We start from the raw sequence: 72,089 nt of genomic DNA, 5'->3' as shown, positions 1-72,089 counted from the left end.
TGTCTCGTCTAAGGGTCCTACACCAAACAACCATTAACAGAAAACGTAACGATTAGACCAAGTTCACATAACCGACCAACAGAGATAAGGTTCAAGTGAAGAGCAAGAATGTGATAAGCATTAGAAAGAGACACAGTAGAAGTAGAAATATGGTCAGTATGATGGGCAGTCATATGAGAACCATCAGCAGTGTGTATGATGGGGACAGAAGACGATGATGATATAGAAGAAAACATAGTAGAGTAAGAAGTCAGATGATTACAACATGCAGAAAAAAAATACTAGGGAGAATTACTTGAAGTCACGGAAAGAGCAGTAGAGGGAGGAGTACTGGATTTGGAAAGCACCTGTTGGATGAGGGACTCAACATCATCCATAGAGAATGAAGGAGTAGCGGAATCAGTGGAGTGGTAAGTAGAAGAACCCTCAGAGGCAACAACAGCAGAACGAGAACCTTAGCCAGATTTAGACTAATATCCAGAATGGGAAGACCCTTTCTTAGAGGGGGCTCGAGGACAATAGCGTTGAAGATGACCGGGAGCAGTCTTATGGAAAGTAAAGCTTTCACGAACTTGGCACTGAACAAAAGAATGAGTGGCTGGCAAGCCACGGTTGAGGCAATACTGGCATGAACTAGCGGGCTATGAAGATGAGGAACTCTGTGATGATGGCGTAGCAAGAACAGAATCCAAATTCTGAGTTTTGAGAGTCCCAAAACGAGTCTCCTCTAATAATAGTTTAGTAATGGCTTGCTCTAAATTGGGTAAGGGCAAACAATGGAGTAATAAAGCATGTACGGGCTCAAAAGTGCTATGAAGAGCCAGAAGGAACTGTAACAGTCGCTAATAATTCTGATAAGTAATAAACAGTTGTGCATCCTCAGAATATGCCCCTAGAGGCTCAGAAAGAGCTAGTTGGTCCCAAACAGACGACATCTGGGATAAGAAGTCATTCATAGACTGACCGGGTGCCTGGCGCATGTGATGAAGAGTCTGTAACAGTTGATATTGATGAGCATGGCCAGTGGTCTGATAACGGTCTTTCAAGAAATCCCAAATTGCTTTGGCAGGGAAAGTAATTTGAGCATCATCTTGGAACTGGCCAAACTGGAGATGAATGAAGGGAACCGAGGTAGCGCGGAACCAGGTGATTATTTGATAATTCTTACTTTCCCATTCGTCAAGACGGTCATCAAAGGCAGAGTTAGTCTCATCATTTTTCTGTGTGGGTTTGAGAAGAGCACCAGTAATGATCTGCCAAAGACGTTTCCCTTTGATGGAGCTGGAGAGAGCTTAGGCCCAACTAACATAATTAGACTCATCAAAGATGACAGAAACAGAGATAGGGGATGTACTCCACACATACTTATGTGTTCATATACTTTACACATTGCTTATGTGTCTTCATAGTTTATATGTATGTATTACACTTGTTGGCTATACTCCGTTGTATTATGATTATTGGTGTTATACCCTGTGCTTATAATTAGAGGTACCGTTACCTTCCAGCTAGTGCCTGGAGAACTGACTGCACTGAGAATCTAAGGTACTACACCCTTCCAGCTAGCGCCTGATAAAATGGCATACCATTGTGAGAGTTGTATCTTTGGCTTACTGTGCATATAGCCGGTAGAGTAGAGTTTTATTGTTTTGTTTCAGTGTATCTGAATATATCATGGATTGTGATGGTTATAGTTTTGGAGGGCCGAGTTGCCTCATTTGTTGATTTTATACATGTTGATGATTTGTTATCTCCCTTATATTGAAGGCATGCATATATAGTTATGAATATTGAAAACAAACCAAAATGCCATTGTGAGATTTTGGGAAAGTGTGAAGGAAAATTGGGTATTTGAAAGTATGTTTTGAAAAAGGGAACATTCGTTGTAAGTATGGAAAATGGGAGAAAGATAATGGGCTTAGAGAAATTGATTTCCTAAGAAGTTGTTATTGTTGTGAAAGTTTGGGAACAAGGGTTAATGAAATAAAATGAAAGGCAAATCGCTTATAGCGTTGTATGGATTGGCTGTTTTGAGAAAAGCTTATACTTATGTATACTTTTGTATAAACTGCCACATTATTATTCTAGTACGAGATTGAGCATTCATGATCATAACTATCTGTAAGCTGTTATTGTTGAGGATCATGTAGAGATTCCTACTGGACTATATGTTCATCCCACGTTGTTGAATCTTTTTCAGGTGTTAAGCAGGATGTGTTACAAGATGTGGATCTTCTTACTTGTTGGCCACGGGGCCTCTTTTGTGTTGGCGGAATGCTATATGTGTAAAAGGGTTACACCATTCTTTGGATTCTTTAAAGATGTAAGCCTTCGGGTACTTTATTCAGTATGCTCATGTTGTATTTAATTTGCATTCAGATGAGGGAATTGTTATTTATTTCTACTCATGGGACTAAAGAGTTTATTTTCGCATGTTTTCTCTGAACTTGAATTAAGCTAATGAAATTGATAATGACTTCGAGTAATAAAAAGTGGGGCGTTACAACTTGGTATCAAAGCGAGCCGGGTTTGAATACTTTGGGCTCATAGGAAGTGGTTTTTACTACAGTGGGTGTACTACGTATGGTGAGGACGTTGCATATAGTTAACATGAATGTTAGGACTTATGTGTTGCATTTATGTGAGCATGGGATCGAGTTTCCTGGATAGTATTCATAGCCGGTGAAGTTGCTTTGAGGTCCTTTGGAAACACGCCTGATCAACGTGGTTTCTGGTAGGAGTTCCTTGAGAGTTCCGGGATGAGTGGCTATCTTTGTGGACTTGATTCGGTTATGTGTTTAAATGTTTAGATGTTTATATGTAATCGTAATTTATGTCTTGAGGCTAAGTATGTCTTGTGACTTGAGAGTAGTAAGTGTGTGCCTCAGGAAGGCTATTGTGTTGAGCACTAAGTGTGGTTTTGTTTTGGGTTTTATAGGATGTCTACACGAGGGAGTAGAGGACGGTGGAGTAGTAGGAGTGTCGGTAGAGGCACAGCAGTTCCTTTAGCACCCGCCGTTGCAACATCAGTTGTCGGCGAGGACGTTGCACGCGAGATTACGAGAGCAGTGCAAGACGCTCTAGCTCACACTGAGGGTGACAACGGGCGTACCCTCAAGCTTACTAAAGAGTTTTTTCGCTCCAGTCCACCAGAGTTTGTGGGGGAGGCTAAACCGTTGGAGGTGGAGAGTTGGTTAGAGCAGATTACCAAGACTCTTGATATGCTCAGAGTCGAAGATGAGGAGTTGAGAGTTTCTTTGGAAACTTTTCAATTGAAAGGAGATGCGAGTTATTGGTGGAAGTATGCTAAGAATACTGTAGGTAGCACATGGGTTGCTTTTACCGAGGCCTTTTGGGCCAAGTATTTCCCTTCTTCTACTCGAGAAAGGTTGAGGGAACAGTTTATTGAGTTGCCTTAGGATGTTACTCCTGTGGCACAGTTTGAGATGCGATTTACCAGTTTGTCGAGGTTTGCTCCAGAGTTGGTGGCAACAGAGGAGCGTTGTTGTTATGAGTTTGAAAGTCGGTTGTATTTCGATGTTCGGGAGAGGATAGCTGGATCCTTTGGGAAGGATTATTATAGTCTAGTCAAGGCAGCGACCCATGTGGAGGCCATGGTTGTGAGTGCTGGTCAGGTTAGGGAGGAGGCCATCTCGGTAACTCCTACGGTTCATAAGCACTCTAGGCTCAGTAAGGGATAGAGGTGAAAACATGCTCAATCCCAGGCTGACTCATTTTCTTCGCCAGGGGTTTCAGACTCTTCTGTTGGGAGGTCCAGGGAGGTTCAAATTTCAGACCAGTCCCAGAGTAGGGGGTCTGTTGGTTGTTTTGTTTGTGGGCTGCCGGGCCATGGTAGACGTTTTTGCCCTTTGCATGTGAATTCTACTAGTGTTTCAAAGCCTAGTCAGACTCAGTCGTACCCGTCCAGTCGGGGACGTTATCAGTACCAGAAACGGGCAGGCCAGGCTTCGAGGGCCTCGCGAGAGGCAACTTATTAGATAGCCCTATAGTGTTACCCTGAAGAGGGACTTTTGTATTGTTGGCCGGTGATGTAATACGTAAATCATTTTGTTGTGGACCGGTGTATTGTTGGATGCTGAGGCACCATGTTTATGTATCGCATATGTACGCATATTGTGTTTCCTTAATCCTCATGTATTGGGGGCATGCATAGAATTTCGAACCCTCTTTTAAATATTGAGAAGTTGTTAATGGGATCGATGATCCTAGTGTTGCTATATTTTTGGTAGTGAATCATGAGGTGGTTTTGTGGTGGCCTGTGAGCCTTGCTCACTTTGTAAGTTGTTTGTTGAGAACGGGGAATCCATAGGTGAATGTATTTGGCTTGGGGGTTTCGAGAGTTGTGTAGTCTTGGCACGGTTATGTGAGTTTTGTATCTCGGGTTAGCAGGAAATGGTACCGGGGTGTTGTTTGGTGTTTCGGGTTGTTGTTTGTTTTTGAACCCGTTGTGATTCCATCAGTTTTGTATATGGGTAGTGTCCATATTGTGACTTGCTATCGGTTGGAGAACATGTGGGTAAGACGAGTTCGTGGTGTTATTGGTTATTGGGTGTGGTTTGTGACAGGAAAGAGGATTTCTTGAGTGGATGCTAGCGGCATTCTGTGAAAGGAAGAACAGTTTATGTTCTCGGGTAACGAGAGTAGCGTTGGTAAAAAAATAAAAAAAATAAAAAAATAAAAAATAAAAATTGTCCTTTGTGTTAAGGACTGCGTGATTGAGGTCGACCATGTCGATCTTGAGTTAAGGAGATGGGCAGGCTCGCCATGTAGGCGTGGGGGTGATGACTCCCTCAGAAGCACATCAGTGTGTGGTTTACTGAGTGTGGAGGTTTGTTGAGTTAATTAGTCAGCTTGTTGACGTCGGGTTTTGGGTTGGCATTGGCCACCTTGAGGATAGTCTTGATTGTTGTAGACACTGCATGACGATTAGGTAAATTGAAACTAATCAAGTTGTGTATTTGAATACATGGGTGCCGAATCCCACGGATGAAATTTCCATAAAATGGCCATAAGAAAATAATTACACATGGGTGCCGAATCCCGCGGACGCAATTTTCGTAAAATGGCAGTTTGGAGTGTTATTCGGCCAGGTTCTGAGCCATGTCTATGATTTTAATTTGGTTAAGTAAAGGAAGGTGGAATGAAATTGCAAAATCATGAATTTCTTATGCCTTATGTATTGAGAGCAAAGTGTTTATTTCTATTAACTATCATTATAGAAATGTTATGTTATGTGTTGGTAGTGGCATCACCGTGTGAGTGATGGATGTTGCTAGTGTTATCTTAAAAAGGAATGGACAATAAATTCGTCCTGGATGTTTTGGCCTTTTAAGGGCATTGTCAAAAGGAAATGTTGAGGATTTGATTTAATTTGAATGTCATGAGAATTTCCAAACGAGTAGTTTTTGGCAAATAAACAGGAGATGTTTTTGGGTAACACTGTGTTTATGAAAAATGTTTATAGAACTTTTGAGTTTCATTTGGAAAATGCAAAATTTGATTCGGAATGTTAACGTTAAAAATTTGACTATTTTTGAGAAATATTTCATGAACAAGAAAGTGATTTTTCTTATATTTATACAAAAGGTTTGGCTTTGTTGAAGCTTTTTATGCCTTAGTGTTGACTTTTAGAACGTGTTTCCTTGGAAAGTCTTGCTTTGGTGGGAGCTAACCGAAGGTTTGTTGCGAGAGTAGTTTCTTTCCTAGTACTCGGGTGTTGGGTGCTGTGTGACCAGTTGGCCTTGTTTTTTGGCGTTTCCTTAATTTCGGGGACAAAATTCTTTAAGGGGGGAAGTTATAGCGATCCCGGTTTTTCCCTTTCTTTTTTTTTATTATTCCGGACTCGGTTCCGTGGTTGATGGTTCTTGTCTGTGTTGCATTTCCATTCTTTACTCTATGTATTTTGAGTCTTGAGTTGTGTTGGGTAGGTTTGAAACCGGTTGGTTGTGTTTAGAAACCAAAGGTTGTTGCCCAGATTTTGGCCTTTACGCTCGAGCGGGGCTTTTGATGCTCGAGCGAGCCCTTTGTTGTTGCTTATCCGCTCGAGCGTGAGTTTTGACGCCCGAGCGTAAATTTCCATCTCCCAGTATTTTCTCCGCATGTCTTAGTACGCTCGAGCGAGAGTTTTGATGCTCGAGCATGACCCTTTGATTTTGTTCCTTCGCTCGAGTGGGGAGTTTGACGCTCGAGCGGGGACCATCGCTTGCAAAACTTTTGTGAGTGTGCATCCAACGCTTGAGCGGGGCGACTTTTATATCAATCTGAGTTTCACCTTTTTGGATCACTTTTTGAGTTCCTTTCTCTCTCTTGCTTTCGAAAACCACCATTGGAGTGACCTTCTACCCCTTGGCCTTTGTAAAAAGTGTGGAGTTTGTTAAGGGCTACATTTTGATCCGAAAATCTTGGGATTTGGAGCACTTTGAGTTTTCATCATCTCCTCCATTTGAGCTCCGAATTTGAGGTAGGGATTTCCTTGTTCTTTTTCAATGCTTCGTCTATAAATAGACGTGTGGTAGTTTTGTATTGCATAAAAATTATATCCATGTTGTTGGGTTTGTTTGAAAACCATGGGGGTGAACCTAGGGTTGGTTGTTTGAAAATGGGTTTGTTATCATTGATGGTGATTTGGACAAATTGGGGTGTAAATTAGTATATTATTGTTGATAGAAGAAAAAACCGTAATTAATATTTGATTTGATAAATTAAAAGAGGGATTTTGTTCTTTGGGCCAATACATTTGTATTTTGGGTCTCAAATGTGGTTATTGTTGTTTGTTGTTGGTATTTGAGCCTTTTTGGTCAATATTGAGAAAGAATGAGAGAAACCCTAATTTACTGTTATGAATTAATTTGCATAATTGATTTGGAAAGTTATGAAAGAATGAAATTGGTTTTGTGAAATGAGAGGAATGATATTGGTTTTGTAAAATGGGAAAAGTGTTCTTGGAATAAGTGGCGGAACAAGTCGATTTTGAAAATGGAACATGAATTTGGGAATTAAAATATTGTATCTCGAGTATTGAATACACACGTTTGGGGTTTGACCTTTACTTAGCATCCTAGCATTGTTGTTGGGTTAAGATCTCATGAGAGTTGGGTCTTTATAATAGATGTACTAAAATCATGCATCTAGAGGTTTTGTCCTTGGTCATCGGTGAAGAATGACATGGTTGTGTTGAATTATCGTGTATGCATTACACCTGTATTGATTGAACATTGTATGTAATGAAGTGCTATGATACATTATATATGTATAATTGTTAGGGAGGAGAAAGGGGGTGTACTCAAGTATGTGGGAGGAGATAGAGGATGTACTCCACATATACTTATGTGTTCATATACTTTAACACATTGCTTATGTATCTTGATAGTTTATGTGTATATATTATACTTGTTGGCTATAGTTTAGTAATGGTTTGCTCTAAAGTGGGCAAGGGCAAACAATGGAGTAATGAAGCATGTACGGGCTCAAAAGTGCTATGAAGAGCCAGAAGGAACTGTAACAGTCGCTGATGATTCTGATAAGTAATAAACAGTTGTGCATCCTCAGAATATGCCCCTGGAGGCTCAGAAATAGCTAGTTGGTCCCAAACAGACGACATCTGGGATAAGAAGTCATTGATAGACTGATCGGGTGCCTGGCGCATATGATGAAGAGTCTGTAGCAGTTGATATTGATGAGCATGGCCAGTGGTCTGATAACGGTCTTTCAAGAAATCCCAAATTGCTTTGGCAGGGGAAGTAATTTGAGCATTATCTTGGAACCGGCCAAACTGGAGATGAATGGAGGGAACTGAGGTAGCGCGGAACCAAGTGATTATTTGATAATTCTTACTTTCCCATTCGTCAAGACGGTCATCGAAGGCAAGTTAGTCTCATCCTTTTTCTGTGTGGGTTTAAGAAGAGCACCAGTAATGATCTGCCAAAGACGTTTCCCTTTGATGGAGCTGGAGAGAGCTTGGGCCCAACTAACATAATTAGACTCGTCAAAGATGATAGAAACAGAGATAGGAGATGTACTCCACACATACTTATGTGTTCATATACTTTAACACATACTTATGTGATTGCTTATGTATCTTGATAGTTTATATGTATGTATTACACTTGTTGGCTATACTCCGTTGTATTGTGATTCTTGGTGTTATACCCTGCGCTTATAATTAGAGGTACCGTTACCTTCCAGCTAGCGGCTGGAGAACTGACTGCGCTGAGAATCTAAGGTACCACACCCTTGCAGCTAGCGCCTGGTAAAATGGCATACCATTGTGAGAGTTGTATCTTTGGCTTACTGTGCATATAGCCGGTAGAGTAGAGTTTTATTGTTTTGTTTCAGTGTATCTGAATATATCATGAATTGTGATGGTTACAGTTTTGGAGGGCCGAGTTGCCTCATTTGTTGATTTTATACATGTTGATGATTTGTTATCTCCCTTATATTGAAGGCATGCATGTATAGTTATGAATATTGAAAACAAACCAAAATGCCATTGTGAGATTTTGGGAAAGTGTGAAGGAAAATTGGGTATTTGAAAGTATGTTTTGAAAAAGGGAACATTCGTTGTAAGTATGGAAAATGGGAGAAAGATAATGGGCTTAGAGAAATTGATTTCCTAAGAAGTTGTTATTGTTGTGAAAGTTTGGGAACAAGGGTTAATGAAATGAAATGAAAGGCAAATCGCTTATAGTGCTGTATGGATTGACTGTTTTGAGAAAAGCTTATACTTATGTATACTTTTGTATAAACTGCCACATTATTATTCTAGTACGAGATTGAGCATTCATGATCATAGCTATCTGTAAACTGTTATTGTTGAGGATAATGTAGAGATCCCTACTGGACTATATGTTCATCCCACGTTGTTGAATCTTTTTCAGGTGTTAAGCAGGATGTGTTACAAGATGTGAATCTTCTTACTTGTTGGCCACGGGGCCTCTTTTGTGTTGACGGAATGCCATATGTGTAAAAGGGTTACACCCTTCTTTTGATTCTTTAAAGATGTAAGCCTTCGGGCACTTTATTCAGTATGCCCATGTTGTATTTAATTTGCATTCGGATGAGAGAATTGTTATTTATTTCTACTCATGGGACTAAAGAGTTTATTTTCGCATGTCATCTCTGAACTTGAATTAAGTTAATGAATTTGATAATGACTTCGAGTAATAAAAAGTGGGGCGTTACAAACAGAGTGGATGTGCTCGGTACGATCCATAATGCTGAAACAGGGCAAAAAAAAAAAGATGGGGCTGTGTAGAGGCTGATTTTGCCAAAACGAAACCCACCAGTAGATTCAGGAGGCCGAAAATAGGTGGGATAGGGTCTGAACCGGCCAAAAACACACCCAAAAAGACAAGGAAACGGTTGGTCAAAGTGGGTTGACCGTAGGGCTAATGTTACAGCAAGAGGCTAACGTCAGCGTGCGCGGCGCACGATAGCAGCAAGAGCAACCACGTGCAAAAAAAACTAGGGCTGGCGTCAGAAACATGCGACTCACATTCGCAAATGAGGCCACGGCGCACGATAGCGCAAGACAAGTGCAAGAGGCGCATGAGGCGCGTGGGAAACGGAACAGCACGTTGCCAAGCTTGGGAAGGCACGTGATGGCGCGTGGAGAGTCGGATAAAGATGAGGCTGGTGGCGTTGGCTTCGTCTTGAAGAGACGAAGAAGATGGTATAGAGTAATTGTTGAAACATAAAAGGAATTGATACGCAGAAACAGAATGAAACAATCTGTCAGGAAAAAATTTTTTTTTAAAAAAAAACGTGATAAAGAAGAAAATGAGGCTAAGAAAAAACCCTTGACTCTGATACCATGATATGAGAATAGTAGAGAGAGAGAAAATAATATGTATTGTATATATTCAATGTATCAATTACAATTAGGGGTGTGCGCGGTGCGGGTCGGTACGGTTTGAGAGAAAATAGAAACCGTATGGCGGGTGGCGGATTGATAAAAGTGTCACTAGAATTTGCCATTTTCCTTATCAAAAACCAGCGGTTCAGTTGGCAAATAATGGCGGATTTGCCTTGGCGGTTCGGGCGGATTGGCGGTTTATAAAAAATATAATTCAAATTACAAAACTTAAATCAAAGAGTAAAAAAAAGACGAGAGATATCGTGATGTTAAGCATCTTGCGAAACTTTCTTCTGATGCAGCAAGTGTAGCAATAACATGATAATATCAACGACTATGCCATCAGTTCATTACAAGAATCTGTGAAAGCTACAATGATCAAATACAATACATTAAATTATATCCTTCAGGGTTTACAATTTATTGAAAATGTTTACTGTTGAAAAGTATTTAGATTGAAAAGTGAGCTGATGCAAGTTTGCAACATGGCCAGAAAAAAAAAAAAAAAAAAAAAGATTGAAAAGTGAATTGGAATCCAACTTTATTTTGGATTACTGACATCTTGAATTTCCCTCGAGCAGTAATGTAATACTATATTCTAAGGTATAGAACAACAAGCAAACTTAAGTAAAAAAGAATTTTTAGAATCTTATAAAACATCATTTAATAGCGGTGCGGGTCGGTGCGGTTTGGAAGAAAAATAGAAACCGGCGGATTGATAAAAGTGTAACTAGAATTTGCCATTTTTCTTACCAAAAACCGGCGGTTCGATTGGCAAATAATAACGAATTTGCCTTGGCGGTGCGGTTCGGTGCGGTTTTGACGGTTTCGGCGGTTTCGGCGGTATTATGCACACCCCTAATTACAATAGGAGAAGCCTGTATATATAAGCCAACAAACCTAAGTATATAGGAAACCTAGGTGTACAAGAATACAAAAATTCTACGTATAATAGGAATAGAAAACAACTAACAAACATGAAAATGCAATTAAAAATTTATATTTTAGTTTTCAAAATATGTAAACCCTGCCATCTTTGCCTTTGTTGTTTAATTTGTATCAATTTTATTCTCAACATATGAAAAGTATTTTGATTTGATTTATCAACCTAACTCTCTCTCTCTCAGATAAAGCATAAAAATCAGAAATATACACCATAAAAAAAAAAAAAAAAAACCCAACATCTTTAGATAGAAATACTTTTGCCACTATACAAAAATGTAATTTTTATTGACATCAATATATATTACTCAAAACTTTTCCGCAATGAAATGAGCTCCTCATCATCAATTTTTTTGGTGATAATTTTTTCCTCGCTGAAAGATATTTTTTTTATAGTGCACAATTTAATATGTTTATATATATAAATTAAAATAATTTTAATGACCTTACCTAATACTATCATCTCATTGAGATGGATTAGGCATAGAACTTGTTCTTCATCTTACCCACTCTTCATGGCGTATGCTCCCCTTCACTTCAAACAACTAGGCCTGGTCCTGGCCCAAGAGGAGCCAGGCAATCGCCTTGTGTACTCAGATTTTATCAAATTTCGGATTCATTTGGGAAATAGGTTAATTTTTTGATTTTTTAATTTTATTTGTTATTTTTGTTTGGGGTTAAAAAGTTTGGTTTGGAAAGAACTTTAAGCTTTTTTGACTTTTTTTGTGAGAGAAAGAATGCAATGATTATAGGTTAGATGTGATGTTTTGTCTTATTAAGCTAAAAATCTTATTTTATTTTTTATGGCTAAAATAGTAAAAAAAACCCCAACTTTTGTTTCCCAAACGAAGCCAAGGTTTTAAATAATTTTAATTTTTATGGTGTTAATTGGTTTAAAAATAAATAATTAAAGTCAACCAATTTAATTTCACAATTCAAGTTAAAGGTCCTTAAAGCATCCCCAATTATTTATTATTTTTTGGGAAGAGGATTAAAAATTTACTTTTTAGTGTTTTTTGAAAAAATGTGTAAAAAATATGAGAAGTAATGTGACTCAAAATAGATAAAAAGTCAAAAAGTAGCTCATAACTGTGTTTCCAAAAGACACTATTAATTTGATTCCAAATTTGAGTAAAATACTTGATTTGATATGAATTACTCTAACCATTTCTTTAAGATTTTATCAAAATCTTTTTAAAAATTCTTCTCTTACTCTAAATTTTCATTTTAAATCAAATTTGATTGGAAAAAAAATATCTCCAATGCTTTATCTTTTTAGATTTTCATTAAATTCAAATATGATGAATTCTCAATTTCATAAAAAAAATATTTCTCTCTTGATTTAATAAACATTTGTTGAAAGGATGAGAGGCATTAATAATAAATATATATTACAAGTACTTACTTATGATTTTATTCACAAAATTTTATATTTTTTATTTTTTTTATGACCATGTATATGTTATATACTCTAAAAAATTAATTTCAAAAATATATATTTATAAATCGCATTCATTTTAAATATAACTCGCATTCTATTAATTTTGAATATGCATTATACTCTTTCAAGTAAAATTTTAAATAAATAATTTTTTTTTGTTTTGTTTTTAATACATGAAGTGCTTAATTTAACTTTAGACCTCAAAAATGTCAGGAATGACTCTGCTGACAACTTTAATCGATACTCTCTAAAGCTTACATCAAACATGAGAGAAAGGGAGAAATGCAATGTACCGATTATTCTTAAGAAGGGGCCCACGTTCAGGACCGGCTGTGAAATCTATCCAAAGCGAAATCTTAAAATTGTGGCCTTTTATATATAAAAAAATAAAATAAAAATAAAAATTATCTATCCAAAACTTTAGGTCTAGTTTGGGAAGACTAAATAAGTGCACTTTTTGACTTTTTATGAAATATGGGTTGGGTTTGAAAGTGATGTGTTAGAGAGGTGATGTGACTTAAATAAGATGATGTGACTTAAATAGGATAGTGACTTTTTGACTTTTTGTCTTTTTTCAATCATGCCAAACTTGGCCTTAGTGTGAAATGATGTATAACGTAAATTCAAAAGTAATGTAATACCAGTCGTCCTTCAAATAAATGTGATTTATAAATGTAATTTTTTGGATTAAATTTTAAGAGTATATTGTATTATCTTGGTTTGGCAAGTGAGTTTGGATAGGTTTGGAGTTATTTTAGTCATAAAAGGTAAAATAGGCTATTTTAGTCACAATAAACAAAATATCACATCAAACCCATAATCATTACACTCTTCTCTCACAAAAAAAGTCAAAAAAGTCAAAAAGTTCTTACCAAACCAAGCTTTTTAGCCCACGCTAAAATAGTCAAAAAAATCAAAAAGTCAACTCACTTTCCAAACGAAGCCACCAAAAAGATATTGTGGATAAAATGGTAAGTACAAATATTTTATTTTATTAGTACCCACACAAAATATGTTTGCATATATAATTACTAAGAGCATCTCCAACTCATACATCTCTATTTCTCTAATATAGAGGAACAAAATAATATTTTTTATTCAAAAAGTGAGTTTAAAGGATCTTATTATTTATGACAACTCTAATCATACATCTCTATTTCTTCAAAAATTTGAACATTTTCTCACTTTTCTTTCAAATTTTACCCAATTTTTTTTCCAAAATTTAAATTATTTATTTAATTTTTTGTTAAATATAATTAATATTGGTCTCATTTTAAAGGTATTGTTAATATCTTTTTACTGAAACTAATTTTATAAATATTGAATATACATATTAAGTTATAAAGACAAAATTAAAGATAAAAAAAGAGTAAATAGTGTTTTAGAGTGATCCTCCATTTTTTCATCCTCCCTCTATATTTGGAAGATCAATTCATCCTCCTCCCAAATGGAGGAGGATATAAAGGATGGGTTGGAGTTGTTTTGGGGAGAGGATCCTCCATATTTGAAGATATGGAGCATGCATCGGAGATGCTCTAAAATTATATATTCAAATTTACTTACACAAATCAAGGTACGAAGAAAATCACTGCAAACTCAAAAATATAAAAATTTGTTCTTAGCAAATTCAATTACCATACGCAAAAAATATTACCCAATCTATAAAAAAGATAAAAATAAGAAAAATAATATAAAATGAACAAAAATTTAAAATTATAATACCAAATAAAAATTAAACAATTACGGTATAATATTAAATTAAATATTATTTTTTTGACATTTTTAAGAATAAAATTACTAATTATTTTTACATATAATTTGTAAGAACCTTTAATTTAAATTAGTTGGTTTGAATCTTTATTTTTAGACTTTCTAACACCATAAAAGTTAAATATATTTGGGGCTCTTCAAATTTGACAAAATTTGGAGGTTCAAGACGATTGCCATGCTCGGTTTGGGTTAGAGTCAGTCCTTTCCAAGTTGTTGGTGTCACTAGGCGATTCATTAAACAAACAACAATGCTATAGAGCTCTAAAAGCAGAGCTCTAAAAAGAGCTCTACTGAGCTGGCAGTCCCCAAAAAAAAAAAAAAAAAAAAAATTCAAGCTAAAGCATCACATCAAACTGGACTCCACACACTTCCATGTCATTAGTGCATGGTTTAGAGCTCATTTCCTAGAGCTCTCAAGCATTTTTCTTAAACAAATTAGTTGATGACGTCACCAAGTAGTATTAGTTAATCTAACGGTTAGTTAACGGAGAAGGCAAACTGTAATGAGATTTTAAATTTTAGAAAGAAAAATACATTAAAATCAAACTTCAAGGTGCAGATGTAATTTACCGTAATTTTGTGGGTGTCTGGAAAATTATTATTTTAATAGAATATTTTAATTTTTGACTATTTTAAGAGTTAAAAAATCAACTTTTTACTAACTTCTCAAAACACTACATAGTAAGCTAAAATTTTTATACTTGAAAAAATGATTGAATTTTTTTATAATTAGATGTGATATTTGTAAAAGAAAAAATGAAATAATTGTAAATATAATATGATATTTTATCTTATTAATTATTTTAATTTTTTTTTTAGGTTTTAACCTAAAAAAGGGCTGAAATTTCACTTTCCAATCAGGGCATTAATATGTAGAGTTAGCAGTGAGGTTGGTTGGTGTCCTTGGTAACGTCATCACATGATGTTTTGCGATCCTATTGTGAAATTTAAATTTAGCCACGTGATTGATTACACTGCACTGCACCACCCAACTTGCCCACTTGCAAACCAAAGAAGTTTCAAAGAAACCCCAAAAAAGTTTAGAAAATAAAATAAGAAACAAAAAATGCCCTCACACTAGTGACCCACCACAGACACAGGTGCATGAATCTCTTTCTCTCTCCTCCACTATATAAATTCCTCTCCAAACCCTTCGTTCCAAATTCGACTCTCTCACCCAAAAAAAACTCAAAACCCATCTCAAAATCATCAAAACCCTATTCAAAACAAGCCAAAAATCACACAAAATACTCAAAAATACACTAATATGTATGCACAAGAGTCCACGGCGGTGAGTTTTCCGGCGATATTCGCCGGGGACTTTCCGGTGTATCGCCGCAGCTCAAGCTTCAGTAGTCTCATCCCATGCTTGACAGACACATGGGGTGACTTGCCGTTAAAAGTTGACGACTCTGAAGACATGGTCATATACGGGTTTTTGCGTGACGCCGTTAGTGTTGGCTGGACGCCGTCAAATCTAACGGTGACGGACGTTAAGCCCGAGCCTAGAGATGAAATTGAGCCGGCTACCACTACGTCGGCTCAATTGACGGAGCCACTGCCACCGGTGAAGGCTGAGCTAGTGGTGGCGCCGCCGAAGGGGAGGCATTATAGGGGAGTGAGGCAACGGCCGTGGGGAAAGTTCGCTGCGGAGATAAGAGATCCGGCTAAGAACGGCGCGAGGGTTTGGCTTGGAACATACGAGACAGCCGAGGAAGCCGCTCTGGCTTATGACAGAGCAGCTTATAGGATGCGTGGCTCAAGGGCTTTGTTGAATTTTCCTCACCGGATCGGCTCCAATGAGCCGGATCCGGTGAGGATAACGGCAAAGAAGAGGTCCCCCGAGCCATCGGTGTCGGCTTCTTCAGCTTCGGAGAGTGGCTCACCGAAGAGGAGGAAGAAAGGGTTAGCTGCTGAGCAAGCCGAGGTGGAAGTGGAGAGCCAATCAAATGTGTTTCAAGTTCCGTGTCAGATGGGACAAATGCCACTTGGCGAGCAACTGTTGGTTAGTTAATTTTTGGATGGTTGGTGAGGCGTGTGATAGGCTAGGACTTGGTTTTGTTTGGTTGTGTGTGCAATGTAAATGTAAAGGAAAATGTTATAAATTTTAAATTTTTTATTAAATAATTGATCAAATGTTTTATATGAATGTGTGATTCATAAATTACAGATTTCACATTTATATAAGATATTTGATAATTTATTTGGTAGAAAATTTGGTATTATTAACATTGCTAAGATGTAAATACAGAGATGAGTTCTGAAAAACAAAATTGTTAATGAAAAATACCATTTGGTTGATTTTTCAAATATGTTTTCTGTGTTTTCTTTTTAAATATAGAAATTAATGTAATGAAAATAAGCACTAAAAACTATTTTCAATTTTTAAAAATTATTTTGTCTTACAAAAGTGAAAATCATATGAAAATATTAATCTTTATATTTTCCATTTTTATCAAACTCATTTTTATGTTTTCTATTTTTTGGAAAAAAAAAAGATTTTTAGAATTCAATAAATAAGATACATAAATATATTTTTAAATCAGCTACAAGACTAAAATCAGCTATACATAAAATAGGCCTTAACTATTCCGTGATATTTTTGAACAATTGTGAGTTTGCACTTGATAAGAGTGTCTTTTCTTATTAAAACAATTATTTTCATACTCCAATATTATCTATATAGATGATTGTTATGAAAGAATGAGGCCACACTTCGAAATTCGCAGTGGCTTCTCTCTGGTGTAGAATCAGATTGGACGGTGTTATTGGATTTTTGTAGGCTCATATAGTGTTCATATTGATGATTCGAACGATTCAGTATGTAAAGTTCATCGAATATTTTATTTCTATAAAAAATTACGTTGATCGAATATTGAAAGTCACTTGATCAAATCAAATTTATGTTAATCGTAATTATAATTTTAAAAATAAATTGTTCACACAAATATGATCTGATTAAGTAGTTATTGATATCCGATTAACGTAAATTTTTTTACAGTGATGAAATATTTGACGAGCTTTACATATTAAACGGTTTAGATCGTTAAGACGCAGCCAAAATGAATTCGACTAGACCATTCAATTGACTTATCCAACTGAAGACGGTCCAAGTCGTTTGAAATTGTACTAATATTTTCATGGCTCCCAATAGGTAGATTTCAATTAGGTGGTTTGGATATACCTTAAGAACTACCAAGTATTTTAAGTCATAAATTTATGGAACTAGAGAATGAACAAAAATATTTGAATTTTTTAGAACTAAGATGAATACTTTATTTCAAATAAACGAAAATACTTTACTCTCGGCTTAAGAATTTTTATGCTAATTCTCATTTTGAAAACCTTGGATATTTTACATTTTTACGAAAATTTGTCGTTGAATTATATGCTCCTCTTGAAACCTTTTTGGTTGTGAAATTCTAGGTAGTTTGAAAATGAGAGCTAACTTTGCCTCTGTTTGGGAAGTAGATTGACTTTTTAATTTTTTAGTTTTTTTGGTTATTTGAGCTTGGGCTCAAAAGTTTGGTTTGTGAAGGGCTTTTTAATTTTTTGATTTTTTTGACTTTTTTTGTAAGAGAAGAGTGTAATGATTATGGATTGAATGTGATGTTTTGTTTATTGTGATTTAAATAGCCTATTCTGTCTTTTGTGGCTCAAAGAGGCAAAAGAGCCCAAATGAACTCTTCCCAAACGATACCTTGTCATCCAACTTAAATATCTATGCTTGGCATAATTTTAATTTTGAAAACTACATGGATGTGATGGCGCTTTGTAGCCAATAAATCTGAACTTTGACAAGTATAAAGAAGACTATGTGATGGCTCTTTGTAGCCAATAAATCTGAAATATGACAAGTATAAAGAAGATAATATGGACATGTTTGTTTGGCTTATTAGTGGAGGGGATTTGATTATTAATTTGTGAGGTTCATCAAAAGTATATATTGTTGAGCTAAATGTTATAGGATTATTAGTTTAATTAGACTATCAATCCCTCCAGAGAATGGGATTAGCATTCACATTGGAGAGTTCGGATTGATAATCCAATCCCTTGGATTAAAATATGTTTAATTTAATTTTTTTCAAATAATTAATTTGTGAAATAAATATTTTTAAAAAAAATTATTACAGAAGATTAAGTGTATGATTTTTTTAAATGTATTTAGTGAATTTTTAAATAATTTTTAACCAAAATTTATATTTTTTAAGTGTCTGTGGATTAAGTGCACCTAAAAAGTATTAAAAAATAATTATAATATTAAAAAAATATTAAAAAATAAAAAATATTAATTTTATATATTAATACTATTTATAATATTACTAATTCGGTTGAGTACAAACAAACATTCTTTATTATACATATCCAATTTAATATTAATACATTAATAATCTTCTTACTCAATCTCACTGTTTTTCTAATTCTCTCTATCCTATGAAGCCAAATAAACGTAACCTATAAGTGTAGCATGTAAATTCAACTTATGAAACTAACTTATTGGCCAAGAGTACTTTAGTACCTTATTTATTACAATATTGTTAAATCTCTCTATCACATATTTAGCCTGTGTTTGGCAAGAGCTTTTTCAGGCTTTTTTGGCTATTTTAGCCACAAAAAACAAAATAGGCTATTTTAGCCATAACAAACAAAACATCACATCCAACCTATAATCATTACATTCTTCTCTCACAAAAAAAGTCAAAAAAGCCAAAAAGCCAAAAAGCCCTTCCCAAACCAAGCTTTTTAGCCCAGGCTAAAATAGCCAAAAAAGCTAAAAAGCCAAAAAGCCAACCCACTTCCCAAACGGAGGCTTATGGGGAAATATCAAATCAGAAATAAATTTTATAAATATTAATAATTATAATTATAAATTTTCTCACAAATCTGTAATTATTTTTTAAAATGTAAATTGAACAGTAATTTCCTCTATATTTGTTTGGTTTACTATATGATTCTAATCAAATTATGGCCTAAAAGATCCTTATCCATTGATTTACTATCTAAAAAATGACCAACAACAAAGGTCACACAATTTTTTTTAATTTTTTTTTATTCGATTCATTTAGGATATTACAAACAATGAAATCCAATAAAATAATTATAATTATAGTGTCAAAGATCACATATAACATTAATTAATACAAAAAAAAAAAAAAAGCTCACAAAGTGAGAAAGAAAATCTAATAAATATATGAAGATTAAAACCTCTATGCAGGTGGAGAGATTCAAACCACTGATCTCATAGTGAAATTTAGGGATTTTGGACAATCGAGCTAGCCCATTGGTTACAGATATAATTTAGAAGATCACTTATTTTTTCCTACAAAATAAAAATAAAACGGACAAAGTTAACATTTATTTATTGGGCCAGGCTTGTCTCCAATTGGACGGTGCTGTTGAGCTCGTAGGTTGCACCACGGGTTTTATTTTGATAATTCGAACCGTTTAATGTGTAGAGATCGTCGAGCACTTTGTCCCTCTAAAAAATCACGTTGATCGGATATCGATAGTTACTTAATCAGATTAGATTTTTGTCAACAATTTATATTGAAAATTATATTTACCACTAATATAAATTTGATCCGATCAAATAGTTATCAATATCCAATCAACGTGATTTTTTATATAGATAAAGTACTCGACAAATTCTACACATTAAACAGTTTAGATTATCGAAATAAGACCCATGGTGGCCTCCATAGGCCTAACAACATGCTCTAGTCAAAACTTAGACCGAAGGGAAGCCTAACCCTTATTTAGTTGTTTGGTTGGTTAGGAAATTGAGAAACAAACATATTCGTGAATATTTTTTGTTTTGTAACTCATAGCAAAATAAATCTTTATAAGGAATTTCATCATTTTTTTTTTCTTGACAAATTCAAAATCTAAATATAACATTAAGGTGTAAAAGTTGTCCAAAGTGGTTGTTGTTACTAGTGGTGTGAAATGGTTTTAAAATCTTTCTTAAAAAATATATAATTAATGCCCATAAAATTTACAAATATATATATATATATATATATATAAGAAAGCAAATTGGGGTAATGAAATTAGAGCAAAATAAATAAAATAGAGTGTCATGTGTTATACGACTGTCCCTTGATTTTTATTAGACTTGGACAAAGGAATATCTTCCATTTTTTTCTATGGAAAATAATAAAGTGAAAAAAATTAAAATTTATTCATTTTCTTCGGTGGGTTATGAAAAGAAAAATGACTTACATCCCCACTGGGGGTCGACCCCCAGTGAGGTGGAGGGCCATGATTGGCGGAAAAAAACTGTTTTTTTTTTTTTTTTTTTTTTTTTTTTTTTTTTTTTTTTTTCAGTTGGCAGCCAGTGGGGACGCGCCACCTCACTGGGGTGCGACCCCCACTAGGGGTATAAGGCATCACTGGTTATGAAAATGACAAGCAAACATATACATACTTGTAAAAAATTATATATATTTTTTGTTTTGTTTCTCATAGAAAAATGGATATTTACAAGGAATTTCATTGCCTTTTTTTTCCCAGACAAATTCAAAGTTGGCAAAATGAGAATTAAACACACACACACATATATATATTTGTAGAACAATTATATTTTTCGTTTTGTTACTCATAACAAAATAAATATTTATAAGAAATTTCATTACTTTTTTTTTTTCCGACAAATTTAAAGTTGGGAAAATGAGAAGCAAACATATATTTGTAAAAAAATTATAGACTACATTTTTGCTTTGTAGCTCATAACAAAATGAATATTTATAAGAAATTTTTATTACCTTTTCATTTTTTTCTCCATACATTCAAAATCCAATCATGACATCCAATCATAACATTACGGTGTTAAAGTTTTCCAAAGTGGTGGGTGTTACGGATGGTGTAAAAATATTTTAAAATCTTCTAAAAAATATATAATGCCACTACAATTTTTTTATTATAAAAAATACAGTGCATCTTGAGTTATAAGATTAGAAAAAAAAAATAAATCAGGGTAATCAAATCAAAACAAAATAAATAAAATAGGGTATATCTTGGATTATACGCCACTATGTCTCAAATGTTTTGATTGAATTAGACAACATAATATAGACAATCATATCATATGATTAAATTTATAAAAAATTATTTCACGCCATATGTGACAATGCCACAAAATAATCAAGGGTCAAATTGTTTTGTGACATTGTCACGCTAATGCTACAATTGGCAATAAATATTTGCCCTTGAATTTACAATAGTAATTAATTACAACATGAACTATTTAAGTAAGGCAAGTATATCTTGTAATCATGTTTACTTGAGTAGTCTAAGATATTGATTGGTTTGCAACTTCAAAATATTTTAAACCTCTTCAAATGGGATACCACAAATTGTTACAAATTAAACGTTTGTTTTTTAGTCCAAATTACTACAATTTCATAGCGAATTTATTGGCATTTTATCAAAATTCTCTCAATGTAAGTATAGCCTTTTCTATTACAACTTGTACCTTACCACCAATTTATAGCGTTGAATTGCATTAACAAAATTCTAAAATAGATAGAATACAACAAGTAATATTCCCACACACACAAATGGTCGGAGAAAGTGAAAAGGTGATTAGAACAATCCATGCCAATTCTATAAAAAAATAAACTACCCATGATGACTAAAGCGTATGTGAAAACACACCCGAAACTACTCTACAACTTCCTTAGCTAAAGATCATCGGAATGCTTATCCGGCCAACTCGTTGGTTAGTTGATCCTTGTGTAGGAATTCTGCAAGACCTTAGTCCACCACTTTGGAAAGGAGATAGAAATCGTCCCACCACAAATTATTATTTAATTTGATTTCTTACGACCCATAACTAGGTCATATTAACCATGATCACTCATAATCAATTTTTAGCCATATTAATGGGTCCGTTTGGGAAGGATTAATTTGGCTATTTTAGTCACAAAAGACAAAATAGACTATTTTAGTCATAAAAAACAAAACATCACATCCAACCCATAATCATTACACTTTTCTCTCACAAAAAAAGTCAAAAAAGCCTTCTCAAACCAGACTTTTTAGCCTAGACTGAAATAGTCAAAAAAGTCAAAAAGTCAACCCACTTCCCAAACCAACCCTAAAAATACATGATAATTCTAAGCAAAGACTTTGCAAGAATTTTTATGTTTTTATGACTTTGTAATAACCGCACAAATTATTTCTTAGTCAAACTAGAGATATTTCCTCATTCACAAGATAATTTTAAGCTAAGACTTTTTTGTATGTTTTAAAAACATTGTAATATCCTGCACAAATTTTTTCTTAGTCAAACTCGAGACATTTCCTCATGTATCCATCAAGTTCTTCTTTAATGAAAGTTTTGGCCAAACTTTATTTTATCATGTTCTGATTTCATGATAAATTATTAACTACTGACTCATTAATTTTTTTTTTTTTAACAGAGATGAGTAATTGTATTATTTCAACCTTGACATACTTTTATCTAGATACAAAAATTTTAGATTGACAAAGACTATATTCTAATAGTATATGTAGTAGATATTATACTAAAAAAAAAAAACTCCAAAAAAATAAATATAAAAAATATATATTTACTGATGTTCTTATGATGATAGAAAAATGAAATTGATATGCAAGTATAAAAGCAATGAAAAATCCAAAAAAAAAAAAAGAATTAAGTGTGAACATGGATATGAAAGGAATATGGGTTTCAAATTCAAATGTTCACACTTGAACTGGAATGACTTTGACGTTTACTCCCTATGAAATGTCCATTTTTTTTTAATATTCTTTATAGTCAATCTTTGGAAAAATATCTTTCAAAGAAAATAAAAAATAAAAAAATCCAAACATACTATTCCATGGAGGAAAGTTGAAAGGTCAATAATGTTGGAAATGGAAGCAACAATTCCACACGACTGGTTTCAATGATTTTTCACAAGAAGTTATTCAGCTTGTTTGGTTTTGGTTTTCAAAAAATTATTTTCAAAAAATTTTATTAGTTTATTTTTTTTATTTTAATGTTTTCAATGATTTTTTTTTAAATAATTTAAACATTTTTTAAAAATTTTTAGACACACCTAACATAAATTCACTTAAAAAGTATAATATTTGTGAAAAAAATCTTTAAAAATACACTAAATACCAAAAAATATATATAAAAAAAATTCAATACATTTTGTTTGTATTTTTGTGTATTTATTAATTTTTTAAAATATTTTTTCACAAATGTTTTACTATTTAGATACATCTATATAATGTGCATCTAAAAAAGTAAAAAAATTGCTTAAAATTTAAAAATATTCATTAAAAATAAAAAAAATACGAAAAATAAAAAACTCAATTTTTAAAAAAATGAATTCAAAAAACTAAAACCAAACACACTTATTAGTATTATTTTTGTTTATTTGATACATGAGAAGTTATTTGATAGGTTTGTTTTATCACGTGGTTGTGTATTTATCTTATAGCGAGATGATACATAATTAGGAGTAGGCAACGGTTTATCCGAACCGCTTAAACCGCCCAATCCGTCCATTCCGCATATAAATGGGCGGTTTCGCAAACATAATGCAAGCGGATGTGGTTTGAAATATGACAAATTTACGGGTTGCGGGCGGGTCGCAGTTTAAACCTACAACCTACAAAAATCGCCCGCACTTTAATTATTATTATTATTATTTTTTTTATATACCAACTTTGTAACTTTTACAGGAACACTATTATATTTTCTATGGCACTAGGATCTTTATTTTTAAGTATTTCTCAACTTTCTTAATGCCGTAGAATTATCAAGCCTAAACTTAGTTTCTTATATGATTTTCATTGGTGATTCATCCACTTTTTTCTAATAAAATTTTCCTTCTAGTGGTCGATGAAACTTCTAGTTTGATTATTGATTACTGAACTGACAGTTTTAATTGAGTACAACCTTTAATGCATTGATATACATTTTTTTTATGGCAAAAATGCTAGTGTAGGGTTTCTTTGTTTTGGATACTTTCATTTAATGCATTGATATTCAATTTTTATTTGTAAACTCATCAGAAAATTGTTATCACAAATATATAAAATGAATCTGATCCCTAAATTCGATGAGAAAAAAAAACTCAAAAATTATTTTTTAAAGAAAAAAGTATAAACTGCAAACCGTCCGCACATTTGAAAATCCTATCCGCACAAATCGTAAACTGCACTGCGCGCAATTGCGGATTGACTTTTTCTCAAACCATATAAATACGGACGGGTCAAAACTAAACCATAAACTGCACAAAACCGATCCGCAAACACCCCTATACATAATTAAGAAAAAAACTACTTACATAATTCAATATAATTGTAAAGGCATACCACATTTTTAGAGTTGATCGGTTTCCAATCATTTCACCTAAAGTGAATCTTATCCTTTTGTGAGTTCCATATTTATGTGAGATGACTCTCTTTAGTTTTGTGATTGATTTTTGTGCAAATCGACAAGGGTTGAAACAAAAATTTTGTATAGGGATATATATTTTAAAAAAAGAGGTTAATTTTATTACATGACTAATTGAAAATAATTTCTTATATCGATGTTGTGAAAATAATATTTTATAAGTAGAGAATCAAATAAATCTAACAAGTAATATTTTGGATTAGACTGCCTTTTAGTTAACCTAATCTAATAAATAGAAAGTGTATATCTATCTATCTATACTATTATAAAGTGAACACTTCTTATGGTGTCTTAAAGCCTTTATTTCTTATGCTGTCACGTGTCTACTTTTTTATTTGAAATAAAAAAAAATTAGATAGATGAAAAGAGGAGATTTGAACCTCAGACTTATGTCAAATGAATAAGATTCTTACCACTTAATTAACACACAATATATGATAAATGTTTTATTTTATTTTTATTTATTTGAATTGCACACGCATCCCGTGTGGCAATTGCTAGAATATATATATATATATATATATATATATATATATATATATATATATATATATTAACATAAAAAAATGACATGTATCTCTTGCACAAATAAAATTAACTTGATAAAATTGACAATATTAACTAAATGTGAAATAGTTGGAGATCATTACATTATATATTGTGAAATATTAATGAAATAAAAAATTAATAAATAGATTTTCATAAAATTAGGAGGTCAGCCCATTAAACATATCATGAAATATAAGAGTAATAATTAAATTTCAAAAACATAGGGGTTGCAGCCCCTAATTCTGCCCATGCAAGTAGAATAACATATTGTTAATTCGTGTTTAAATTTTGAATTTATATAAAATTTTATGAAAGAAAATAAAGAGAGATAAAAAAAAAGTGACAAAAAAAATAGATTTTATTTTTGTCATTTTTTCTTCCCTCCACTTATGTGTCAAATTTTGGTATGTCAAATAAAATTGAAGGCTTTGGTGATAATTTTTTCGTTGCTGAACATTGCATATTAAAAAAAAAATTTGAAGACAAGATTATATGTATACAAATAATTTTTCTTTCGTATTCAAAAAATATTTTTAGGAAATTTGACATGTTTGATACAGTTTACCAAAAATTACTAATATCATTATCATGATGCTAAACTTGATCTTCAACCATAACAAATGAAATAATCAATGAAATGAAACATAAAAAAATAAAAAAATCATATAACATCAAACAAATATTTAATCAAGTAAAAATTAAGGTTGTAACTTGAAACCCTATGTTATATTACAAATATGATGAGACTTTCCATCATAGTTCAGTAAATAAAAAATAATAATAATAATATAAAACACTTTGGTCTCAAAAGTTTTTAAAATATAAATTAGAGTCCCAAATTTTTGGATCTTTCTAATTCAGATTGGGCCTTTTCTAAGAAACAACTTTGGACCTTAAAAATTCAAGTAGGCCTTTTTTTATGGATATCTAATTCAGATTGGGCCTTTTATAATTAAAAAAACAAAATTGGACCTTTAAAAAAAGTGGCCATTTTTTTAGTTTTTTTTAGGGGTCCAAAACGGCTGCTTTGTGGGCTTTCAGCCAAAACCATCTGAACCCACAATTTGCAATCAACTTTGTTTGATTTTTGCTTTATAAAGAATGGCAAACCCAAACATCAAGGTGCTTAGCGAGTGACCAAACACAGGTTTTTGTTTACTCTAATTTTTCTCAAAAAAGAATTATTGCTTAAAGAATGAATTTTAAAATTCAGAGATAATTTTGACCCACCTGGGTTGATATACAACAATAATGGGGTGTTTGGGAAGAAAAAAAATAGCCAAATTTAGGCTAAAAATCACAAAAAGACAAAATAAGCTAAAATAGCTAATAAGACAAAATATCACATCAAACCCATAATCATTTTACTTTTTCTCTCACAAACATCACATCCAACCACAAAAAAATCCAATCATCTTCCCAAACACAAAAAATTTAGCATACTTAAAATAGTCAAAAACTAAAATAGCCACTTCCCAAACGAGGCCAATATATATCATTATGTTATATAAATCAAAAGGAAGTGCAGATGAAAGTTTAAATTTAAAAAAAAAAAAAAAATTGCTTTTCCGTTGAATTTTTAATGAGAATGGGACCTGAAATGTATTTTTCTTCAAGACCACTGGAACTGATTTTTCTTCCTATCATGTTCTCTATTTTCCACTCTCTGTTTTGTATTACCCTGTTTTAAAACCTAAATTAACATCAACAGTATTAGCCTGATTTTTTTTTTTTTTTTTTTCTATACGGATATGGTTTATGCACTAATTATTATCCTTGTAAATTGCTCTGTTTTGGAACCTAAACAACCATGAACTATCATTTTATTTGCTGGTCCCAATTTTGGTGTATGCACCTATTATACCTGGCTTTTGTTAACGAAAAATATTAAAAATTTCAAAAGTTCTATTAAAATTTTTATCAAATATCTCACATATGTGTAAGACCCATACCATGTGGGTTTCATGTGTGTAATCCCAGGTAGGCAACTCAAGAGGGGTGAATTGGATTATTGAAAATAATTTTTGCAATATTAAAAAATAATAAACATGATATTCAAATTTTAACAAATAAAAAATAGAATAATAATTATTAATATAAAAGTAATAGAGATAAGGAGAGAAAATCAAACACTCAGATTTATAGTAGTTTGGCACGTTGGGCCTACGTCCACTCCCTAAGGAATCTCTTAGAGAATTTCTTCACTATCAAAACGAATTAATACACCACCAAAGTTTCACCAAGCTTGTGGATTTTACACAGATTGAGCCTTACTCAACAATAAATGCCTCATCCTTACAAAAGTTTCTCGCAAATTAATGAATAAAAATAAGAGGTACTTTAACCCTCTTTTATAATAATTTTCTCACAAATAATAGATATGAAAGTATAAGAATAAAGACAACACTTAGATCTGAAAGTAAAAAAACAGAGTACAAAATATACTCAGAATTTTGGAGCACGCTGATTTTCTCTTCAAGTTCTTAATTTTTCTTCACACAAAACACTTTTATTTATACCAAAAAATCTATTCGATGGAGAGGAGACACTCCTCTTGACAGAGCAGATGCTCATGATGCTCCTTGATTTCAAATAGACAACAAAAGATAATGATTGAAATGATGATAAAAGTACAACCATCTTTTTTCTTTTTTGAAACCTAGAGCCATCTTTTTCTCTTGTAGGCAAGTTGAACATTATAAATAATATATTAAAAACTTTGAATTCAAACAGACGAGATATGAAATGATTTGCTTCATCTTTTTCTTCTTTTTTATTGTAATATATATATATATATATATGTAAAGTAATATATTATATTATATTACATAAATATATTTAAAAGATATAAAATAGTTGCTTTTGATATGCAACACATGAGTGTGTCCTACATACAATAAGATGTAAAATTAATTTGAATTCGGTGCAGTATGTATCAAAAAGATATCATACAATTTTATTCAAAAGAGACAATCACATAAAATTTGTCAAAAGATAAATAGTGATAAACCGAATTATTCAAAACATGAATAGTAAAATTTTCAAAATATTTTTATTTAAATAATATTTATAACAAATATATCATACAATATATATTTTAAGCAGATAATATTTTGTGTCAAATAATATAAAATACGTATATTATTTATAATTTCTTAATTAATATTTTAGACATCATCAAAATTAAACATCATGATTAACAATGTGGGTCCCACACTCATGTGAGATATTTGATAAAAAAATTTATAGAACTTTTTAGATTTTTTTAGGGGTGAGCATGGTCCGGATTGGACCGGATTGGGATAAAATCAGGACCAATCCGTTATCTACGGTTCTTGAAAAATCGGAACCAATCCGATCCGTTTAAATCTTGGAACCAATCCGAACCAATCCATTTCAATACGGATTGGATCGGTTTAGGACCACGGATTCACATAATTAAATAACAAAAAAAAAAAAAATATATATATATAACAATTCAATTTTATAAAAATAAAAACATAACGCTATATTAGTTCTATAATAGCAGCATGTTTTTCTATAATAGCGATATAATGTTCTAGAATTTAACAATCATAAAAAAACTGGTTTCACCATAAGTATTTAGACCATTACAAATTAAAACTAAAAACTAAAAATCAAAAGTAATAAAAGAAGATATTATACGAGGTTTAGGTTTGAGTTTAGATTTTATATAGAATAAGAGAAGATGTTAAGGGGGAGGATATATAATAAAAATATAGACTATTTATATACGGTCCGAATCGGTTTCAATCTGGAACCGTGGAGTTCAATCCGGAACCGTGGAGTTCAATTCGGAACCAATCCGTGGACTACGAATTTTTAATTCTTCAATTCGGAACCGAAACCACGGATTCAAAAAACTAATCCAAACCGATCGGATTGAATTAGACTGGATCGAATTACGAATTTTACAATTTCTTACTCAGTCCTAAATTTTTTAGCATTACTCTGTGTTAATATGTGTCCTTAGGGCATATGTGGGGGAAGAATTAAATGAGAATAATTACACCACTTGTATAGCATAAAAGGGCTAAAAGTTGTCTCAGTTCAATAAATGCTTTTATGATGAGAACAAATGTCTTTTTTATTTTTCTTTCATTTTATCTCTTCACATCACATCTCTTATTATTTATTTATTTTTAAAATTTTTACAAAAATATAATAGAGAAAATATATATATATATATATATATATATATATTGTATATGTATAGAAATACTAATGGGCGGTTGAGAAACTCTAAACTAAAATCTTCAAACCCAAAGCTCATTAGATGAAAGCAGACAACTAACTTTTGTTCATGAATCATAATTGTGTTAGTAGTTACTTGCTTTGAGTTTTTGTAGGAATTTTGATTTAGATTTGTTAAAATACACTATTAATTTGATTCGATTTTAATTTTGTTTATAAAAATTTTAAAAATTAGTTTGATAAAAAAAATGAACAAACACTCAGTATTTTTGTATAAATTTTCTATTTTTTAGAAAAAAATAATTTTAAAATATGACTTTGTATTTATTTATTTTTATCAAACTAATTTTTAATTTTTAAAACTCAACCAAATACAAATATTGCAACCAGAAAGTTTTATTTTGCAATACAAACATTTTGGGAGGCTCTCACTGTGTTACTACCGTTTAAAAAAAAAAAAAAAAAACTACATTGTAGTTTTTGTGTTTTTGGTCTAACACAATTGAAATGGGGTTACTTTTGTCCACGTAAGGGAAAAAGAAAAGTAATTTTTCAATAATATCAAATTTAATTTTATTTTGTTTTACCTTCCCCATATAAGTGGAGAGTGTTGAAAGAGTAATGTTAAAGACTCCAAATAATTTACTAAATATTTTATTAAATCTCTCACACGACACACACATGTGGATTTGTGTGGGTCCCACACCCATGTGAGAGGTTTGGTAAAACATTTGATAGCTTATTTAGAATACCTAGGATATGTTTGGTAACCATTTTATTTTCAATTTACAGTTTATATTTACAAAAATTTTAAAAATTGTGGTAAAAACTCATTTGGTAAAAAAATTGATTTATAATTCAAATTCCCAGTTTATAAATTTTACCCAAAAAATGGAAACAGAAAAAACCTGTTTTCACTGATTTAATAAACTGGCACTGTAGCGGTAACTTAATTGTTGGCAACTTGATCCTGGTTCAAATCTCTGCAGCACCAATATTGAATTTATTTTGTCCATCGTTAATATCTCATCTTCCTCAACCTCATTCATTTATTTTGTCCAACGGTAATATCTCATCTTCCTCCACCTCATTTATGTTCACTTGAACTTCAAAGATCAGGTTAGTCTCCTCTCTCTTCTCTCTCTCTCTCTCTCTCATCTCTTCTCTCTCAGTCTCCCCTCTCTTCTCTGTGTTCACCGACCTTGCTCTCTGTGTTCACCGAGCTTCGATTTTTGTTTTCTTTTCTAAAACATTATGTTGCAAACATGCAGATCTTTGTAGATCTGTCAACAAATTGATCTCAGGTCTGTTTCTTCTCTCTCTCTCTTGCTATGCTTTGTAGGTTAATAGATCTGTCATGAAATCGATTAATGATGAGACAAAGGGTATGTTTGTTTGTTGACAGATCGATTTCATGTGCACTTAGGTCTCTTTGTTCTCTCTCTCTTCGATGGCAGCTTCGATTTCATGGTAGCTTTGTGATTTCAACTGCCATCAAATTGATGGCATCTTTGGGATTTGATGGCAGCTGAGATCAATTTGATGGCAGCTTCAATGGCAACAAATTGATCTCAGATTTTTGTAGAGCTACCATGGTGTTTTTTTTTTTTTTTTTTTTTTTTTTTTTTTTTTTTTTTCTGAAACGACAAATCTATTTTGCAGATCTTTTGCAAAATTTTCGAAATCTGTTCTGCAAAAATCTCTTTTTTTTTTTGGTTGTAGATCTGTGCTACAAATCTATTTTTTTTTTCGGAACCAGAAATCTATTCTGCTTTGGGAAAACCTAATCTGTAGGACCTTAGAAGGAGCCCTGATTAACCTGTGCCATAGCCATTGCTGAACATGAAATCAGATTGTTGTCAAGACTTGAGCATCAGAACTGAAAATATATTTATTGTTACAATGAGAGTTAACATTCTGTCTGTTACAATGAGAGTTGAGCATAAAAAGTGACATTTTTTAGATTTTCATGTTTGTATTGGTGGGTTTTGCTTGAAACTGAATTGGGTTTTGGGGAAATATAAGTCAAATAATTGGTTTTGCTTGAAACTGAATTGGGTTTTGTATTTCATCATCAGGCAAAAAGATCTTCTTCAATGCCATTTTTCTTAGATGAATTGGACATGACATGTTGAACACTTTCCCTATAAATAATCACTTGATTGAGGGATGGAATAGTTCCAGCATACGCCTGTTTGGCTCTACTTTGGCATATCATCGTATCTGTTTCATCTACCCTTAAAATGTTCAAAAGAACTTGTGTTATCCCATTGCAGGGAAGATGGTGTTGTGATTTGCTGTCAAAGTATATTTGTAGTACGTATTTCACATACGGCAACGTCAGCACTATCTTCATTACTCCTGAGGTTGATTATCTTTGTGGATTGTTTTGATTGTTAGCTAGGACCTAGTTGTTGACTTTGATAATTCATCAATTGAAATGTTTGTCATCCTTATGATAAGCCATTGTCACGTCCTTGTTGGGATTTTCAGAACCGGTCAACTTGTAATTACTTGACTGCATAACACACTTTGATAGTTTCAGTCAGATTAAAGTTGAATGTCACTCTAGATTCTTTATTCATTCTAGAATAGGCCACTCTAGATTCTTTATCCAATAGTTTCTTAGGCCACTCTAGATTCAAACCTTGGTGAGGCAAATGTATTTTTTTCATAAATTTATTTGACTTATATTTACAGAATGCTAGTAATCTATACATTTATTTGACTTAAGTGCTATTTTTTAACAGAATGCTAGTAAGTGCTATTGTTTGACTTAAGTGCTATTTTTTCACTTAAGTGCTACTTTTAACAGAATGCTACTAATCTAGTAATCTATACATTTATTTGATTTTAACAGAATGCTATTTTTTTACTTATATGCTAGTAAACTCATATTTTCATTCATTTGACTTATTTGCTAGAAATCTTCAAAATCTGCTATACCAACCCACAAGATATTTAAACTGCTGTTTATTCTTCAATGTCTCTTCATTTTATTTGACTTATATTTTTTTGAAATTTGTTTATCTATGAATAAATATAAATATTTAGGTAATGGCATCAACAATACATTATGATCTCCCCATTGATGATGATGATGTTGTTGAAGTTGGTAGAGGAAACAGTAGTCCATGGCCTCAGGCAAACGAGGCTCTTTTCATTACCCTCATGGATGAGGAGGTGAAAACCAAGAATAGTAAAATAACTGGAACATTCACTAGACAAGCTTGGAACAGGTTGAGAGATCAAATGAATGCAAAAACCCAATACAAGTATAACGCACACCAGCTTCGGAACAAATACAATCAGCTGCGTATTATGTTCAACAAATTTACATCATTACTGAAGCATACTGGTGTTGGTTGGGATAGCCAGTGACTTACTATCATTGCACCGGATGACGTTTGGGAAGCCCTTTACAAGGTTTAATTAACTTTTTGCATTTTCTTTACTACATTTAATTGGAGAATTGTTCATGTTAACTTCAAATTCATTGATTTGTAGGTTAATACCCATGCAAAGAGGTTTAGGAAGAAAGGGATGGTTTACTACCATGAGTTGTCTCGTATCTTAGGAGACACATCCGCAACTGGTAAACTAGCTTTTCCTTCCACCAAATCACCTTCTGAAAGTAGTGCTAGTTCTGATCTTGAATTTAAGGTAAAGAATGAGGAGTTAGATGCATTGCAAATTGATAGTGATAATGACAATGGAGATGGCCAGGGCAAGGGCAAGGGCAAGGGCAAGGGCAAGGGCAAGAGCAAAATGGGAGGTAAAAAGAGTAAGAAGAGGAGCTCTTTTCAAGCTAATATTTCTGAAGCACTCAAAGAAATGAGTGAAAATAGCAAGAGGAAGGTGGACCTAATGGAAAAGCGTTTCACAAGTGCTTCAGTTACTAATGTTGGCGATGACAGTGGTTCAATTGAAGGTGGCTTTACTCCATCACGTTCATTACTGAAAGAGTGCATGGCACTATTGCATGGTATGGAGGAAATTCCTGCTGCTGCTTACACTAAAGCTGTGAACAAGCTTGCATCGGATCCCATAATAAGGGAGGTATTTGTTGATATGCCTGCTAGTAGGATGAGGGATTGGGTGCTTAATCTTTGAGAGAGTGCAGATTTAGTGTGGTATGTGTTTGTGTTGTTTAATTTATTTGGTAGTTTATTGTGGAAACAGACTTATTATGGAAGTTTATATTTGGTACTGTAACTGTTGTATTGTTGGATAATCTTTTGTGCTGTAATAGAATTAGTGTATTCTGTGAACAAGCTTGTATTGTTGGATAATATTTGGTGCTGTAGCAAATTTGGTGTTGTAACTGTTGTATTGTAGTTTTTATTTTATGTTTTTAATATTTGTTTCAGGATAATTTATTATGAAAATAGAGTTAGGTGTATTCTACTGGTGTTTTTAATATTGTACTGCAAAGAGATGGGTAGATGGGTAGATATCAAATTGAGTAAATGGTATGCAGGCTTTCCATTATTGATATAATATTGTACTGGTATGCAGGCTCTTTTTATTATGGTAGTTTATGGTTAGTTGAAGTATTGAATGCTCTTTCTCCTATATAATGTTTGTTAGTAGTATGCTCTTTTTACTGCATTGTCAACATTGCGTAGGAAGTATTGTCAACATTGTATCACTGCATTCTCAACACTGCATTGCAAGGTATGTATGATCTTCTTCTATATAAAATTCTTATGTCACTGTATTGTCAACATTGTTTTTTCCATGATACTGTTCTGTTCTAGTCAATGTGTTTGGATTTCCCCCAAATTTTGAAGTCATATGAAACATCACTACATGTGGGTTTCTGGCATGAATTATTTTGAAGTCATATGAAACATCTGGTCCAAATTTGAAGTCATATGAAACATCACTAGATGTGGGTTATTTTAATTTGGAACAATTTGGTACTCTACTTGTGAATAAAGCCAAGTCTCTCTGACTATGAGGCCTAAATAGGGAGGTTTGATGAACCTTTTGTGTGTGTGTGTGTGTGTGTGTGCGCAAATTACCTGTTTGATGAAATGCCCTAATGAAAGGGCATTGATTTGAGTTCCTTTGCTGAAATTTTGGAGCTTCTAATGGGTGAATTTGAGATTGACATAGAGATGAGATACCCACTTCATAGATTGAAAAGCAATTTGCAAAAAAGATGACTATATGGAGTATGTGTGCATGGGGATGACTGAATTTAATGTTTCTCTTTATTTCGGTCTACAACATAAATAAAGAAAATGTGGTATAGTCATACAATAAAGAAAAAGACTAGAAACTTTGGCTTTAAAAGTCTCCACTATTTGTTTTGTTATGATTTAAAATAATCTTACCATACGCATGATCGCCAATTTACTATTTGTTTTGTTATGATTTAAAATAATCTTACCATACGCATGATCGCCAATTCTATGAGACATTTTTTAAAAGGTGTATATCATATGTTTGATTATAATGTAAATTGATCTTGATCTTGATCTTGATTTATTTTTTTATCATTTTTTGTTGTAATAATAAATTGGAGCCAACATTTGAATTGGACATCACTAGGAACATTACTAGATGTGGGTTATTTTGATTATTTTAAAGTGATATGAAATTAAAATATATGGAGCCAACATTTGAATTGGACCAAACAAAATGGTTACCAAACTGAAAAAAATTCAATGAAAGAAAAATTATTGTGTGACCATTATTTCATGTATTTTCATTATCACTAATACTTTTGTTTTTAAGGGGTCAGCACAATATCACAGTGATATATATGGAGCCGATGCATGCTCTTGATTTGAGTTTTGACTCAGACAGTGATGATGAAAATATACAATTTCTGGTGTGTGTAGCACTACATGGGTATTGTAATACTTACCTTCAATCTAGACCATGCCGAACGTCCATATTACAAGGACATGACTACGTATTAGAAATATTGAATGGCCATGAAAGAAGATCCAAGGAAAATTTTAGAATGGAACCAGATGTATTTATTAATTTGTGCGAGGCACTTAAGGTATATGGTAAACTGAAACACTCACGTTATCTGACTGTCCAAGAGCAAGTTTGTATATTTTTGCTAACAATTGGTCACAACGAACGAAATCGTGTTGTCCAAGAGCGATTCCAACATTCTGGCCAGACCATCTCCAAATACTTCAACCGAGTCTTGAAGGTAGTGTGTAGGCTTGGTAAACAAGTTATAAGGCCTCCAGATTTTGATGAGGTGCCTGCAGAAATTCGACATAATCCACGCTTCTATCCTTTTTTTAAGGTAATCACTAACAGAATATTTGAAATATAAATTTTAGTAAAATATCCTGCATTATTAAAGTCATTTGTCAAATAGGATTGTGTTGGAGCAATTGATGGTACCCACATATCTGCAAGGGTGCCAGCATCAAAGCAAATACCATATCGGGGTAAGCATACAGTTACAACGCAAAATGTAATGTGTGTTTGCTCATTTGATATGTGATTTACGTATGTATTGGCCGGTTTGGAGGGCATTGCAAATGATTCAAGAGTGTTCATTGAAACCGTACATGATCCAACGAATTTATTTCCAATGCCACCAACAGGTACGTATTATATGGCATTTTGTTAATTTATAATGAATATTCTTTTGTCAACCCATAATAATAGATACATACATGTTGAACAGATAAATACTATGTTGTCGACTCGGGTTATACAAATATGCCTGGCTTTTTATCGCCATACCGTGGTGAGAGGTACCATCTAAATGAGTTTCGTAATCAAAGGCGACAACCAAGAAACAAGAAGCAAATGTTCAATTACCGACACTCCTCACTGCGCAATGTGATTGAGAGTTGCTTTGGTGTCTTGAAGGCTCGCTTTCCAATTTTGAGAGACATGCCTCCGTATTCAACTAAGACGCAGAGATACATCCCCATTGCATGCTGTACAATATACAACTGGATAAGGACACATTCTCAAAATGACACATTGTTCGCTGAATGGGCCAATCCAGATCGTATCGTTGAAGATGATGGGCCTAGTGGAGGTGGTAGTAGTAGCTCGACACATGCAGGAAGTAGTTCTCAGCAACCAATTGACTTAGACATTAGTCAACCTCAATTACGTCACATGTCTGATGTAAGGAATCAAATTGATGGTCAAATTTGGGAATCTCTCGGAAACAATTGAAATATTATTTATGCGTATAATAGATTGTGGAAGATGTTTTTTTTTATGGTTTGTGGAAGAATTGAGATGTTATTATTATGGTTATTAAATTTATCTATGGTTGGTATTGTATCAATATGATTATTATGGATAATGTGTATGATCCCATTGTCAAAAAAAATTTTAAAAAAAAAATTTAAAAAAAATAAAAAAAATTAAAAAAAAAAATTAGGCCTTAACAAACATGTTTTTTAGTTTATGTTTTCAAAAATTTTCAAACATTTTGTCCAAACCAAACGTGTTTATTATTTATGTTTTTCTAAAAATAAACAAAAACCAATTTATAAAATTTTTGTAAACATAAACAAAAAACGTAAACGTTACCCAACGCTACCTAAATATTTCAATTTAGCGACAAAATATTCAGCAAATGTAACGAAATTATTTGTTTGGTATTATATCATTAGTGACAAAATTATTCGTCATGTTTTTTTGAAAACTAATAGCGACAATTTTTTATTTTGTCACTAATAAAAATTAAAAAATTTGAAAATGGGGGTACTATTTTCTTCCAAAATTTTTTCTTTTCAGTAACAATTCCCTGCACATTTCAATAACATGTTCAATAAAATATCTATTACAAATCAATATAAAAAATTGTTCATTTTCATAAACATCACAATCGAATTTCAGCACCATCTACAAAAATACAATATGAACTACATGCGGATTATAAACATGTCTCCTAATATCCACAAAAAACGTCTACTAATATCCACAAAAATATAATATCAACCGCATGCAGATTACCAAACACATCCTAATATCCAACAAAAAACATGTCTACTAATATCAACAAAAATAAAATATCAAGGGCAGATTACATAACATGCCCTGTAATACCAACAAAAATAGAAAATTTACAATGCAACCAAAATACATGTAAGGTAATATGAACAAAAACACAAAATGAGTTACCATCTGCCCTCCAAATTACCAAACATGTCCATATCAAATCTCGAATTTGCAAAAAAATGAAACACAAACAAAAAAAAAAAAAAAAAAAAATGCAAGTTAGACAATTATTATCTTATCCATAAAATATACAATTTAACATGCATTTTTCGAATTAGTTTTCAAATCGGGAGTCTGGTGCGAGTTTTGTAAGTTTTCACAACTTACATTGGTCCCTCCCGACGTGTTAGAGATGTTCCCCGAGCCGTCCCGTGGCTGTTGAACGATTTTGGCTCCCGAAGATCTATTTTCAAGTTTAAGTGTGAAAAAGTACAATTTTGGACTTAGTTTCCAAACCGCGAGTTCCGTACTAGTTCCGTAAGTTTTCACAACTCACATTGGTCCCTCCCGAGGTGTTTGAGGTGTTCCTCGGGTCGTCTCGTGGCTGTTGCACGATTTTGGCCTTCGATGGCCTATTTTCAAGCTTAAGTGTGAAAAAGTATATTTTTGGACTTAGTTTTCAAACCAGGAGTCCCGTGCTAGTTCTGAAAGTTTTCACAACTCACATTGGTCCCTCCCGAGGTGTTTCACGTGTTCCTCGGGCCGTATTGTGGCTGTTGCACGATTTTGGCATCTGGTGGCCTATTTTCAAGCTTAAGTGTGAAAAAGTGCCTTTTTCAACTTAGTTTTAAAACCGGGAGTCCCGTGCTAATTTTGTAAGTTTCCATAACTCACATTGGTCCCTCCTAAGGTGTTTGACGTGTTCCCCAGGCCGTCTCGTAGCTGTTGCACGATTTTGGCCGCCGTTGGCTAGTTTGAAGCTTAAGTGTGAAAAAGTTCATTTTCGATTTAGTTTTCAAACCGGGAGTCCCGTGCTAGTTCCGTAAGTTTCCACAACTTACATTGGTCCCCCCCGAGGTGTTTGACGTGTTCCCCGGGCCATCTCGTGGCTGTTGCACGATTTTGGCCCGTGAGGTCTATTTTCAAACTTAAGTGTGAAAAAGTGCAATTTTGGACTTACTTTTCAAACTGGGAGTCCTGTGCCAGTTTCGTAAGTTTCCACAACTCACATTGGTCCCTCCGGAGGTTTTTGACGTGTTTCCCGGGCCGTCTTGTCGCTGTTGCACGATTTTGGCCCTCGATGGCCTAGTTTGAAGCTTAAGTGTGAAAAAATGCAATTTTTGACTTAGTTTTCAAAACCGGGAGTCCCGTGCTAGTTCCGTAAGTTTTCACAACTCACATTGGTTCCTTCTGAGGTGTTTGAGGTGTTCTCCAGGCCGTCTCGTGGCTATTCCACGATTTTGGCCTCCAGTAGCCTATTTTCAAGCTTAAGTGTGAAAAAGTACAATTTTGGACTTAGTTTTAAAATCGGGAGTCCCGTGCTAGTTTCGTAACTTTCCATAACTCACATTGGTCGCTTCCATGGTGTTTGACGTGTTCCCCGGGCCGTCTCGTGGCTGTTGCACGATTTTGGCCCCCGATGGCCTAGTTTGAAGCTTAAGTGTGACAAAGTGCAATTTTTAACTTAGTTTTCAAACCGGGAGTCCCGTGCTAGTTCCATAAGTTTCCACAACTCACATTGATCCCTCCCAACGTGTTTGAGGTATTTCCTGGGCCGTCTCGTGTCTGTTGCACGATTTTGGCCCGATGGCCTAGTTTGAAGCTTAAGTGTGAAAAAGTACAATTTTTGACTTCGTTTTCAAACCGGAGTCCCATGCTAGTTCCGTAAATTTCCACAACTCACATTGGTCCTTCCCGAGGTGTTTGAGGTGTTTCCTGAGCCGTCTCGTGGCTGTTGCACGATTTTGGCCCCCGAAGGCCTATTTTCAAGCTTAAGTGTGAAAAAGTGCATTTTTGGACTTAGTTTTCAAACCGGGAGTCCCGTGCTAGTTTCATAAGTTTGAAAAACTTACTTTGGTCCCTCCCGAGGTGTTTGAGGTGTTACCTGGGCCGTCTCGTGGCTGTTACACAATTTTGGCCACCAATGGCCTATTTTTCAAGCTTAATTGTCGCTGAAAGTGCATTTTTGAACTTAGTTTTCAAACCGGGAGTCCCATGCAAATTCTGTAAGTTTTCACAACTCACATTTGTCCCTCCCGAGGTGTTTGAGGTGTTTCTCGGGTCGTCTCGTGGCTGTTGCACGATTTTGGCCCCCGAAGGCCTATTTTCAAGCTTAAGTGTGAAAAAGTGCATTTTTAAACTAAGTTTTCAAACCAGGAGTCTCGTGTTAGTTCTGTAAGTTTTCACAACTCACATTGGTCCCTTCCAAGGTGTTTGAGGTGTTTTCCGAGCCGTCTCGTGGCTGTTGCATGATTTTGGCCTCCGAAGGCCTATTTTTAAAGCTTAAGTGTCAAAAAGTGCATTTGTGGACTTAGTTTTCGAACCGGGAGTCTTGTGGAAATTCCATAAGTTTCCACAACTTACTTTGGTCCCTCCCGAGGTGTTTGGGGTATTACCCGGGGCGTCTCCTGGCTGTTACATGATTTTGGCCTCCGACGGCCTATTTTTCAAGCTTAAGTGTGAAAAAGTGCATTTTTGGACTTAGTTTTCAAAACGGGAGTCCTGTGCTACTTCCGTAAGTTTTCACAACTCACATTGGTTCCTCTCGAGGTGTTTGAGGTGTTTCCCGGGCCGTCTCGTGCCTGTTGTATGAATTTGGCCTCCGATGGCCTATTTTTAAAGCTTAAGCGTGAAAAAGTGCATTTGTGGACTTAGTTTTCGAACCGGGAGTCCCGTGCTAATTTCGCAAGTTTTCACAACTTACTTTGGTCCCTTCTGAGGTGTTTGAGGTGTTACCCGGACCGTCTCGTGGCGGTTACACGATTTTGGCCTCCGATGGCCTAATTTTCAACCTTAAGTGTGAAAAAGTGCATTTTTGGACTTAGTTTTCAAACTGGGAGTCCCGTGCTACTTCCATAAGATTTCACAGCTCACATTGGTCCCTCCCGAGGTGTTTGAGGTGTTTCCCGGGCCGTCTCATGGCTGCTGCACGATTTTGGCCTCCGATGGCCTATTTTTGAAGCTTAAGTGGGAAAAATTGCATTCTTGGACTTAGTTTTCGAACCGGGAGTACTGTGCTAGTTCCGTAAGTTTCCATAACTTACTTTGGACCCTCCCGAGGTGTTTGAGGTGTTTCCCAGGCCGTCTCGTAAACGTGCATTTTTGGACTTAGTTTTCAAACCGGGTGTCCCGTGCTAGTTCCGTAAGTTTTCACAACTCACATTTGTCCCTCCCATGGTGTTTTGGGGTGTTTCTCGAGCCACTCTCGTGGCTGTTGCACGATTTCGGCCCCCGAAGGCATATTTTCAAGATTAAGTGTTAAAAAGTGCATTTTTTGACTTAGTTTTCAAACCAAGAGTCCCGTGCTAGTTCTGTAAGTTTTCACAACTCACATTGGTCCCTACCGAGGTGTTTGAGGTGTTTCCCATGCCGTCTCGCGGCTGTTGCAAGATTTTGGCCTCCGATGGCCTATTTTTAAAGCTTATGTGTGAAAAAGTGCATTTGTGGACTTAGTTTTCGAACTGGGAGTCCCGTGCTAATTTCGTAAGTTTCCACAACTTATTTTGGTCCCTCTCGAGTTGTTTAAGGTGTTACCTGGGCCATCTCATGGCTGTTACACGATTTTGGCCTCCGATGGCCTATTTTTCAAGCTTGAGTGTGAAAAAGTGCATTTTTGGATTTAGTTTTCAAACCAGGAGTCCCATGGTAGTTCCGTAAGTTTTCATAACTTACTTTGGTCCCTCCCGAGGTGTTACCAAGGCCGTCTCGTGGTTGGTACACGATTTTGGCCTTCGATGGCCTATTTTTAAAGCTTAAGTGTGAAAAAGTGTATTTTTGGACTTAGTTTTAGAACCGGGAATCCCGTGCTAGTTTCGTAAGTTTCCACAACTCGCAATGGTCCCTCCCGAGGTGTTTGAGGTGTTACCCATGCCGTCTCGTGGCTGTTACACCATTTTGGCCTTTGATGGCCTATTTTTCAAGCTTAATTGTCGCTGAAAGTGCATTTTTGGACTTAGTTTTCGTACCGGGAGTCCTGTGCTAGTTTTGTAAGTTTTCACAACTCATATTTGTCCCTCTTGAGGTGTTTAAGGAGTTTCCCGGGCTGTCTCGTGGCTGTTGCATGATTTCGGCCCCCGAAGGCTTATTTTCATGCTTAAATGTTAAAAAGTACATTTTTGGACTTAGTTTTCAAACTGGGAGTCCCGTGCTAGTTCTGTAAGTTTCCACAACTCACATTGGTCCCTCCCAAGGTGTTTGAGGTGTTTGAGGTGTTTCCCGGGCCGTCTCGTGGCTGTTGCATGATTTTGGCCTCCGATGGCCTATTTTTAAAACTTAAGTGTCAAAAAGTGCATTTGTGAACTTAGTTTTCGAACCGGGAGTCTGGTGGAAATTTCGTAAGTTTCCACAACTTACTTTGGTCCCTCCCAAGGTGTTTGGGGTGTTACCCGGGGCGTCTCGTGATTGTTACATGATTTTGGCCTCCGACGGCCTATTTTTATAGTTTAATTGTGAAAAAGTGCATTTTTGAACTTAGTTTTCAAAACGGGAGTCCTGTGCTACTTCCGTAAGTTTCCACAACTCACATTGGTCCCTCCTGAGGTGTTTGAGGTGTCACCTGGGCCGTCTCGTGGCTGTTACACAATTTTGGCCACCGATGGCCTATTTTTCAATCTTAATTGTCGCTGAAAGTGCATTTTTGAACTTAGTTTTCAAACCGGGAGTCCTGTGCAAATTTCGTAAGTTTTCACAGCTCACATTTGTCCCTCCCGAGGTGTTTGAGGTGTTTTCGGGCCGTCTCGTGGCTATTGCACGATTTTGGCCGCCGAAGGCCTATTTTCAAGCTTAAGTGTGAAAAAGTGCATTTCTGAACTTAGTTTTCAAACCAGGAGTCTCGTGCTAGTTCCGTAATTTTTCATAACTCACATTGGTTCCTCCCAAGGTGTTTGCGGTGTTTCCCGGGCCGTCTCGTGGCTATTGTATGATTTTGGCCTCCGATGGCCTATTTTTAAAGCTTAAGTGTCAAAAAGTGCATTTGTGGACTTAGTTTTCGAACCGGGAGTCTTGTGGAAATTTCGTAAGTTTTCACAACTTAATTTGGTCCCTCCCGAGGTGTTTGGTGTGTTACCCGGGGCGTCTCGTGGCTGTTACACGATTTTGGCCTTCGACGGCCTATTTTTCAAGATTAAGTGTGAAAAAATGTATTTTTGGACTTAGTTTTGAAAACGGGAGTCCTGTGCTACTTCCGTAAGTTTCCACAACTCACATTGGTCCCTCCCGAGGTGTTTGAGGTGTTTCCCGGGCCGTCTCATGGCTATTGCACGATTTCGGCCGTCAAAGGCCTATTTTCAAGCTTGAGTATGAAAAAGTGCATTTTTGGACTAAGTTTTAAAACCGGGAGTCCCTTGCTAGTTCTGTAAGTTTCAACAACTCGCATTGGTCCCTCCGGAGGTGTTTGAGGTGTATCCCGGGCTGACTCGTGACTGTTGCACGATTTTGGCCTCCGATGGCCTATTTTTGAAGCTTAAGTGTGAAAAAAGTGTATTTTTGGACTTAGTTTTTGAACCGGGAGTCCCGTGCTAGTTCTGTAAGTTTCCACAACTTACTTTGGACCCTCCCAAGGTGTTTGAGATGTTTCCCAGGCCGTCTCGTGATTGTTGCAGGATTTTGGACTTCGATGGCCTATTTTTCAAGCTTGAGTGTGAAAAAGTGCATTTTTGGACTTAGTTTTGAAACCGGGAGTCCCGTGCTAATTCCATAAGTTTTCATAACTTACTTTGGTTCCTCCCGAGGTGTTTGAGTGTTACCAGGGCCGTCTCGTGGTTGTTACACGATTTTGGCCTCCGATGGCCTGTTTTTAAAGTTTAAGTGTGAAAAAGTGCATTTTTGGACTTAGTTTTTAAACCGGGAATCCCGTGCTAGTTCTGTAAGTTTTCATAACTTATATTGGTCCCTCCCTAGGTGTTTTAGGCATTACCCGAGCCGTCTCGTGGTTGTTACACCATTTTGGCCTTCGATGGCCTATTTTTCAAGCTTAATTGTCGCTGAAAGTGCATTTTTGGACTTAGGTTTCAAACCGGGAGCCCGTGATAGTTCTGTAAGTTTTCACAACTCACATTTGTGCCTCCCGAGGTGTTTAACGTGTTTCCCAGGCCGTCTCGTGGTTGTTTCATGATTTCGGCCCCCGAAGGCCTATTTTCAAGCTTAAGTGTGAAAAAGTGCATTTTTGGACTTAGTTTTCAAATCGGGAGTCCTGTTCTAGTTCCGTAAGTTTCCACAACTCACATTGGTCCCTCCCGAGGTGTTTGAGGTGTTCCCTAGGCCGTCTCGCAATTGTTGCATGATTTTGGCCTCCGATGGCCTATTTTTAAAGCTTAAGTGTGAAAAAGTGCATTTGTGGACTTAGTTTTCGAACCGGTTGTCCCGTGCTAATTTCGTAAGTTGCCACAACTTAATTTGGTCCCTCTTGAGGTGTTTGAGGTGTTACCTGGGCTGTCTCGTGGCTGTTACACGATTTTGGCCTCCGATGGCCAATTTTTCAAGCTTAAGTATGAAAAAGTACATTTTTGGACTTAGTTTTCAAACCGGGAGTCCCGTGCTACTTCCGTAAGTTTTCATAACTCATATTGGTCCATCCTGAGGTGTTTGAGGTGTTTCTCAGGCCGTCTGTGGCTGTTGTAGGATTTTGGCCTCCGATGGCCTATTTTTGAAGCTTAAGTGTGAAAAAGTACATTTTTGGACTTAGTTTTCAAACCGGGAGTACCGTGCTAGTTCCGTAAGTTTCCACAACTTATTTTGGACCCTTCCGAGGTGTTTGAGGTGTTTCCCAGGCCGTCTCGTGGCTGTTGCACGATTTTGGCCTCCAATGGCTTCTTTTTCAAGGTTGAGTGTGAAAAAGTGCATTTTTGGACTTAGTTTTCAAACCGGGAGTCCCATGGTAGTTCCGTAAGTTTTCATAACTTACTTTGGTCCCTCTCGAGGTGTTTCAGGTGTTACAAAGGCCGTCTCGTGGTTGGTACACGATTTTGGCATCCGATGGCCTATTTTTAAAGCTTAAGTGTGAAAAGGTGCATTTTTGGACTTAGTTTTAGAACCGGGAATCTCGTACTAGTTCTGTAAGTTTCCACAACTTACATTGGTCCCTCCCAAGGTGTTTGAGGTGTTACCCATGCCGTCTCGTAGCTGTTACACCATTTTGGCCTTTGATGGCCTATTTTTCAAGCTTAATTGTCACTGAAAGTTCATTTTTGGACTTAGTTTTTAAATTGGGAGTCCCGTGCTAGTTCTGTAAGTTTTCACAACTCACATTTGTCCCTCTTGAGGTGTTTGAGGAGTTTCCCAGGCCGTCTCGTGGCTGTTGGATGATTTTGGCCCCCGAAGGCCTATTTTCATGCTCAAGTGTGAAAAAGTGCATTTTTGAACATAGTTTTCAAACCGGGAGTCCCGTGCTTGTTCCATAAGTTTTAACAACTCACATTGGTTCCTTCCGAGATGTTTGAGGTGTTTCCTGGGCCGTCTCGTGGCTGTTGCATGATTTTGGCCTCTGATAGCCTATTTTTAAAGCTTAAGCATGAAATGCATTTGTGGACTTAGTTTTCGAACCAGGAGTCCCGTGCTAATTTTGTAAGTTTCCACAACTTACTTTGGTCCCTCCTGAGGTGTTTGAGGTATTACCCAGGCCGTCTCGTGGCGGTTACACGATTTTGGCCTTTGATGGCCTATTTTTCAACCTTAAGTGTGAAAAAGTGCATTTTTGGACTTAGTTTTCAAACCGGGAGTCCCGTGCTACTTCCTTAAGCTTTCACAACTCACATTGGTCCCTCCCAAGGTGTTTGAGGCGTTACCCATGCCGTGTCGTAGCTGTTACACCATTTTGGCCTTTGATGGCCTATTTTTCAAGCTTAATTGTCACTGATAGTTCATTTTTGGACTTAGTTTTTAAATTGGGAGTCCCGTGCTAGTTCTGTAAGTTTTCACAACTCACATTTGTCCCTCTTGAGGTGTTTGAGGAGTTTCCCAGGCCGTCTCGTGGCTGTTGGATGATTTCGGCCCCCGAAGGCCTATTTTCATGCTCAAGTGTGAAAAAGTGCATTTTTGAACATAGTTTTCAAACTGGGAGTCCCGTGCTTGTTCCGTAAGTTTCCACTACTCACATTGGTTCCTCCCGAGGTGTTTGAGGTGTTTCCCGGGCCGTCTCATGGCTGTTGCATGATTTGGCCTTTGATGGCCTATTTTTAAAGTTTAAGCGTGAAAAAGTGCATTTGTGGACTTAGTTTTCGAACCGGGAGTCCCGTGCTAATTTCGTAAGTTTCCACAACTTACTTTGGTCCCTTCTGAGGTGTTTGAGGTATTACCCAGGCCGTCTCATGGCGGTTACACGATTTTGGCCTTCGATGGCCTATTTTTTAACCTTAAGTGTGAAAAAGTGCATTTTTGGACTTAGTTTTCAAACCGGGAGTCCCGTGTTACTTCCTTAAGCTTTCACAACTCACATTGGTCCCTCCCAAGGTGTTTGAGGTGTTTCCCAGGCTGTCTCGTGGCTGTTGCACGATTTTGGCCTTCGATGGCCTATTTTTGAAGCTTATGTGTGAAAAATTGCATTCTTGGACTTAGTTTTCGAACCGGGAGTACTGTGCTAGTTCCGTAAGTTTCCATAACTTACTTTGGACCCTCCCGAGGTGTTTGAGGTGTTTCCCGGGCCGTCTCGTGAACGTGTATTTTTGGACTTGGTTTTCAAACAGGGTGTCCTGTGCTAGTTCCGTAAGTTTTCACAACTCATATTTGTCCCTCCCGTGGTGTTTTGGGGTGTTTCCCGAGCCACTCTCGTGGCTGTTGCACGATTTCGGCCCCCGAAGGCATATTTTCAAGATTAAGTGTTAAAAAGTGCATTTTTGGACTTAGTTTTCAAACCAGGAGTCCCGTGCTAGTTCTGTAAGTTTTCACAACTCACATTGGTCCCTCCCGAGGTGTTTGAGGTGTTTCCCATGCCGTCTCGCGGCTATTGCATGATTTTGGCCTCCGATGGCCTATTTTTAAAGCTTATGTGTGAAAAAGTGCATTTGTGGACTTAGTTTTCGAACCGGGAGTCCCGTGCTAATTTCGTAAGTTTCCACAACTTATTTTGGTCCCTCCCGAGTGGTTTAATGTGTTAGCCAAGCCGTCTGATGGCTGTTACACGATTTTGGCCTCCGATGGCCTATTTTTCAAGCCTGAGTGTGAAAAAGTGCATTTTTGGACTTAGTTTTCAAACTGGGAGTCCCAAGGTGGTTCCGTAAGTTTCATAACTTACTTTGGTCCCTCCCGAGGTGTTTAAGGTGTTACCTAGGCCGTCTCGTGGTTGGTACACTATTTTGGCATCCGATGGCCTATTTTTAAAGCTTAAGTGTGAGAAAGTACATTTTTGGACTTAGTTTTAGAACCGGGAATCTCGTGCTAGTTCTGTAAGTTTCCATAACTTACATTGGTCCCTCCCGAGGTGCTTGAGGTGTTACCCATGCCGTTTCGTGGCTGTTACACCATTTTGGCCTTTGATGGCCTATTTTTCAAGCTTAATTGTTGCTGAAAGTGCATTTTTGGGCTTAATTTTTAATCTGGGAGTCCCGTACTAGTTCTGTAAGTTTTCACAACTCACATTTGTCCCTCTTGAGGTGTTTGAGGTGTTTCCTGGGCCGTCTCGTGGCTGTTGCATGATTTCGGCCCCCGAAGGCTTATTTTCATGCTTAAATGTGAAAAAGTACATTTTTGGACTTAGTTTTCAAACCGGGAGTCCCGTGCTAGTTCCGTAAGTTTTCACAACTCACATTGGTCCCTCCGGAGGTGTTTGAGGTTTTTCCCGGGCCGTCTCGTGGCTGTTGCATGATTTTGGCCTCCGATGGCCTATTTCTAAAGCTTAAGCGTGAAAAAGTATATTTGTGGACTTAGTTTTCAAACCGGGAGTCCCGTGCTAATTCCGTATGTTTCCATAACTTAATTTGATCCCACCCAAGGTGTTTAAGGTGTTACCCAGGCCATCTCGTGGCGGTTACACGATTTTGGCCTCCGATGGCTTATTTTTCAACCTTAAGCGTGAAAAAGTGCATTTTTAGACTTAGTTTTCAAACCGGGAGTCCCGTGCTACTTCCGTAAGTTTCCACAACTCACATTGGTCCCTCCTGACGTGTTTGAGGTGTTTCCCATGCCGTCTCGTGGTTGTTGCATGATTTTGGCCTCCGATGGCCTATTTTTAAAGCTTATGTGTGAAAAAGTTCATTTGTGGACTTAGTTTTCGAACCGGGAGTCCCGTGCTAATTTTGTAAGTTTCTACAACTTATTTTGGTCCCTTCCGAGTTGTTTAAGGTGTTACCCGGTCCGTCTCATGGCTGTTACACGATTTTGGCCTCCGATGGCCTATTTTTCAAGCTTGAGTGTGGAAAAGTGCATTTTTGGACTTAGTTTTCAAACTGGGAGTCCCAAGGTAGTTCCGTAAGTTTTCATAACTTACTTTGGTCCCTTCCGAGGTGTTTAAGGTGTTACCTAGGCCGTCTCGTGGATGGTACACTATTTTGGCATCCGATGGCCTATTTTTAAGGCTTAAGTGTGAGAAAGTGTATTTTTGGACTTAGTTTTAGAACCGGGAATCTCGTGCTAGTTCCGTAAGTTTTCATAACTTACATTGGTTCCTCCCGAGGTGTTTGAGGTGTTATCCATGCCGTCTCGTGGCTGTTACACCATTTTGGCCTTTGATGGCCTATTTTTCAAGCTTAATTGTCGCTGAAAGTGCATTTTTTGGCTTAATTTTTAAACTGGGAGTCCCGTTCTAGTTCTGTAAGTTTTCACAACTCACATTTGTCCCCCTTGAGGTGTTTGAGGTGTTTCTCGGGCCGTCTCGTGGCTGTTGCATGATTTCGGCCCCCGAAGGCCTATTTTCATGTAAATGTGAAAAAGTACTTTTTTGGACTTAGTTTTCAAACCGGGAGTCCCGTACTAGTTCCGTAAGTTTTCACAACTCACATTGGTCCCTCCCGAGGTGTTTGAGGTGTTTCCCGGGCCGTCTCGTGGCTGTTGTATGATTTTGGCCTCCGATGGCCTATTTTTAAAGCTTAAGCATGAAAAAGTGTATTTGTGGACTTAGTTTTCAAACCGGGAGTCCCGTGCTAAATCCGTAAGTTTCCACAACTTACTTTGATCCCACCCGAGGTGTTTGAGGTGTTACCCAGGCCGTCTCGTGGCGGTTACACGATTTTGGCCTCCGATGGCTTATTTTTCAACCTTAAGCGTGAAAAAGTACATTTTTGGACTTAGTTTTCAAACCGGGAGTCCCGTGCTACTTTCGTAGCCTTCCACAACTCACATTGGTCCCTCTCGAGGTGGTTGAGGTGTTTCCCGGGCCGTCTCGTGGCTGTTGCACGATTTTGGCCTTCGATGGCCTATTTTTGAAGCTTAAGTGTGAAAAATTGCATTCTTGGACTTAGTTTTCGAACCGGGAGTACTGTGCTAGTTCCGTAAGTTTCCATAACTTACTTTGGACTCTCTCGAGGTGTTTGAGGTGTTTCCCGGGCCGTCTCGTGAACGTGCATTTTTGGACTTAGTTTTCAAACCGGGTGTCCCGTGCTAGTTTTGTAAGTTTTCACAACTCACATTTGTCGCTCCCGTGGTGTTTTAGGGTGTTTCCCGAGCCACTCTCGTGGCTGTTGCACGATTTTGGCCCCCAAAGACATATTTTCAAGATTAAGTGTTAAAAAGTGCATTTTTGGACTTAGTTTTCAAACCCGGAGTCCTGTGCTAGTTCTATAAGTTTCCACAACTCACATTGGTCCCTCTCGAGGTGTTTGAGGTGTTTCCCATGCCGTCTCGCGGCTGTTGCATGATTTTGGCCTCTGATGGCCTATTTTTAAAGCTTATGTGTGAAAAAGTGCATATGCAGACTTAGTTTTTGAACCGGGAGTCCCGTGCTAATTCCGTAAGTTTCCATAACTTATTTTGGTCCCTCCCGAGTTGTTTAAGGTGTTACCCGGGCCGTCTCATGGCTGTTACACGATTTTGGCCTCCGATGGCCTATTTTTCAAGCTTGAGTGGAAAATAGTGCATTTTTGGACTTAGTTTTCAAACCGGCAGTCTCATGGTGGTTCCGTAAGTTTTCATAACTTACTTTGGTCCCTCGCGAGGTGTTTAAGGTGTTACCAAGGCCGTCTCGTGGTTGGTACACGATTTTGGCCTCCGATGGCCTATTTTTAAAGCTTAACTGTGAAAAAGTGTATTTTTGGAGTTAGTTTTAGAAATGGGAATCCCGTGCTAGTTCCGTAAGTTTCCACAACTTACATTGATCGCTCCCGAGGTGTTTGAGGAGTTACCCATGCCGTCTCGTGGCTGTTACGCCATTTTGGCCTTTGATGGCCTATTTTTCAATCTTAATTGTCGCTGAAAATGTATTTTTGGTCTTCATTTTTAAACTGGCAGTCCCGTGCTAGTTCTGTAAGTTTTCACAACTCACATTTGTCCCTCTTGAGGTGTTTGAGGTATTTCCCAGGCCGTCTCGTGGCTGTTGCATGATTTCGGCCTCCGAAGGCTTATTTTAATGCTTAAATGTGAAAAAGTACATTTTTGGACTTAGTTTTCAAATCGGGAGTCCCGTGCTAGTTCTGTAAGTTTTCACAACTCACATTGGTCCCTCCCGAGTTGTTTGAGGTGTTTCCTGGGCCGTCTCATGGCTATTGCATGATTTTGGCCTCCGATGGCCTATTTTTAAAGCTTAAGCGTGAAAAAATGCATTTGTGGACTTAGTTTTCGAACCGGAAGTCCCGTGCTAATTCCGTAAGTTTTCACAACTTGCTTTGATCCCTCCCGAGGTGTTTGAGGTGTTACCCAGGCCGTCTCGTGGCGGTTACACGATTTTGGCCTCCGATAGCCTATTTTTCAACCTTAAGTGTGAAAAAGTGCATTTTTGGACTTAGTTTTCAAACCGGGAGTCCCGTGCTACTTCCGTAAGCTTCCATAATTCACATTGGTCCCTCCTGAGGTATTTGAGGTGTTTTCCAGGCCGTCTCGTGGCTGTTGCATGATTTTGGCCTCCGATGGCCTATTTTTGAAGCTTAAGTGTGAAAAATTGCATTCTTGGACTTAGTTTTCGAACCGGGAGTACTGTGCTAGTTCCGTAAGTTTCCACAACTTACTTTGGACCCTCCCAAGGTGTTTGAGGTGTTTCCCGGGCCGTCTCGTGAACGTGCATTTTTTGACTTAGTTTTCAAACCGGGTGTCCCGTGCTAGTTCCGTAAGTTTTCACAACTCACATTTGTCCCTCCCATGGTGTTTTGGGGTGTTTCCCGAGCCACTCTCGTGGCTGTTGCATGATTTCGGCCCCCGAAGGCATATTTTCAAGATTAAGTGTTAAAAAGTGCATTTTTGGACTTAGTTTTCAAACCAGGAGTCCCGTGCTAGTTCTGTAAGTTTTCACAACTCACATTGGTCCCTCCTGAGGTGTTTGATGTGTTTCCCAAGCCGTCTCGCGGCTGTTGCATGATTTTGGCATTCGATGGCCTATTTTTATAACTAATGTGTGAAAAAGTGCATTTGTGGACTTAGTTTTCGAACCGGGAGTCCCGTGTTAATTCCGTAAGTTTTCAAAACTTATTTTGGTCCCTCTCGAGTTATTTGAGGTGTTACCCGAGCCGTCTCGTGGCAGTTACACGATTTTGGCCTCCGATGGCCTATTTTTCAAGCTTGAGTGTGAAAAAGTGCATTTTTGGACTTAGTTTTCAAACTAGGAGTCCCATGCCACTTTCGTAAGTTTCTAAAACTCTCATTGGTCCATCCCGAGGTGTTTGAGGTGTTTCCCGGGCCGTCTTGTGGCTGTAGCACGATTTTGGCCTCCGATGGCCTATTTTCAAACTTAAGTGTGAAAAAGTGTATTTTTGGACTTAGTTTTCAAACCGGGGGTCCCGTGCTAGTTTCGTAAGTTTTCATAACTCGCATTAGTCCCTCACGAGGTGTTTGAGGTGTTTTCTAGGCCGACTCATGGCTGTTGCACGATTTTCACCTCCGATGGCCTATTTTTGAAGCTTAATTGTGAAAAAGTCCATTTCTGGACTTAGCTTTCGAATCAGGCGTCCCGTGCTAGTTCCGTAAGTTTTCATAACTTGCTTTTGCTCCCTCCCGAGGTGTTTGAGGTGTTACCTGGGCTGCTTTGTGGCTGTTGCGTGATTTTGGCCTCCGACGGCCTATTTTTCAACCTTAAGTGTGAAAAAGTGCATTTTTGGACTTAGTTTTCAAACCAGGAGTCCTGTGCTACTTCCGTAAGCTTCCACAACTCACATTGGTCCCTCCCGAGGTGTTTGAGGTGTTTATCGGGCCGTCTCGTGGCTATTGCACGTTTTTGGCCTTCGATGGCCTATTTTTGAAGCTTAAGTGTGAAAAAGTGTATTTTTGGACTTAGTTTTCGAACCTGGAGTCCCGTGCTAGTTCTGTCAATTTCCACAACCTAATTTGGACTCTCCCAAGGTGTTTGAGGTGTTCCTCGGGCCTTCTCGTGGTTTTGCATGATTTTGGTCTCTGATGGCCTATTTTTCAAGCTTGAGTGTGAAAAGGTGCATTTTTGAACTTAGTTTTGAAATCGGGAGTCCCGTGCTAGTTTCGTAAGTTTACATAACTGAAATTGGTCCTTCCCGAGGTGTTTGAGGTGTTACCAGGGCCGTCTCGTGGTTGTTACACGATTTTGGCCTCCGATAGCCTATTTTTAAAGCTTAAGTGTGAAAAAGTGCATTTTTGGACTTCGTTTTCGAACCGGGAATCCCGTGCTAGTTCCGTAAGTTTCCAAAACTTACATTGGTCCCTCCCAAGGTGTTTGAGGCATTACCCAGGCCGTCTCGTGGCTGTTACACCATTTTGGCCTCCGATGGCCTATTTTTCAAGCTCAATTGTCGCTGAAAGTGCATTTTTGGACTTAGTTTTCAAACCGGGAGTCCTGTGCTATTTTCGTAAGTTTTTAGAACTCACATTTGTCCCTCCCGAGGTGTTTGAGGTGTTTCCCGGGCCGTCTCATGGCTGTTGCACGATTTTGGCCCCCGAAGGCCTATTTTCATGTTTAAGTGTGAAAAAGTGCATTTTTGAACTTAGTTTTCAAACCGGGAGTCTCGTGCTAGTTTTGTAAGTTTTCACAACTCACATTGGTTCCTCTCGAGGTGTTTGAGGTGTTTCTCGGGCCGTCTCATGGTGGTTCCGTAAGTTTTCATAACTTACTTTGGTCCCTCGCGAGGTGTTTAAGGTGTTACCAAGGCCGTCTCGTGGTTGGTACACGATTTTGGCCTCCGATGGCCTATTTTTAAAGCTTAACTGTGAAAAAGTGTATTTTTGGAGTTAGTTTTAGAAATGGGAATCCCGTGCTAGTTCCGTAAGTTTCCACAACTTACATTGATCGCTCCCGAGGTGTTTGAGGAGTTACCCATGCCGTCTCGTGGCTGTTACGCCATTTTGGCCTTTGATGGCCTATTTTTCAATCTTAATTGTCGCTGAAAATGTATTTTTGGTCTTCATTTTTAAACTGGCAGTCCCGTGCTAGTTCTGTAAGTTTTCACAACTCACATTTGTCCCTCTTGAGGTGTTTGAGGTATTTCCCAGGCCGTCTCGTGGCTGTTGCATGATTTCGGCCTCCGAAGGCTTATTTTAATGCTTAAATGTGAAAAAGTACATTTTTGGACTTAGTTTTCAAATCGGGAGTCCCGTGCTAGTTCTGTAAGTTTTCACAACTCACATTGGTCCCTCCCGAGTTGTTTGAGGTGTTTCCTGGGCCGTCTCATGGCTATTGCATGATTTTGGCCTCCGATGGCCTATTTTTAAAGCTTAAGCGTGAAAAAATGCATTTGTGGACTTAGTTTTCGAACCGGGAGTCCCGTGCTAATTCCGTAAGTTTTCACAACTTGCTTTGGTCCCTCCCGAGGTGTTTGAGGTGTTACCCAGGCCGTCTCGTGGCGGTTACACGATTTTGGCCTCCGATAGCCTATTTTTCAACCTTAAGTGTGAAAAAGTGCATTTTTGGACTTAGTTTTCAAACCGGGAGTCCCGTGCTACTTCCGTAAGCTTCCATAATTCACATTGGTCCCTCCTGAGGTATTTGAGGTGTTTTCCAGGCCGTCTCGTGGCTGTTGCATGATTTTGGCCTCCGATGGCCTATTTTTGAAGCTTAAGTGTGAAAAATTGCATTCTTGGACTTAGTTTTCGAACCGGGAGTACTGTGCTAGTTCCGTAAGTTTCCACAACTTACTTTGGACCCTCCCAAGGTGTTTGAGGTGTTTCCCGGGCCGTCTCGTGAACGTGCATTTTTTGACTTAGTTTTCAAACCGGGTGTCCCGTGCTAGTTCCGTAAGTTTTCACAACTCACATTTGTCCCTCCCATGGTGTTTTGGGGTGTTTCCCGAGCCACTCTCGTGGCTGTTGCATGATTTCGGCCCCCGAAGGCATATTTTCAAGATTAAGTGTTAAAAAGTGCATTTTTGGACTTAGTTTTCAAACCAGGAGTCCCGTGCTAGTTCTGTAAGTTTTCACAACTCACATTGGTCCCTCCTGAGGTGTTTGATGTGTTTCCCAAGCCGTCTCGCGGCTGTTGCATGATTTTGGCATTCGATGGCCTATTTTTATAACTAATGTGTGAAAAAGTGCATTTGTGGACTTAGTTTTCGAACCGGGAGTCCCGTGTTAATTCCGTAAGTTTTCAAAACTTATTTTGGTCCCTCTCGAGTTATTTGAGGTGTTACCCGAGCCGTCTCGTGGCAGTTACACGATTTTGGCCTCCGATGGCCTATTTTTCAAGCTTGAGTGTGAAAAAGTGCATTTTTGGACTTAGTTTTCAAACTAGGAGTCCCATGCCACTTTCGTAAGTTTCTAAAACTCTCATTGGTCCATCCCGAGGTGTTTGAGGTGTTTCCCGGGCCGTCTTGTGGCTGTAGCACGATTTTGGCCTCCGATGGCCTATTTTCAAACTTAAGTGTGAAAAAGTGTATTTTTGGACTTAGTTTTCAAACCGGGGGTCCCGTGCTAGTTTCGTAAGTTTTCATAACTCGCATTAGTCCCTCACGAGGTGTTTGAGGTGTTTTCTAGGCCGACTCATGGCTGTTGCATGATTTTCACCTCCGATGGCCTATTTTTGAAGCTTAATTGTGAAAAAGTCCATTTCTGGACTTAGCTTTCGAATCAGGCGTCCCGTGCTAGTTCCGTAAGTTTTCATAACTTGCTTTTGCTCCCTCCCGAGGTGTTTGAGGTGTTACCTGGGCTGCTTTGTGGCTGTTGCGTGATTTTGGCCTCCGACGGCCTATTTTTCAACCTTAAGTGTGAAAAAGTGCATTTTTGGACTTAGTTTTCAAACCAGGAGTCCTGTGCTACTTCCGTAAGCTTCCACAACTCACATTGGTCCCTCCCGAGGTGTTTGAGGTGTTTATCGGGCCGTCTCGTGGCTATTGCACGATTTTGGCCTTCGATGGCCTATTTTTGAAGCTTAAGTGTGAAAAAGTGTATTTTTGGACTTAGTTTTCGAACCTGGAGTCCCGTGCTAGTTCCGTCAATTTCCACAACCTAATTTGGACTCTCCCAAGGTGTTTGAGGTGTTCCTCGGGCCTTCTCGTGGTTTTGCATGATTTTGGTCTCTGATGGCCTATTTTTCAAGCTTGAGTGTGAAAAGGTGCATTTTTGAACTTAGTTTTGAAATCGGGAGTCCCGTGCTAGTTTCGTAAGTTTACATAACTGAAATTGGTCCTTCCCGAGGTGTTTGAGGTGTTACCAGGGCCGTCTCGTGGTTGTTACACGATTTTGGCCTCCGATAGCCTATTTTTAAAGCTTAAGTGTGAAAAAGTGCATTTTTGGACTTCGTTTTCGAACCGGGAATCCCGTGCTAGTTCCGTAAGTTTCCAAAACTTACATTGGTCCCTCCCAAGGTGTTTGAGGCATTACCCAGGCCGTCTCGTGGCTGTTACACCATTTTGGCCTCCGATGGCCTATTTTTCAAGCTCAATTGTCGCTGAAAGTGCATTTTTGGACTTAGTTTTCAAACCGGGAGTCCTGTGCTATTTTCGTAAGTTTTTAGAACTCACATTTGTCCCTCCCGAGGTGTTTGAGGTGTTTCCCGGGCCGTCTCATGGCTGTTGCACGATTTTGGCCCCCGAAGGCCTATTTTCATGTTTAAGTGTGAAAAAGTGCATTTTTGAACTTAGTTTTCAAACCGGGAGTCTCGTGCTAGTTTTGTAAGTTTTCACAACTCACATTGGTTCCTCTCGAGGTGTTTGAGGTGTTTCTCGGGCCGTCTCATGGCTGTTGTATGATTTTGGCCTCCGATGGCCTATTTTTAAAGCTTAAGCGTGAAAAAATGCATTTGTGGACTTAGTTTTCGAATCGGGAGTCCCGTGCTAATTTCGCAAGTTTCCACAACTTGCTTTGGTCCCTCCTGAGGTGTTTGAGGTGTTACCCGGGCCATCTCTTGGCGGTTACCTGATTTTGGCCTCCGATGGCCTATTTTTCAACCTTAAGTGTGAAAAAGTGCATTTTTCGACTTAGTTTTCAAACTGAGAGTCCCGTGTTACTTCCGTAAGCTTTAACAACTCACATTGGTCCCTCCCGAGGTGTTTGAGGTGTTTCCCGGGCCGTCTCGTGGCTGTTGCACGATTTTGGCTTCCGATGGCCTATTTTTGAAGCTTAAGTGTGAAAAATTGCATTCTTGGACTTAGTTTTCGAACCGGGAGTACCATGCTAGTTCCGTAAGTTTCTATAACTTAATTTGGTCCCTCCCGACGTATTTGAGGTGTTACCCGGGCCATCTCATGGCTATTACACGATTTTGGCCTCCTGTTGCCTATTTTTAAAGCTTAAGTGTGAAAAAGTTCATTTTTAGACTTAGTGTTCGAACCGGGAATCCCGTTCTAGTTCCGTAAGTTTTTACAACTTACATTGGTCCCACCCAAGGTGTTTGAGGCATTACCCAGGCCATCTCGTGGCTGTTACACCATTTTGTCCTCCGATGGCGTATTTTCAAGCTTAATTGTCCCTGAAAGTGTGTTTTTTTACTTAGTTTTAAACCGATAGTCCCGTGCTAGTTTCGTAAGTTTTCACAACTCTCATTTGTCCCTCCCGAGCTCTTTTAGGTGTTTCCCAGGCTGTCTCGTGGCTGTTGCACGATTTCGGCCTCCGAAGGCCAATTTTCAAGCTTAAGTGTGAAAAAGTACATTTTTGGACTTAGTTTTCAAACTAGGAGTCCCATGCTAGTTCCATAAGTTTTCACAACTCACATTGGTCCCTCCCGAGGTGTTTGTGGTGTTTCCCAGGCCGTCTCGGGGCTGTTGCATGATTTTGGCCTCCGATGGCCTATTTTTAAAGCTTAAGTGTGAAAAAGTGCATTTGTGGACTTAGTTTTTGAACTGGGACTCGCGTGCTAGTTTCGTAAGTTTCCAAAACTTACTTTGGACCCTCACGAGGTGTTTGAGGTTTTACCCGGGCTGCCTCGTGGCTGTTACACGATTTTGGCCTCCTATGGCCTTTTTTGCAAGCTTGAGTGTGAAAAAGTGCATTTTTGGACTTAGTTTTCAAACCGGAAGTCCCGTGCTACTTCCGTAAGTTTTCACATCTCATATTGGTCCCTCCCGTGGTGTTTGAGGTGTTTCCCGGGCCGTCTCGTGGCTGTTGCACGATTTTGGCCTCCGATGGCCTATTTTTGAAGCTTAAGTGTGAAAAAGTGTATTTTTGGATTTAGTTTTCGAACTAGGAGTCCCGTGCTAGTTTTGTCAGTTTCCACAACCTAATTTGGACTCTCTCAAGGTGTTTGAGGTGTTTCCCAGGCCACTCGTGGTTTTACACTATTTTGGTCTCCGATGGCCTATTTTTCAAGCTTGAGTGTGAAAAGGTACATTTTTGGACTTAGTTTTGAAACTGAGAGTCCCGTGCTAGTTCTGTAAGTTTCCAAAATTGACATTGGTCCCTCCCGAGGTGTTTGAGGTATTACCCAGGCCGTCTCGTGGCTGTTACACGATTTTGGCCTCCGATCGCCTATTTTTAAATCTTAAGTGTGAAAAAGTTCATTTTTGGACTTAGTTTTCGAACTGGGAATCCTGTGCTAGTTCCGTAAGTTTCCACAACTTACATTGGTCCCTCCCGAGGTGTTTGAGGCGTTACCCAAGCCGTCTCGCGGCTGTTACACCATTTTGGTCTCCGATGGTTTATTTTTCAAGCTTTATTGTCGCTAAAATTGTATTTTTGGACGTAATTTTCAAACCGGGAGTCCCGTGCTAGTTCCGTAAGTTTTCACAACTCACATTTGTCCCTCCTGAGGTGTTTGAGGTGTTTCCTGGGCCGTCTCGTGGCTGGTTCACGATTTCGGCCCCAGAAGGCCTATTTTCAAGCTTAAGTATGAAAAAATACATTTTTTGACTTAGTTTTCAGACCAGGAGACCTGTGCTAGTTCCGTAAGTTTCCACAACTCACATTGGTCCCTCCCGAGGTATTTGAGGTGTTTCCCCGGCCGGCTCGTGGCTGTTGCGTGATTTTGGCCTCTGATGGCCTATTTTTAAAGCTTAAGTGTGAAAAAGTGCATTTATGGACTTAGTTTTCGAACCAGGAGTCCCGTGCTAACTCCCTAAGTTTCCATAACTTACTTTGGTCCCTCCCAAGGTGTTTGAGGTGTTACCCGGGCCGTCTCGTGGTTGTTACACGATTTTAGCCTCCGATGGCCTATTTTTCAAGCTTGAGGCCTCGTTTGGGAACCCTCAGTTTTAGCCAAAAAGTCAAAAAGTTACTAAATTAGCCAAAAAGCCAACAATCCATACCTAAAAGTCAAAGATTCTCTTTTCTCTCTACTTTTTGCACATCTTTTCGTAAAAAGCTAAAAAGCCATCCCAAACATACTAGTTTTTTTTAGCTCATATTTTAGCCAAATAACCAAAAAGTTACTAAATTAGCCTATTCCCAAACCAGGCCTTAGTTTTCGAACCGGGAGTCCCGTTCAAGTTCTGTAAGTTTTCACAACTCACATTTTTCCCTCCCGAGGTGTTTGAGGTGTTTCCCGGGCCGTCTCATGGCTGTTGCATGATTTCAGCTCCCGAAGGCCTATTTTCAAGCTTAAGTGTGAAAAAGTGTATTTTTGGACTTAGTTTACAAACCAAGAGTCCCGGGCTAGTTCCGTAAGTTTCCACAACTCACATTGGTCCCTCCCGAGGTGTTTGAGGTGTTTCCCAGGCCGTCCCGTGGCTGTTGCATGATTTTGGCCTCCGATGGCCTATTTTTCAAGCTTATGTGTGAAAAAGTGCATTTTTGGACTTAGTTTTCAAATCGGGAGACCCGTGCTACTTCCGCAAGTTTTCACAACTCATATTGGTCCCTCCCGAGGTGTTTGAGGTGTTTCCCAGGCCGTCCCATGGCTGTTGCATGATTTTGGCCTCCGATGGCCTATTTTTGAAATTTTAGTGTGAAGAAGTGCATTTTTGAACTTAGTTTTTGAACCGGGAGTATCGTGCTAGTTTCGTAAGTTTCCATAGCTTACTTTTGACCCTCCCGAGTTGTTTGAGGTGTTTCTTGGGCCGTCTCATGGCTGTTGCACGATTTTGGCCTCCGATGGCCTATTTTTCAAGCTTGAGTGTGAAAAAGTGCATTTTTGGACTTACTTTTCAAACCGGGAGTCCCGTGCTAGTTCCGTAACTTTCCATAACTAAATTTGGTCCCTCCCGACGTTTTTGAGGTGTTACCCGAGCCGTCTCATGGTGGTTACACGATTTTGGCCTTCGATGGCCTATTTTAAAAGCTTAAGTGTGAAAAAGTTCATTTTTGGACTTAGTTTTCGAACCGGGATTGCCGTGGTAGTTCCTTAAGTTTCCACAACTTAAATTGGTCCCTCCCCAGGTGTTTGAGGTGTTACCCGGGCCATCTTGTGGCTGTTACACCATTTTGGCCTTCGATGGCCTGTTTTTCAAGCTTAATTGTCGTTGAAAGTGTATTTTTGGACTTAGCTTTCAAACCGGGAGTCCCGTGCTAGTTTCTTAAGTTTTCACAACTTACATTTGTCCCTCTCGAGGTGTTTGAGGTGTTTCCTGGGCCGTCACGTGGCTGTTGCCCGATTTCGGAGCCCGAAGGCCTATTTTCAAGCTTAAGTGTGAAAAAATGCATTTTTGGACATAATTTTCAAACCGGGAGTCCCATGCTAGTTCCGTAAGTTTCCACAACTCACATTGGTCCCTCCTGAGGTATTTATTGTGTTTCCCAGGCCGTCTCGTGGCTGTTTCATGATTTTGGCCTCCGATGGCCTATTTTTAAAGCTTAAGTGGAAAAAAGTACATTTGTGGACTTAATTTTCGAACCGGGAGTCCCGTACTAATTTCGTAAGTTTTCACAACTTACTTTGGTCCCACCCAAGGTGTTTGTGGTGTTATACAGGCCGTCTCATGGCTGTTACACGATTTTGGCCTCCGATGGCCTATTTTTCAAGCTTGAGTGTGAAAAAGTGCATTTTTGGACTTAGTTTTCAAACCGGGAGTCCCGTGCTACTTCCGTAAGTTTTCACATCTCACATTGGTCCCTCTCGAGGTGTTTGAGGTGTTTCCCGGGCCGTCTCGTGGCTGTTGTATGATTTTGGCCTCCGATGGCCTATTTCAAGCTTAAGTGTGAAAAAGTGCATTTTTGGACTTAGTTTTCAAACCGGGAGTCCAGTGCTAGTTTCGTAAGTTTCCACAACTCGCATTGGTCCCTCCCGAAGTGTTTGAGGTGCTTCCTGGGCTGACTCATGGCTGTTGCACGATTTTCGCCTCCGATGGCCTATTTTTGAAGCTTAAGTGTGAAAAAGTTCATTTCTGGACTGAGTTTTCGAACCGGGAGTCCTGTGCTAGTTCCGTAAGTTTCCACAACATACTTTGTTCCCTCCCGAGGTGTTTGAGTTGTTTCCCTGGCCATCTTGTGGCTGTTGCATGGTTTTGGCCTGCGATGGCCTATTTTTCAAGCTTAAGTGTGAAAAAATGCATTTTTGGACTTAGTTTTCAAACCGGGAATCCCGTGCTACTTCCGTAAGTTTCCACAACTCACATTGGTCCCTCCCGAGGTGTTTGAGGTGTGGCCCGGGCCGTCTCATGGCTGTTGCACAATTTCGGCCGTCGAAGGCCTCTTTTCAAGCTTAAGTGTAAAAAAGTCCATTTATGGACTTAGTTTTCGAACCGGGAGTCCCGTGCTAGCTCCGTAAGTTTTCACAACATACTTTGTTCCCTCCCAAGATGCTTGAGGTATTTCCTGGGCTGTCTCGTGGCTGTTGCATGATTTTGGCCTCTGATGGCATATTTTTAAAGCTTAAGTGTGAAAAAGTGCATTTGTGGACTTAGTTTTCGAACCGAGAGTCCCGTGCTAATTCCGCAAGTTTTCCCAACACTCTTTGGTCCCTCCTGAGGTGTTTGAGGTGTTACCCGGGCCGTCTCGTGGCTGTTACATGATTTTGGTCTCTGATGGCCTATTTTTCAAGCTTGAGTGTAAAAAAGTGCATTTTTGGACCTAGTTTTCAAATCGGGAGTCCCGTGCTACTTCCGTAAGTTTCCACAACTCACATGGGTCCCTTTCGAGGTGTTTGAGGTGTTTCCCAGGCCGTCTCATGGCTGTTGCACGATTTTGGCCTCCGATGACCTATTTTCAAGCTTAAGTGTGAAAAAGTTCATTTTTGGACTTAGTTTTCAAACCGAGAGTCCCGTGCTAGTTTCGTAAGTTTTAGCAACTCGCATTAGTCCCTCCCGAGGTGTTTGAGGTGTTAGCAGGACCGTCTCATGGTTGTTAGAAGATTTTGGCCTCCGATGGCCTATTTTTACAGCTTAAGTGTGAAAGAGTAAATTTTTGGACTTAGTTTTCGAACCGGGAATCTCGTGATAGTTCCGTAAGTTTCCACCACTTACGTTGGGCCCTCCCGAGGTGTTTGAGGCATTACCCAGGCCGTCGCGTGGCTGTTACACCATTTTGGCCTCCGATGGCCTATTTTCAAGCTTAAGTGTGAAAAAGTGTATTTTTGGACTGTGTTTTCAAACTGGGAGTCCCGTGCTAGTTCCGTAAGTTTCCAAAACTTACTTTGTTCCCTACCGAGATGTTTGAGGTGTTGCCCAGGCGGTCTCGTGGCTGTTGCATGATTTTGGCCTCTGATGGCTTATTTTTGAAGCTTAAGTGTGAAAAAGTACATTTTTGGACTTAGTTTTCGAACCGGGAATCCCGTGCTACTTCCGTAAGTTTCCACAACTCACATTGGTCCCTCCCGAGGTGTTTGAGGTGTTTCCTGGGCCGTCTCATGGCGGTTGCACGATTTCGGCCGTCGAAAGACTATTTTCAAGCTTAAGTGTGAAAAAGTACATTTTCGGACTTAGTTTTCAAACCGGGAGTCCTGTGCTACTTCCGTAAGTTTCCACAACTCACATTTGTCCCTCCGAGGCGCTTGAGGTGTTTCCCGGGCCGTCTCATAGCTGTTCCACGATTTCGGCTGTCGAAGGCTTATTATCAGGCTTAAGTGTGAAAAAGTGCATTTTCTGACTTAGTTTTCAAACCAACAGTTTCGTGCTGTAAATTTCAACAACTCACATTGGTCCCTTCCGAGGTGTTTGAGGTGTTTCCCGGGCCGACTTGTGGCTATTGCACGATTTTGGCTTCCGATGGCCTATTTTGGAAGCTTAAATGTGAAAAAGTGCATTTTTGGACTTAGTTTTCAAACCAGGAGTCTCGTGCTAGTTCCGTAAGTTTAAAAACTCACATTGGTCCATCCCGAGGTGTTTGAGGTGTTTTCCAGGCCGTCTCATGGCTGTTGTATGATTTTGGCGTCCGATGGCCTATTTTCAAAGCTTAAGTGTTAAAAAGTGCATTTGTGGACTTAGTTTTCGAATCGGGAGTCCCGTGCTAATTCCGTAAGTTTCCACAACTTACTTTGGTCCCTCCCGAGTTGTTTGAGGTGTTACCCGGGCCGTCTTATGGCTGTTACACGATTTTGGCTTCCGATTGCCTATTTTTCAAACTTAAGTGTGAAAAAGTGCATTTTTGGACTTAGTTTTCAAACCAGGAGTCCCGTGCTACTTCTGTAAGTTTCCAAAACTCACATTGGTCCTTCCCGAGGTGTTTGAGGTGTTTCCCAGGCGTCTCGTGGCTTTTGCATGATTTTGGCCTCCGATGGCCTATTTTTGAAGCTTAAGTGTGAAAAAGTTCATTTTTGGACTTAGTTTTTGAACCGAGAGTACCGTCCTACTTCCGTAAATTTCCACAACTTACTTTGGACCCTCCCGAGGTGTTTCCAAGGCCGTCTCGAGGTTGTTGCACGATTTTGGCCTCCGATGGCCTATTTTTCAAACTTGAGTGTGAAAAAGTGCATTTTTGGACTTAGTTTTCAAACCGGGAGTCCCGTGCTAGTTCGGTAACTTTCCATAACTTAATTTGGTCCCTCCCGATGTGTTTGAGGTGTTACCTGGGCCGTCTCGTGCCTGTTTCACGATTTTGGCCTCCAATGGCCTTTTTTTTAAGCTTGAGTGTGCAAAAGTGCATTTTCAGACTTAGTTTTCAAACTGGGAGTCCCACGCTACTTCCGTAAGTTTCTAAAACTCACATTGGTCCCTCTCAAGGTGTTTGAGGTGTTTCCCAAGCCGCCTCATGGCTGTTGCACGAGTTTGGCCTCCAATGGCCTATTTTCAAGCTTAAGTGTGAAAAAGTGAATTTTTGGAGTTAGTTTTCAAACCGGGAGTCCCGTGCTAGTTTTGTAAGTTTTCACAGCTTGCATTGGTCCCTCCTGAGATGTTTGAGTTGTTTCTTGGGCAGACTCATGGCTGTTGCACGATTTTCGCCTCCGATAGCCTATTCTTGAAGCCTAAGTGTGAAAAAGTCCATTTCTGGATGTAGTTTTCTAACCGGGAGTCCTGTGGTAGTTTCGTAAGTTTCCACAACTTACTTCGTTCCCACCCAAGGTGTTTGACGTGTTCCCAGGCCGTCTCATGGCTGTTGCATGATTTTGCCCTCCGATGGCCTATTTTTCAAGCTTAAGTGTGAAAAAGTGTATTTTTGGACTTAGTTTTCGAACCGGGAATCCCGTGCTACTTCCGTAAGTTTCCACAACTCACATTGGTCCCTCCTGAGGTGTTTGTGGTGTTTCTCGGGACGTCTCATGGCTGTTGCACGATTTCGGCCGTCGAAGGTCTATTTTCAAGCTTAAGTGTGAAAAAGTGCATTTTTGGACTTAATTTTCAAATCGGGAGTCGTGTGCTAGTTTTGTAACTTTCAACAACTCGAATTGGTCCCTCTCGAGGTGTTTGAGGTGTTTCTCGGGCCGACTCGTGGCTGTTGCACGATATTGGCCTCCGGTGGCCAATTCTTGAAGCTTAATTGTGAAAAAGTGCATTTTTTGACTTAGTTTTCGAACTGGGAGTCCCGTGCTAGTTCCCTAAGTTTCCATAACTTAATTTGGACCCTCCTAAGGTGTTTGAGGTGTTTCCCTGCCGTCTCGTGGTTATTGCATGATTTTGGGCTCCGATGGCCTATTTTTCAAGCTTGAGTGTGAAAAAGTGGATTTTTGGACTTAGTTTTGAAACCGGGAGTCCTGTGCTAGTTCGGTAAGTTTCCATCACTAACATTGGTGTTTGAGGTGTTACCAGGGCTGTCTCGTGGTTGTTACACGATTTTGGCCTCTGATGGCCTACTTTTAAAGCTTAAGTGTGAAAAAGTGTATTTTTGGACTTAGTTTTCGAACCGGGAGTCCCGTGCTACTTCCGTAAGTTTCCACAACTCACATTGGTTCTTTTCGAGGTGTTTGTGGTGTTTCCGGGACGTCTCATGGCTGTTGCACGATTTCGGCCGTCGAAGGCCTATTTTCAAGCTTAAGTGTGAAAAAGTACATTTTTGGACTTAGTTTTCAAACCGGGAGTCCCGTGCTAGTTCTGTAAGTTTCAACAACTCATATTGGTCCCTCCCGAGGTGTTTGAGGTGTTTTGCTGGGCTGACTCAGGGCTGTTGCACGATTTTGGCCTCCGATGGCCTATTTTTGAAGCTTAATTGTGAAAAATTGCATTTTTGGACTTCGTTTTCAAACCGGGAGTCCTGTGCTAATTTCGTAAGTTTCCACAACTTGCATTGGTCCCTCCCGAGGTGTTTGATTTGTTTCCTGGGCCAACTCATGGCTGTTGCATGATTTTCGCCTCCAATGGCGTATTTTTGAAGCTTAAGTGTGAAAAAGTCTATTTTTGGACTTAGTTTTCTAACCGGGACTCACGTGCCAGTTCCGTAAGTTTTCATCACTAACATTGGTCCATCCCGAGGTGTTTGAGGTGTTACCAGGGCCGTCTCATGGTTGTTACACGATTTTGGCCTCCGATGGCCTACTTTTAAAGTTTAAGTGTGAAAAAGTGTATTTTTGGACTTAGTTTTCGAACCAAGAATCCCGTGCTAGTTCTGTAAGTTTTCACAACTCACATTTGTCCCTCCTGAGGTGTTTGAGGTGTTTCCCGGGCCGTCTCATGGCTGTTTCACGATTTTGGCCGTCGAAGGCCTATTTTCAAGCTCAAGTGTGGAAAAGTGCATTTTTGGACTTAGTTTTGAAACCGGGAGTCCCGTGCTACTTCTGTAAGTTTCCACAACTCACATTGGTCCCTCCCGAAGTGTTTGAGGTGTTTACCAGGCCGTCTCATGGCTGTTCCATGATTTCAGCCGCCGAAGTCCTATTTTCAAGCTTAAGTGTGAAAAAGTGCATTTCGTGACTTATTTTTCAAATCAAAAGTTTCGTGTCAGTTCTGTATGTTTTAACAACTCGTATTGGTCCCTCTCGAGGTGTTTGAGGTGTTTCCCGGGCCGACTCGTGGCTGTTGCACGATTTTGGCCTTCGATGGCCTATTTTTGAAGCTTAAGTGTGAAAAAGTTCATTTTTGGACTTAGTTTACAAACCAGAAGTCCCGTGCTAGTTCCGTAAGTTTCCACAACTCACATTGGTCCCCCCCGAGGTGTTAGAGGGTTTCCCTGGGCCGTCTTGTGGCTGCTGCATGATTTTGGCCTCCGATTGCCAATTTTTAAAACTTAAGCGTGAAAAAGTGCATTTGTGGACTTAGTTTTCGAGCCGGGAGTCCCGTGCTAATTCCGTAAGTTTCCACAACTTACTTTGGTCCCTCCTGAGGTGTTTGAGGAGTTTCCCGGGCCGTCTCGTGGCTGTTACACGATTTTGCCCTCCGATGGCCTATTTTTCAAACTTAAGTGTCAAAAAGTGCATTTTTGGACTTAGTTTTCAAACCGGGAGACCCGTGCTACTTCCATAAGTTACCATAGCTCACATTGGTCCCTTCCAAAGTGTTTGAGGTGTTTCCCAGGCCGTCTCGTGGCTGTTGCATAATTTTGGCCTCCGATGGACTATTTTTGAAGCTTAAGTGTGAAAAAGTGCATTTTTGGACTTAGTTTTCGAACTGGGAGTACCGTGCTTGTTCTGAAATTTTTGATAACTTACTTTGGACCCTCCCGAGGTGTTTGAGGTGTTTCTTGGGCCGTCTTGTGGCTGTTGCACGATTTTGGCCTCCGATGGCCTATTTTTCAAGCTTAAATGTGAAAAATTGCATTTTTGGACTTAGTTTTCAAACCGGGAGTCCCGTGCTAGCTCCGTAACTTTCCATAACTTAATTTGGTCCCTCCCGACGTGTTTGAGGTGTTATCCGAGCCGTCTCGCGGTTGTTACATGATTTTGGCCTTCGATGGCCTATTTTTAAAACTTAAGTGTGAAAAAGTTCATTTTTGGACTTAGTTTTCGAACCGGGAAACCCGTGCTAGTTCCGGAAGTTTCCAAAACTTACATTGGTCCCTCCCAAGGTATTTGTGGCGTTACCGGGGCCGTCTCTTGGTTGTTACACCATTTTGGCCTCCGATGGCCTATTTTTCAAGCTTAATTGTCGCTGAATGTCCATTTTTGGACTTAGTTTTGAGACCGGGAGTCTCGTGCTAGTTCCGTAAGTTTTCACAACTCACATTTTTCCCTCCTGAGGTGTTTGAGGTGTTTCCCGCGCCGTCTCAAGGTTGTTGCACGATTTCGGCTCCGGAAGACCTATTTTCAAGCTTGAGTGTGAAAAAGTGCATTTTTGGACTTAGTTTTCAAACCGGGAGTCCCGTGCTAGTTCTGTAAGTTTTCACAACTCACATTGGTCCCTCCCGAGGTGTTTGTTGTGTTTCTCGGGCTGTCTTGTGCCTGTTGCATGATTTTGGTCTCCGATGGCCTATTTTTAAAGCTTAAGTGTGAAAAAGTGCATTTGTCGACGTAATTTTCGAATCGGGAGTCCCGTGCTAATTTTGTAAGTTTTCACAACTTACTTTGGTCCCACCCGAGGTGTTTCAGGTGTTACACTGGCCGTCTCATGGCTGTTACATGATTTTGGCCTCCGATGGCCAATTTTTCAAGCTTGAGTGTGAAAAAGTGCATTTTTTAACTTAGTTTTCAAACCGGGAGTCCCGTGCTACTTCCGTAAGTTTTCACATCTCACATTGGTCCCTCCCGAGGTGTTTGAGGTGTTTCCTGGGCCGTCTCGTGTCTGTTGCACGATTTTGGCCTCCGTTGTCCTATTTTCAAGCTTAAGTGTGAAAAAGTGCATTTTTGGATTTAGTTTTGAAACTGGGAGTCCCGTGCTAGTTTGGTAAGTTTCCACAACATACTCTGTTCCCTCGGGAGGTGTTTGAGGTTTTTCCTGGGCCGTCTCGTGGCTATTGCATGATTTTGGCCTCTGATGGCATATTTTTAAAGCTTAAGTGTGAAAAAGTTCATTTATGGACTTAGTTTTCGAACCGAGAGTCCCGTGCTAATTTCGTAAGTTTCCACAACTTGTTTTCGTCCCTCCCGTGCTAATTTCGTAAGTTTCCACAACCGAGGTGTTTGAGGTGTTACTCGGGCCGTCTCGTTGCTGTTACACGATTTTGGCCTCCGATGGCCTATTTTTCAAGCTTGAGTGTAAAAAAGTGCATTTTTAGACTTAGTTTTCAAACCAGGAGTCCCGTGCTACTTCCGTAAGTTTTCATAACTCAGATTGGTCCCTCTCCAGGTGTTTAAGGTGTTTCCCTGGCCGTCTCATGGCTGTTGCACGATTTTGGCCTTCGATGACCTATTTTCGAGTTTAAGTGTGAAAAAGTTCATTTTTGGACTTAGTTTTCAAGCTGGGAGTCCCGTGCTAGTTTCGTAAATTTTCACAACTCGCATTGGTCCCTCCCGAGGTGTTTGAGGTGTTACCACAGCTGTCTCATGGTTGTTACAAGATTTTGGCCTCCGATGGCCTATTTTTACAACTTCAGTGTGAAAAAGTGAATTTTTGGACTTTGTTTTCGAACCGGGAATCTCATGCTAGCTCCGTTAGTTTCCACAACTTACAATGGACCCTCCCGAGGTGTTTGAGGCATTACCCAGGCCGTCGCGCGGCTGTTACACCGTTTTGGCCTCCGATGGCCTATTTTCAAGCTAAAGTGGGAAAAAGTGTATTTTTGGACTGTGTTTTCAAACTGGGAGTCTCGTGCTAGTTCCGTAAGTTTTCAAAACTTACTTTGTTCCCTACCGAGGTGTTTGAGGTGTTGCCCGGGCCGTCTCGTGGCTGTTGCATGATTTTGGCCTCCGATGGCTTATTTTTGAAGCTTAAGTGTGAAAAAGTACATTTTTGGACTTAGTTTTTGAACCGGGAATCCCGTGCTACTTCGGTAAGTTTCCACAACTCACATTGGTCCCTCCTGAGGTGTTTGAGGTGTTTCCCGGGCCGTCTCATGGCTGTTGCACGATTTCGGCCGTCAAAGGACTATTTTCAAGTTTAAGTGTGAAAAAGTACATTTTTGGACTTAGTTTTCAAACCGGGAGTCCCGTGCTACTTCCGTAAGTTTCCACAACTCACATTTGTCCCTCCGAGGTGCTTGAGATGTTTCCTAGGCCGTCTCATGGTTGTTCCACGATTTCGGCCGTCGAAGGCCTATTTTCAGGCTTAAGTGTGAAAAAGTGCATTTTCTGACTTAGTTTTCAAACCAAGAGTTCCGTGCTAGTCCTGTATGTTTCAACAACTCGCATTGGTCCCTTCCGTGGTGTTTGAGGTGTTTCCCGGGCCGACTCATGGCTATTGCACGATTTTGGCTTCTGATGGCCTATTTTGGAAGCTTAAGTGTGAAAAAGTGCATTTTTGGACTTAGTTTTCAAACTAGGAGTCCCGAGCTAGTTCCGTAAGTTTAAAAACTCAAATTGTCCATCCCGAGGTGTTTGAGGTGTTTCCCGGGCTGTCTCGTGGCTGTTGCACGATTTCGGCCTCCGATGGCTTATTTTCAAAGCTTAAGTGTTAAAAAGTGCATTTGTGGACTTAGTTTTTGAACCGGGAGTCCCGTGCAAATTCCGTAAATTTTCACAACTTACTTTGGTCCCTCCCAAGTTGTTTGAGGTGTTACCTGGGCCGTCTCGTGGCTGTTACACGATTTTGGCCTCCGATGGCCTATTTTTCAAACTTAAGTGTGAAAAAGTGCATTTTTGGACTTAGTTTTCAAACCGGGAGTCCCGTGCTACTTCCGTAAGTTTTCAAAACTCACACTGGTCCTTCCCAAGGTGTTTGAGGTGTTTCTCGGACCATCTCGTGGCTTTTGCATGATTTTGGCCTCCGATGGTCTATTTTTGAAACTTAAGTGTGAAAAAGTTCATTTTTGGACTTAGTTTTCGAACCGGGAGTCCTGTGCAAATTCCGTAAGTTTTCACAACTTACTTTGGTCCCTCCCAAGTTGTTTGAGGTGTTATCTGGGCCGTCTCGTGGCTGTTACACGATTTTGGCCTCCGATGGCCTATTTTTCAAACTTAAGTGTGAAAAAGTGCATTTTTGGACTTAGTTTTCAAACCGGGAGTCCTGTGCTACTTCCGCAAATTTTCAAAACTCAGACTGGTCCTTCCCGAGGTGTTTGAGGTGTTTCCCAAGCCGTCTCATTGCTTTTGCATGATTTTGGCCTCCGATGGCCTATTTTTGAAACTTAAGTTTGAAAAAGTTCATTTTTGGACTTAGTTTTTGAACTGGGAGTACCGTGCTAGTTCTGTAAATTTCCACAACTTACTTTAGACCCTCCCGAGGTGTTTGATGTGTTTCCCGGGCCATCTCGAGGCTGTTGCACGATTTTGGCCTCCGATGGCCTATTTTTCAAACTTGAGTGTGAAAAAAGTGCATTTTTGGACTTAGTTTTCAAACTGGGAGTCCCGTGCTAGTTCGGTAACTTTTCATAACATAATTTGTTCCCTCCCGACATATTTGAGGTGTTACCCAGGCCATCTCGTAGCTGTTACACGATTTTGGCTTCCAATGGCCTATTTTTCAAGCTTGAGTGTGAAAAAGTGCATTTTTGAACTTAGTTTTCAAACTGGGAATCCCATGCTACTTTCGTAAGTTTCTAAAACTCACACCGGTCTCTCCCGAGGTGTTTGAGGTGTATCCTGGGCCGTCTCGTGGCAGTTGCACGAGTTTGGCCTCCGATGACCTATTTTCAAGCTTAAGTGTGAAAAAGTGCATTTTTGGAGTTAGTTTTCAAACCGGGAGTCCCGTGCTAGTTTTGTAAGTTTCCACAACTCACATTGGTCCCTCCCGAGGTGTTTGAGTTGTTTTCTGGGCCGACTCATGGCTGTTGCATGATTTTCGCCTCCGATGGCCTATTTTTGAAGCTTAAGTGTGAAAAAGTCCACTTCTGGACGTAGTTTTCTAACTGGGAGTCCCGAGCTAGTTTCGTAAGTTTCCACAACTTATTTTGTTCCCTCCCGAGGTGTTTGATGTGTTCCCCAGGCCATCTCGTGGCTGTTGCATGATTTTGGCCTCCGATGGCCTATTTTTCAAGCTTAAGTGGGAAAAAGTAGATTTTTGGACTTAGTTTCGAATTGGGAATCCCGTGCAACTTCCGTAAGTTTCCGACACTCACATTGGTCTCTCCTGAGGTGTTTGAGGTGTTTCTCGAGCCGTCTCATCGCTGTTTCACAATTTCGGCCGTCGAAGGCTTATTTTCAAGCTCAATTGTGAAAAAGTGCATTTTTGGACTTTGTTTTCAAATCGTGAGTCCCGTGCTACTTCCGTAAGTTTCCAAAACTTACATTGGTCCCTCCCAAGGTGTTTGTGGTGTTTCCTGGGATGTCTTATGGCTGTTGCACGATTTCGGCCGTCGAAGGCCTATTTTCAAGCTTAAGTGTGAAAAGTGCATTTTTGGACTTAATTTTCAAACCGGGAGTCCCGTGCTAGTTTTGTAAGTTTCAACAACTCGCATTGGTCCCTCCCGAGGTGTTTGAGGTGTTTCCCGGGCCGACTCGTGGCTGTTGCACGATTTGGCCTCCGTTGGCCTATTTTTGAAGCTTAATTGTGAAAAGTGTACTTTTTGACTTAGTTTTCGAACTGGGAGTCCCGTGCTAGTTCTGTCAATTTCCACAACCTAATTTGGACCCTGCTAAGGTGTTTGAGGTGTTTCCCAGGCCGTCTCGTGGTTGTTGCACGATTTTTGGCTCCGATGGCCTATTTTTCAAGCTTGAGTGTGAAAAAGTAGATTTTTGGACTTAGTTTTGAAACGAGGAGTCCCGTGCTAGTTCGATAAGTTTCCATCATTGACATTGGTCCATCCCGAGGTGTTTGAGGTGTTACCTGGGCTGTCTCGTGGTTGTTACACGATTTTAGCCTCCGATGGCCTACTTTTAAAGCCTTAGTGTGAAAAAGTGTATTTTGGACTTAGTTTTCGAACCGGGAGTCCCGTGCTACTTCCGTAAGTTTTCACAACTCACATTGGTCCTTCCCGAGGTGTTTGTGGTGTTTCTCGGGACATCTCATGGCTGTTGCACGATTTCGGCTGTCGAAGGCCTATTTTCAAGCTTAAGTGTGAAAAAGTGAATTTTTGGACTTAGTTTTCAAACCGAGAGTCCCGTGCTAGTTCTATAAGTTTCAATAACTCGCATTGGTCCCTCACGAGGTGTTTGAGGTGTTTCCCGGGCCGACTTAGGGCTGTTGCACGATTTTGGCGTCCGATGGCCTATTTTTGAAGCTTAATTGTGAAAAAGTGCATTTTTGGACTTAGTTTTCAAACTGGAGTCCCGTGCTAGTTTCGTAAGTTTCCACAACTCGCATTGGTCCCTCCCGAGGTGTTTGAGTTGTTTCCTAGGCCGACTCATGGCTGTTGCACGATTTTCGCCTTCGATGGCCTATTTTTGAAGCTTAAGTGTGAAAAAGTCCATTTCTAGACTTAGTTTTCTAATCGGGAGTCCCGTGCTAGTTCCGTAAGTTTCCATCACTGAGATTGGTCCATCCTGAGGTGTTTGAGGTGTTACCAGGGCCGTCTCGTGGTTGTTACATGATTTTGGCCTCCGATGGCCTACTTTTAAAGCTTAAGTGTGAAAAAGTGTATTTTTGGACTTAGTTTTCGAACCAGGAATCTCGTGCTAGTTCTGTAAGTTTCCACAACTCACATTTGTCCCTCCTGAGGTGTTTGAAGTGTTTCCTGGGCCGTCTCATGGCTGTTTCACGATTTTGGCCGTCGAAGGCCTATTTTCAAGCTCAAGTGTGAAAAAGTGCATTTTTGAACTTAGTTTTGAAACCGGGAGTCCCGTGCTACTTCCGTAAGTTTTCACAACTCATATTGGTCCCTTCCGAGGTGTTTACCGGGCCGTCTCATGGCTGTTCCACGATTTCGGCCGTCGAAGGCCTATTTTCAAGCTTAAGTGTGAAAAAGTGCATTTCGTGACTTAGTTTTCAAACTGAAAATTCCGTGCTAGTTCTGTATGTTTCAACAACTCGTATTGGTCCCTCCCAAGGTGTTTGAGGTGTTTCCCGGGCCGACTCGTGGCTGTTGCACGATTTTGGCCTCTGATGGCCTATTTT

The 72,089-nt window shown here is 38.7% G+C and overlaps 2 protein-coding genes across 2 annotated transcripts; both read left to right on the top strand.

Annotated features, from left to right (window-relative positions):
• The first annotated feature begins 15,074 nt into the window (after positions 1-15,074).
• LOC114298263 (ethylene-responsive transcription factor 2) lies at positions 15,075-16,337 on the top strand. Its single transcript, XM_028242788.2, has one exon. The coding sequence runs from the start codon at positions 15,295-15,297 to the stop codon at positions 16,039-16,041; it is 747 nt and encodes a 248-aa protein (XP_028098589.1). The 5' UTR covers positions 15,075-15,294; the 3' UTR covers positions 16,042-16,337.
• Positions 16,338-35,182: 18,845 nt separating this feature from the next.
• Positions 35,183-36,378, top strand: LOC114262486 (uncharacterized). The gene is made up of 3 exons (XM_028202845.2): positions 35,183-35,482; positions 35,558-35,630; positions 35,873-36,378. Exons 1-3 carry the CDS (start codon positions 35,183-35,185, stop codon positions 36,376-36,378), a joined length of 879 nt encoding a protein of 292 aa, XP_028058646.2.
• Positions 36,379-72,089: the final 35,711 nt, after the last annotated feature.

Source organism: Camellia sinensis, chromosome 8, assembly GCF_055761805.1.
Source record: "Camellia sinensis isolate YWXY chromosome 8, ASM5576180v1, whole genome shotgun sequence".
Taxonomy (NCBI): Eukaryota; Viridiplantae; Streptophyta; class Magnoliopsida; order Ericales; family Theaceae; genus Camellia; species Camellia sinensis.
The sequence above is the reverse complement of the archived record's forward strand: the minus strand, read 5'-3'. Positions and strand labels throughout refer to the sequence as shown.

Coding starts and splice junctions, on each gene's coding strand:
- LOC114298263 (XM_028242788.2), top strand. CDS start 15,295: ATGTATGCACAAGAGTCCACGGCGGTGAGTTTTCCGGCGATATTCGCC.
- LOC114262486 (XM_028202845.2), top strand. CDS start 35,183: ATGGAACCAGATGTATTTATTAATTTGTGCGAGGCACTTAAGGTATAT. Junction 35,483..35,557: donor GCTTCTATCCTTTTTTTAAG/GTAATCACTAAC, acceptor TTTGTCAAATAG/GATTGTGTTGGAGCAATTGA. Junction 35,631..35,872: donor AAAGCAAATACCATATCGGG/GTAAGCATACAG, acceptor CATGTTGAACAG/ATAAATACTATGTTGTCGAC.